Below are 72,089 nucleotides of genomic sequence, written 5' to 3' on the forward strand. Positions count from 1 at the left end.
CTGTGACTGGAGTCATGTGGAGTAAAGACCTTGGCCCTTAGATGGTTGAGTTGTTTCATTACATCAAGGGGTGTTCATGTGGTACACGCCAGATTTTCTTCTGGAATTAGTCCCCTCCTACATGGGAACCCTCATGGCTGGCTATTGGACGCCAGCCAATTTGATTTATATTTGTTCCCACTTTCCTGCATGGTTATAGGTACACAGGATTGCTATTGTATCGTACGCTGATGATACTCTGCTTATCTTCAGACTGTTCCAATAGCCAGAACTCATCACATGACAATTTGCTTCATGTATGGAGGCAGTTGCTACATGGAGGGGTAATCACTAAGCATGGGCGGAAAATCCATTCCGCTCGCGGATTTTGCGGATTTTCGGTAAATTCGCAATCCGCGAGATTCGCAAATTTCCCACAAAATCCGCGAGCGGAACGGATTGGGTCAAAAGTTCAAGCTGACTTTTTGTAGCTATTTTAGAATGGCGCCGGCAAGCTGCCAGAGCCTCTAAAATAGTTACAAAAGTCAGCTTCAACAGGAAGCACTAATAGATAAAGTAAAGCAGGTGCTAGAGTTGAATCTCAAATTCAGTTACACAATCATTAATCACCCCAAACTTGGGGTGATTAATGACTGTGTAACTTAATTTAACCTTCAACTCAAGCACCTGCTATATTTTATCTATTGGTGCTTCCAGTTGATGCTGACTTATGGCTGAGGGCAGAAGAGCACAAAGTGGGACAGAGGGCATGAGTTAGGCAGAGGGCAGAAGGGCACAGAATCCAGTGGGGCAGAGGGCAAAAGGGCACAAACAAGAGTGGGGCAGAGGGCAGAAATGCACAAAAACAAGTGGTACACAGGGCAGAAGGGCATAAAAACGAGAGGGTGGCAGTGATGAGCCAGGCAAAAAAAACCCCGCGAACACGCAAAGCGCACTGCGAATACGCAAAGTTCCCCACGAACACGCAAAAATAAAAAATCCGCAAATTCGTGCGAATTCTCGAATTTTGCAGATTGCGAATTTGCAAATCCGCAAGTTCGCGGATCGCAAATTTGCAAAATTTGCCTATGCTTAGTCATCACTGCCTGTCAGTTAATGCCAGTTCTAAAGAGGTGCTGCTCGTAGAAGGAGTGTCATTCGTATGGACATCTGCTTGGTGGCTGTATAAACTTTGTTGACTCACAAACCACAAAAGGGACTGGATTTACTTTATCAAATGGCATGATTACACATTCCATATGTGCGCATAATGAATGAAGTAGCAGGGATGTGTTTATGAACACTGCTAGTCCAGACTCAGCTCCATATTTGAGGCTCAATCTCCATATACCTACAGGTGTACCAGGTGGTCTGCATCTGCATCACATGCCTCACTATCCTCCACACATTGTTGTGTGCTACTGGGTCACTGATGGTAAGTGACATGAAGCTGTACTACATTTTCACACAATATGGCAACATGTCAAACTGTGCTGTGGTATTCATCCTGCCTGTCCTGCATAAGACATGCACAGTGAGACTTGTGTTTTAAGTTTATTTGTGAGTGATATTTCTCCATCACACATGCATGTTTCACACATCTTGCAACATTTGCCGGGGGTGCAGGGGTGTATGACTTACAGTGATTTTGGTCAATGTATCTAGCTGCAGTGCCCACACTTCATGGTGTTAATGTGTCTGGTGTGGGGTGATGTTGTTTGACATCTTGTATGTGATATTGTGACATTGAGATTAGACCACATCTGTTTTGCATGTGTGTAATGCTGATGCAAGTGGTATGTTGGATTGCTACTTACCAACTAGGACTGCATTCCCATATGTACCATCCTGGAAGCGCTGGTTTATGACTGACTGCTGGTAGATGTACGAATCATGCACACTCCCTGGGAACTTGGCAATTACATTTGTGAACAGTCCATGGTGGTCCACTATCGCATGCACATTCATTGAGTGAGTGTGCTTTCGGTTTCTATATATGTGTGCACTGTCCACAGGTGGCACTAATCGGACATGTGTGCAGTCTATTTCACCCAGAACTTGTGGGAATCCAGCTATGGCATGGGAACCCTGCTTGACGAGAAGCTGTTCACGCACACTGTTTGGGAAGTAGAGTTGCTGGAGTATCAGGCTGATTATGCCATCCAACACAATAGGGAGAAATCTTGAAAAAACTGCCTGTGATACTCCACCGAGTCTGGATTTTGTGGGTTGAAATGTCCCTGAGGCCAGGAAATGCAGCACAGCCAGCAGCTTTGTTTGCGGGGGATATTAGTTATACGCTGGGTTGGTGGTGTCAGCCGGTGGCCTATGTGGTTCAGAATGTAGTCAATTGATGTCCGTTTCAGCCTGTAGTGGGCCATGACATCCTGTGGTTGTAGGTCTCCAAGGATGATTCGTGTGCGCATTGGCCGCTGTCATCTTTGGCGCTGCCTTGGTGGTGGTCCAGGAGCCGGTGGTGGTGGCAGTGGGGGTTGTGGCCTTTGTGGGACTCCAAGCTGTATGATTACTGCCTCCATGGCATCTGCAGGTCCTCAGCTTGGTGGCGTGGTTGGGATGGGCTAGGTCACCCTTTATATGGTCTCCTTTTCATCTCCAGTTTTTCATTTTTAGAACTGGTTTTAGCAGTTCTTATTTATCTCCAGCTAAGGGGCCTTAGCAAGAATTTGTTTGTCGCTAAGCAAGTCCAGGCGATCGTTGCTAATAGTGCGATCGTGTGTTAGCGACTTTTTCCGTGAGATTTAGCGAGGGTACGCCTACCTCGCATATCATTAGCGATATTTATCACTTCCAGGCATGGCAATAATTTTTTTACTAGCTATCGCCGGAAAAATGTCGCTAACAGAAGTTAGCGACAGCTTGCTAATACGGCAATAGTTTTTTCGCCGCTTTATATGGATTTTTTCACACTAAAGCGGCGATAGTGCCCTTGATAATATGCCCCTGATTTCTTCAAACTCTCTTTGATCTGAATGCAGGTTTGAGACTGAAGGCAAGGTGTCTTCCTTACCCAACTGGGCTCTAACAGTTCTCTACCACTCCCTGCAAGAATATACTCCAGCATTCTGCAGCAACCAATAAGAATTGTATAAACTGAAAAATGTTTATAAGTAAATAGAGTAGTGGCTCATACAGTGCTTCTAGATTATTCAAAAAACACTTTGAACTATATATTTCTCCGACAATGAAATTATATTTTTCTCAAAAAATATTTGTCTCTAAAGATACTGCATTTTGGGACTGGGCCCTCCCTGAAGAGTCACAACAGATTTTTTACTTCCATTGTTGGACATGTTTTTCTTTCCTTTTTGGACTGCACACTTTACTCCTGTTAACCAGTGGTAAAGTGTGATACTGCACTTTGCACCGTGCAAAGTTCTGCTGCACTCCGATGGACCTTTAGTTCAGGACAAAGGTTGTCACAACAATCAATACAATTAAATAATGTGAAGCACATTTTCCCCACTAAGATGACATAGAGTATTGACTTTTCAAACCATTACGTTTTTATTAAAAGATTAGCAAAGATACAAATTCAAATAATCGCGTTTATGGAATTCAGTAGCTAATATGCAAATACATTCAGCAATATAATTCAAAGCAATACAAAATCATAAATACAAAGACTAACTTTTAAAGTTGTCTCAAAGTAAATCAAAGCATACCCATTTCCCTTAAAAAAAAGCCTGTTCAGCTAAGCTAGGAAAAAGTTGCAAAGCTCGGAGAGAAGTCAGGCCGAAGGTGTCAGCATGGAATGCCTCTGAAAGGTAGTAAATGTAAATCAAATAAAGACTTGTCTATCAAGCAGGCATCTGCCCATGAGTCAGGTCCTGCAACTAGGCCTGCTTGACCCCTGTTGACATTTCTGGAGTGAGTTTCTGACCTCCAAGAGGGACCCTGGACCCTTGGTGTAGCTGCATAAGCTGAGCTCCACCTAGATGAAAAGGAGAATTCCTGAGATTTTGAGCTCTTCATGACCGCAAACAAGCCTGTTCATGGCAAGATCTTGCAGCTCTCTCCAGCCACTATCATGAAGGTCCTGTGAACCTGACCATTTGCACTACAATGCCAATGTGAAGCTCCAGCAGTAACTTCCTACAACACTTGGCAGGATCTTTGCACTACAGCGATGATCGTTCACAATGCCCAGCATGCTCTTCAGGCTACAGCGATGTTCATCCACGGCGCTCTCCCTGCTCCTCGCGGCCTCCTCCACCACGACTCGTGGGGCTAACCTGGTCCGTGTATCTGGTCCATCCTCCATCATGGTTGATCTGAACTTGTGACCTTCATCTGGTCTCGCTTGACCAAATAACAATGAGTGGCACTTTGTGGTTTTAGGTGCAATACTTACCTTAAATCTTTGAAACTGCATATCTCCGATTCTACTGATTGGATTTTTGTTGTTTTGGTGTCAAATCCTTTATTGAGATGTAACCTATTTTTCTAAACTGATGTGCTATGTTTTCACTTTATTATCGTTTGTGTGCCGCCTAAATACTTTACACATTGCCTTTAAATTAAACCTGAATGCTTTATTACCAAGCTACCAGAGGATTAAGCACTGGTTAATTTAGTGAGTTTCTGTGGTTCTTCCTGACAGGGATTGCCGCTTCTGCTTGAGAAGGGTTCATATCCCCTTCAACCAGCAACCCAATTTCTCACAAGCAGGGTGTTGCTCTCCTTAGCAGGATGTCCTAGAGAACTTTATTCAGTCCTTCCAGAGCTTCAACGGTGGTTAGCCTCAGGGCTTGACCACCCCCTTAATGACTTCTAAGGGCTGCCTACCCAGCCACAGACAAATGTAGCTCATCCGTAGGCTGGCCGGCCCTTTGTTACCCGGACAGATTGGAGCTAAACCAATGAAAGAGGGAAGATTAGAAAAAGGAGGCATCCCTCACCCACAGGCACACAATAGAGATACCAATGACAACTTCAGATCCTCTAATCAGACCACTCCTAGAGCTGTGTAAGATTCTGAAGAAGGACTGCCCTGCTATCTGAAGAAGGTAAGAAGGATTCCCATAAGAGACTTTAGAGATCTTTTGGCTGACATCCTGTCCTGTTTTAGCTACAGTGACATAACAAGCTTCTAGAGGTCTTCCGTGCTGCTTCGGCTTTCCAGATGACCAGCACCACTGGACCTGACATGGTACCTTTGCTCCCACCTGAGGGATTTAGTCCTGAAACGATAATTGCCTCCCTCCAGGTCCTGGACCTTGCCTGAAGTCAGAGCGTACTTCTTCCTGCCTAACCGAAGGTTCCACCAGATCCGACACAAAGGAACACATTGCCCTGCAAAGCAGCGCAGCTCCAAACCGAAGGCTTCCCTGGAACTTATGTTGAGCGACACAAATCCTGAAACCTCTACCAGTTGTGACAGCAAGTCACGCGAAGACCCTCAAGGCCTCACTGTGTAGCTGAAAGCTTCACTGGAATTGAGGATGAGCAAGACAAAGCCTTGCCGGATTCCCTTCAAAGACAAAAGGTACAATTCTTATCATGCCAAACTTGTTCCTGTATCTGGCGCGAGCTGCATCGCGATCAATTAAAGCTTGTGATTTTGACCATGTCTAAGGCAACCAAATATCCACACTTGGCACTTTGTGCGCTTTGGTACTGGTTTCACTAGAATCTTTTAAAAAAATCATACATCTGGTTCCACTGATTGGATTTTTGGTGTAATTTTATTTATTAAAAAATACTCTTATTTTCCAAATTAGTTTGAGATGATTCTTGTGTTTTTACTTCATTACTGTTTGACTGCTGCATAAATACTTTACACATTACTACTAAGTTAAGTTTGACTGCTTTTGTGCCAAGCTACCAGAAGGTAAGCACAGGTTTATTTAGTGACTTCGGCTTCGGCTTTCCAGATGACCAGCACCACTGGACCTGACATGGTACCTTTTCTCCCACCTGAGGGATTTAGTCCTGAAACGATAATTGCCTCCCTCCAGGTCCTGGACCTTGCCTGAAGTCAGAGCGTACTTCTTCCTGCCTAACCGAAGGTTCCACCAGATCTGACACAAAGGAACACATTGCCCTGCAAAGCAGCGCAGCTCCAAACCGAAGGCTTCCCTGGAACTTATGTTGAGCGACACAAATCCTGAAACCTCTACCAGTTGTGACAGCAAGTCACGCGAAGACCCTCAAGGCCTCACTGTGTAGCTGAAAGCTTCACTGGAACTGAGGATGAGCAAGACAAAGCCTTGCCGGATTCCCTTCAAAGACAAAAGGTACAATTCTTATCATGCCAAACTTGTTCTTGTATCTGGCGCGAGCTGCATCGCGATCAATTAAAGCTTGTGATTTTGACCATGTCTAAGGCAACCAAATATCCACACTTGGCACTTTGTGCGCTTTGGTACTGGTTTCACTAGAATCTTTTAAAAAAATCATACATCTGGTTCCCCTGATTGGATTTTTGGTGTAATTTTATTTATTAAAAAATACTCTTATTTTCCAAATTGGTTTGAGATGATTCTTGTGTTTTTACTTCATTACTGTTTGACTGCTGCATAAATACTTTACACATTACTACTAAGGTAAGTTTGACTGCTTTTGTGCCAAGCTACCAGAAGGTAAGCACAGGTTTATTTAGTGACTTTTGTGGTTCTCCCTGACAAGGATTGTGTTTCTAATTTGATTGAGACTCTCGCCCCTTCCAACTAATAACACAATGTTGTTTTCAATGAGCATCTGTAATCTGTAATATTTTATTTGTTTCCTATAGGTTTTTCTTTTTTATTTCTGTGGCACCATGCTAGCCCCCTGCTCCGTTTGTGTTATGCTGTCATTCACGTTAATCTATTTAATATCAACAATCTAGCAGCACTATCTAAATAACTATATATTACCATTTAATTGGTGGAAAGAAAGATGTGATTTCTGAGTATTTTTCCTGAAGAGGGGCCTTGACCTCTACATAAGAGAAATTGTGTTTAATGTGTATAATGTGCATAAATCCGTTCTTACCCACAGACCTTATGATGAAAAACCTATTACTAGAGAACATGAGTGCATATATCCTGTTACCTATAGAAGCTGTAACAGTTTGTTCGCTGGATATGCTCTGTGCATAAATTTACTTAATCAAAGAAAACGTGTATAAATATTGTTACCCAGGGAACTTATTTTCAAAAATATTTGTGCCCAATTCCATTGTTAACGAGAGGACCTTTTTGCTAGAGATCCCTCAGAGATGATATGTGTATGATCCTGTTATTCAAAGAAACTATGTGTATTTATTCTGTTAACCAAACAATTTGTGGGGCGTAATGCTACCCGGAAATTATTTGTGCTCAAATCCTCAATTTTCCAGAGAACGTAAGTGTACGAGTACTGTAACCCCGAGAAGCTGCATACTTGAATCCGATGCTACCCAGAAAACCTACGTGCATAAATAACATGCTACTGAAAGAATCAAGTGAGTACAGCAGGCGAAATTAAAGAGTCTCAATCAACAGTTAATGTACAATGACTTCATTCATCTCAACCAATATTAAATGCCCTAGAGCAGATGATGAGTCGGGTACACGGATGTCCCGTCCAGAATTCAGATCCGTTTGTCATGGCATTATTCCATGTTTAAAGTTAACCCTCTTTGTACACATGTGTATTTCAGAGGGAACATCAAACAAAGAGTTTTTGTCAACCACTCCTTCAATTTGTGCCAAAGGGAAAAGTTTAGATAAAAAATTGGAGGAAGTGTAAAGGTCACCCTTAAAATACTGTTTCACAGTCTTTGTGCTAAGAACGACTTGCACAAGAACATTCCAGGTGTCTTGTGACATTGTAGGAGGAGTCGAGAGGCTTCTTCTAGTATAAATAAAGGGGACCGGCAGACAGCGTTCCACACTTGAACTCACCCTGCCACTGAAGTCTTGAAGGAGAAGCCTCGATTTGCCATGAAGATTGCAACTATTTTTGTGCTGGTGGCCCTCAGCACCACCTTTGGTGAGTATACACAGGAGGGTCCTAAGGAGCCAAACAATTATACAGTGAAATGTATAATAATGCGTATATAATAGCTAAGGCGAGTGTATCTTTATCAGGACATTGACAAGCTAAATATGGAGTTGCCAGCTCACCAAATATTCAAGACAGGAGTTGTTCCATGAAACACATATATGTATGCAAGGAATCGCATCTGTATTCTGTTACTCCAACAGCCCCTGTGGACATCTATCGCATTTCCATAAAACACCAGTTTCCAAAGTTTTTTTTTTATTGTTGATTGATCTACTGTCCTTAACATTTTATGTGTGTGGTGGCAGTATTATTTGCCTGTCACACCAAAGATCAAGAGAATGAAGCTTGTTAAATAAAAGTGAAAAGTGATATAATTTGTCAATGTCTGAACATTCTTTTGGAACGCACTGTTGGCTGCTCCTGGCCAGTAGTAGTGGTGCAGGGAGGAAGGGGGGTTAAAACGAAAAAGAAAAAGCACTTACCTGCTGGCTGGCCGGCAGCTGCCTCTCCTCCATCCTCTCCCTTCTCTGCTCCTGTGTGGTCCAAAAGCACACAGGCTTCCAGACTCCCCATAGCCAATCACAACGCTACTGTCCGCAGTGTTGTTGTTTGGTCTGAGCACCGTGGTTCAGCACTCAGACAGGCAGCGGGGGCCTGGGCATATTCTCCTCTCAGGCTGTGTATTATAGCCCAGTGGAGAACATGTAAAGTGTGCATGAATGTTTGGCCAGCCCAAGATGGCCTGCCAAACCATCATGAGCACTTAGAAAGTGCCCCAGCCACTCCTCTGCCTGCTCTGTGAGCAACCCAGCTCCACCCCGCCTCGCCGAACTACTTCAGCACAGAAAAGTAAAATGATAGTAACAGCATGTTATTATCTTTTTTTTGCTGTGCTGAAACCAATGGGTCGACGGTCCTCTGACTTAGCGGAGGAGCCTTCCCTGCTGGAATGCTCTGAGATATAATGTTATTTGACCATTCCTTCTCAATGTTTTCATCAGAGCACATTTTACTTGTAGTAAAATTCCTAGATTGAGAATACCAAATTTAAAAAATGTATTCTTTACTATTCATTTTTTTCAGCTTCTGCCACCGATGACTCCGAACCTCGTCCTCTTCCTCTTCCTAAGTGTGATTTAAAGCTTCTGGTAAGTTTTTCATGGAGGGGTGATGCTAGTTTAAGTTCGGGGCTCAGACTGCTGAATGATTTCTTATCCCACAGCATCAAAAATGTCTTAAGGCAACCCCTCTTTTGCCTTATGTCTCATTTGGAAGTGAACTATTTCCTAGGTGCAAAATATAACTCCTTATCCAAATTTTGGCTCTAGAAATTAGGCATTACATGCAGATCATATATTTATTGCACCACAAATAATATGATTTGCCTTTGTACTTCTTCCCTAAATACATTTTTTACTTGGTCAGATCTGTAAGGGGAAATCAGTGGAGGTATAAATATCATATATCAGAATTCCAATCCCTGCTCAAACTCAGACTCGGAAGTATGATTGCAGCTATAAACTACAACGGAACATTACATTATCATTTGATTATGTCACTTACCTGTCATTTGTGACCATATGCATTGTATGAGAAAGTATCTTGCAGTTTGGGATTTTCTACACATTTTATTTTACCTGCCAAACTGCAGCAGAATATTTGACCAGAAATCTAGATCAATTATTGCTTGTGTGTTGTGAAATGTTTTCTCAGTTATTTTATATGAAATGTGTAAGAAAGTGGGATAATAATTGGGGTGGATGTGAGCCTGGATCACTGTCACAATATCTGAAAAAATAATATTGTGTCAAAAAAATTGTTTAAAAAAATATCGTCTTTCTGTACTTATAGAAGTAAGTACAAAGATTTCGAAAAAAAATATTGTTCCACACTAAGATCATTAAGAAACATAAAAATATATAGTGTTTTAATATATTTATAATTTCAACCTTTAGCTTAGTGTCATGCTTTAACATTTCAGACAACCTGTTTAATCCCAAGTGAGAGATGCCAGAATGTACCATTGAGGTCTCCTAATGGGGAGTGATTCTGTTACGGTCTGTGGAGGCTGGAATAAAAATTGTAGCGATAGAATGTACCATAGAGACACACCCAAGGAACAAGTGGATAACAGCTGTGTACAGAGTTCACTCCAGATTGAGAATGCATACCTACTTATGAGCACATTGTTAATGGTTTGAAATTTAGACTCTACATCACGAAGCATAGAGAGTAAGCTGGGGAGAATCCATCTAATTCCACGATATATATTAGTTACAGCAGTAGAAGATGTAAAAAGAGTTGTGAGTCACTAATTCAATATCCCAATATTTTATGTAGAAACACATTAGTAAAACGAACAATTGGCCTGCATGCCTCAGAGAAATTACAAAATGGCCCCGCCTATGCGATCTCATTTTACAACCTTGAGGGTTGTGCATGAGCCGTCAACTTTTTCAGGGTGGAAATCCCCTGTTCATAACCTTTAATAGTTGTAGCATATGACGTGTACTGTAGTACCGTGTGGTGTATGCCATGGATGTCCCTGAAGTACAGAAACATTCATCAATGCTCTCTTATCTAACTGTGTACATTTGTATCTTTGGAGTAGGACCTTTGCGAGATTCATCCATAGGTAGAAACATTAAAACCATGGATGGCTACTTGGAGGAGAGACTGGAGAAGAATATGTTTAGTCCATATGAGATAAGAATAATTTTCTGTGGACTGCAGATGAGTTTGAGTGAACTAGAAATGAGAAATGTGGCATCATGTTTCTTACACAAGAAATTCCTAACATATATTGTTGACATTCTTTTTCCATGCAGAAGCAAAAGCTGGGGGAATTTCTGAAGAGTGTGAAAGATGTTGTCTGCTCATATGAACATTGTAAGGTACAGCCAATGTTACATTGATGCTCTTATAATTGAGTGGGTTGTTGTTCGGAACAACATGCAATGCTGTCAGTCTTTCCCCTTCTGGTATTCCTCTGTTTCCACCTTCCCAATCTACTCAATTATACCAGGTTTCTATCCCCAACCCACCAAGGAATTTCTATTTCATAAATCAGTATACATTTGAGGAAATGCCTCTGCATTTCTGACTGACTTATGTTAGTCTGGTGTCTGTGTTTTATTTTGAGGAGCTCAACTTCCACCTCAGTGTTAATAGGTCATCACTGGTAAGTGCATCTTCAACATGGCATCAGGATCTAAAGAGGCCTTATCTCTGTGCTATGGCCCATCTAATATCTAAGCACTCAAGCCTCACTCTAGCCCTTCCAATGTATGTATGTGCTCCCTGGACTCCAGGGATCTCCAAAGGATTTGAGTAATATATCTTTGCTGTCTTCCCCATCCGCATTACCGGCATCTTTACTATTTCAAAGGCAATTATTGCTTGAGATTCTGCTTTAATTGATGAGCATATTACACTACCCCACAACCTAATACTTCCACCATTTGTCCATCTACCCGTGGCGTTCCCCAAGGTACAATCCTTAGCCCTTTATTATTTAATATTTATGTTAAACCCTTGGCGACCATAGTTGAACAGGCTGGGCTAACCTTGTTCTCCTATGCAGATGACACCCAGATTGTCTACTCCCTATCAGGGAGAGACGAGAACAACACCTCCGCACTCAAGTCTGGCCTCATTCTTGTGGCCGACTGGATGCGGAGAAATTGTCTCAAGCTGAATGGGGAGAAGACCGAGGTGGTCATTCTGGGTCGGGACAAACTTCTTTGGGGCCCCCGTCATTGGCCCATTGAACTGGGCAATGCGCCTACGCCATCCACTGCAGTTCGTAACCTGGGCGTCATTATTGACGACAGGCTAACTATGAAGCAACAGGCTACTAAGGTTGCAGCCATTTGCTTCTCAACGCTGCGGTGGCTTCACAAAATTTTGTGGATGCTCCCCCTCTCCTCTCGCAGAACCGTAGTCCAGGCACTTGTAACATCACGCCTGGACTATGGCAATATTCTCTACCTGGGCGCAGATAAAGCCACCATACATGTGCTTCAGGTTTTACAAAATGCGGCTGCGCGCATGCTAAAGAACGTCCCTAGACGCACTTCAGCTGCTGCCGCGTTGCCTGACCTTCATTGGCTGAGCGTTCCTGAACGTGTTAAATTCAAGGCACTCTGTTACATGTTCAAGGCCAAGCAGGGCAGCGCTCCAACTTATATCCAAGGGTTGGTAATACCTTACACACCCGTGCGCTCACTAAGGTCATCGGACACTGGCAATTTCACAGTGCCAAGATGTAAGCTGGCAAGAATGGGAGGCCGCTCCTTTTCTATTCTGGGCCCGAAATATTGGAACTCCCTCCCACTAGAACTAAAGTCAGAGACCAACCTACTCCGCTTCCGTAGGACTCTGAAGACTCTTCTGTTCACCAAGCGCAGTCAATAGTTGGTTGTGGCCTCAAGTCAGGTGCTGCATTGTCCTTTCTTCTATAGTCTGTCCCTGGCGCCGGGAAACCCACTGTGGGTAGCTGTGCGCGGTAAAAGTTTAAATAAATAAATAAAATAAAATAAAATACCCTATCCATATAAGCATTATTCTCTCTGCACTGTTCTTCAATAGCAACCTCCTAGGATTACAGTAGCCAAAATGTGCCCTCCTCTAGGACTCTTAAAATCCAAAGAATGACTTTCAAAGCCAAGGAGCTATTGTCAGTTCAACTCGCCTACAAAGAGGTCAATGTAGATTTTATACATGATTCTTTCATATTTCGTTCCAGGAGGTGAAGGGAAAAGAAAATGAATGTAGTTTGGATGAATGGAAAGAAATGGTAGAGAAATTAAAAGAAGCACTGGTAAGTATTAGTGGCCTCTCATGTCTTCTATCTCACTCTTCTATCAATCTGACATTACTAAGAATGCATAAATGCCAAAAGCTTCTTCCATGTTACTGTAAACATACACTCTCTGTGGTCCTGGATACTACTAGTATTTGAATGTTTGCATGTACACATTTGGGTTTTCCAGCCCCTATATTAAGATCAGTTCAAATGGGCTCATTCGTTAATTTATTTTCTGATCACATCTAGATGCCAGACTTCCCTGAACATAGACTGGCACAACCAGTGGTTGGCAAGCATCACATTTCTAGTTTGGGGTACCATCAAGAACTCTGGTATCAAAGGTTGGTGCCAGCTGTGAATGGGATTAAATCTGGACACAATAAAGAATGGGGCCTGTCCATGGCCCGGGAGTATCCACTGATGTATAACACATTATAACACTATGAAGTGTAGCATCTTCTCTTATTCAGCTTAAATATTTATGAATATGTAAAAAAAAAAGTGATCAGAACAATAAAACTCTCTTAGCCTTTCTTATTTCTGAATATTTGCGGTTACTTGCGTATGAAATATTTATATTGTAACTTCTTTCCTTCACCATTCAGAAAGAAGCTGGCTGCGTACTTGATGATCTTCTGCTGAAAGGAAAAACAGTGGTAAGTCTGAGGGTCTAATGGTGAGCGTTGTTCATTGTGGATTAGCAATGGCCCCTTCAGACTCGAGAGTTGCAGATGTGGTGCAGTTTCTCATACCCTGAGGGATATGTACAAGGAAGTGGTGGAGAGAGGCGTTAGCCTTCATGGCTTAACGCCTCTCTCCGCTACTTCTGAAATGCAAGGCTGCACCATATTTAAAAGAATGTGGTGCAGTCTTGCGTTTCCCCCTGCGATGGCGCTAAGTTCAGCAACTTAGTGCCAATGCAGGCAACCTTGCACCATAGTGTAAGGGAGTCTACGTAGAGCGGAGGATTGGTTATGTGTAGGAAGGTGTGCCTTCCAGCACATAAACAATCCTAAAAGGCCATTATGTCACTGTCATGTGTGCTACTTCATGCAGCACACATGCAAATCACAAAATTGCATTTTTTTAAAGGATTGTTTATGTACAGGAAGGCACACCTTTCTGTACATAAACAATCCATGATATTTTGCTTTTTCCATATGTGCTACATAAGGTATCACACATGGAAAAATCAAAAACAAGGAGAAATAATGCACTTAAGATCAAGTTTTACCTGGTCCTAATTTTGACGCTGCCTCCTATGTACGCCACCCTTGCACATAGGGGGCAGCATCAAAATGAATAGGTGAAAGGGGGCCTTATTTACAAGGCAGCATTAAGTCACGTTAAGTGGCTTTACGCTGTCTTGTAACTAAGGCGCAGCCCCTTTCGTAACCACAACGTCGATATAAGTGACATTGTGGTGGCAATAGGGGATTGTACATCTGTCCCCCAGAGTCTAAAGGCGCACTCACATCTTAAAAACATTCACTGCCTTACACTAGCTGCTCCTCATTCAAGTATAGGGGACCTTTAACTGAGGCGGTTCATTAGGTACATTAAGGAGGGAAGAGTTATGCCAGAGTTGACATAATTTCTGGGGTGACTCTTCAGTTTCTGAATGTAGTCAGTTCCACAGATGAACTGCTCTACAATATCGTCACTAGCTTTCTGCCTGTAGGTCTGCTATTGTCAGTCACTGGCTGACTGTTTCCCTTACGAGTGCCTCAGAATACAAACAAGAAGTCCTAAAGCTCACAGTCTTAAAGCAACCAGTGTATTATAACCTGCCTGAGGCATACCCTCTGAATGCAACCATTGGGTGAAGTCTGACAGAAACCCCTTCTCCCTGCGTATAAACTACGCCAGCTTCAGGGTGAAACACTGACTACCAGCACAGCCCTGTCTCTCTCGACTGGTGAGGTGTGGCTGAGCAGATTTAAACTGGGCGCCTTTAAAACCAAGCTCTCTTCTTCAAAATAGAGCAGCGTGTAAAGGGGGACGCCTGGGCAGCAGGACATTATCATCCCAGTGGGGCCAAAACACTGGCGCATCCATATTGCACCGATGTCGCTTCTTGGATGTAGCGGTGGGTCAATGTTGTAGGTTGGCCTTTTTCTTATTCCTGTGTTTGGTTCCGTTATCATGAAACGACAACTTAGATCCTCGTTCATGGCGGGGAATATTGCACAGACAGAGTGGTGATTACCCTAAAAGTAAGGGGAGAAACAACTCACATTACTGCATTGTCAGCTGGAGTTGGGGTTTCTTCCGTTTTAAAAGCATTCACAGTGCAACATAAAGCCGATAGCAGCCAACCGTGCTCTCTGGACATAGCTTTTCAACACACGTGAACACCGTGTACTCTCAGGTCACACCATATGTCACCCCAGATGACTCTGCCTGCCTCTTAGAACCAGAGGTCAAGTTACACTACATCATACTACACTGCACAATTAAATGCACCAGGGGTCTGCATACCACAGCACTGCCTACACTCCCATTGTGCCATTGGAACCCGCCCCATTGTTTATCATACTGTCCTCACACCTTGACAACACTCAGTAGTGACAAAGGTGGAGGGAACTTCTCCAAATGATTAAATGTAGCCTCGCGAGACTGCTGTTCATCGGGAGTGATAGCAGACATAGTTGTTGAACTTATTCAAAACGTTTTGACAGGTTTTTCCATCTTCCACCCAAATAATGCCTCCCTAAATTAATGATAGCAGGTCATAGCTTGTACATGAGCCAAGCTGCAGTGGCCACCAGGCCCACCATATATATATATAAATTGTTCTAGGTGGTGCAACCAGCAAACATTCCTAAAACTTTGTGCCCTGTGTAACAAACAAGAAGAAGTCAAACTGTTTGGGATGAGTTTTTGATGCTCAATAAACAACAAATAATTAAGTAGTAGCCTATTTGTGCTATTAATATTGAGCAGAACAGCAAATACAATGTGTTGGACTAAGCAGTGAGGGGACAATATGCTTAATACCAAGTTCTTGGTAATCTGAAGTTGTGCTAGACAGTAAAAAGAGGAAAACATAATCTATAAGCTAAATAGTTCTATACCGTTTTGAATTAGTACTTTCTAAGAGAACATTGTCTTTTCTAATATGTCATTAATTGTGTTTCAGGAAGAATTAGCTGCAAAAGTTGGAGATCTGCTTAAGAAACTAGAGGGTCCCATCAGAGATGCCCTGGTAAGATGAGACGGTTAGAATCAATGTCTGCTTTGGATTGTATTTCCTCCGTATCAGTAAATGAGACTAGGTACTGCATTCCGTTATAAACCAATCACAACAAGGCAAGTGTCTAGCAAGTCTAGTACCGGGAAGTCTGCATGAGGCTTAATGGACGATCTGAAGAGGCAACAACCTACAATTACCGCATAATATTTTTTTTAATGGATTGTTATGAGTGCCTCACTCCCTGTCCTACTTTGCATAGTCAGTATTGTTATTAAAATATGACGTATTGCAGTGTTTTGAGTGTAAAACTGAAGGCCCAACAATAGGTTAGGATCCCTCTAACAGTTTGCTGTCAAATACCCAGTCCCTTTACTGTAGCCCTGCCACTGCTAAAGAAGGACAAAGGTGTATGTCAGGCGGGGGCTCAGCAGCCAGGGAGACCATAAGGGGTCAAAAGGAGTCCTTGTGGTTGAATTTATTATGAGACAAAATCATGTGTCCCTTTCCGTTGGGTGATGCCCCCTTTCCTTCCAAGCAAGGCAATAACATGTATATTGCAGCCTATAGCAGCATTTGTTGTTATTCCTCTAAACATTCTCTTAGTGATCTCGAATGGGTCGATTTATAGTTTGGCAGGTTGAGAATACGTCACAATGGTTCCTGTCAATGGTTTGTTGAGTTTGAAAGTGGGTTTTCAGTTTTTTTTTTTAAATACAAAATAATGCCCCTTACCGCCAATGTTATCCTGGTGGTTGGGCTATCAGACGGGTGTCACCGTGGCAGGGACAGAGTAGTCTCCACTGTGGTTACGCCAAAGGTCCGCCTGCGTTTGTATCGAGCGGGCGGGCCACTATGCTGCCGCTAAAGGATACTCTGTCTCTGTTGCGATGGAGTTTCCTTACCACCAGCATGTAAATCAGCCCCCTGGCCAATGATGTAAATTCTTGCATTTTAAAGGGCAACCACCTAGAGCATGCCATTAAAACATCTGATGTCAAGTGCCCAATATATTAAATATTTAAGACGTAAAATGACAGTTTAAAGACTAGTATCACCAGCACAGGTCCTCGCATAGAGCCTTTCCTGTGAGTAGAAGTGTTTGATTCCAGGCATTGGTGGGACCCTCTCTCCCACTTCCAGCAGTGACACATTCCTACTCACAGATAAATAGTAGCGTTGTGAGTCAGGCTAAGGAAGCAATATTCAGAGATAATAATTATGGATTCCTGGTATAATCAGCTGAGTGCACATTTGTAGACCACACATTATGCAGCACAGATGTGCACCCAGACCTCGGAACACGATGACAAACGGGACGCATATGTTGCAGGAGGGCAGAGTGGGCAGCTCAAGCGCTGCATAGCACTTCCTGCATATGTATGTCTCAGGTACGCACCTGCTGCAGGTCGTTCTTGGCAGAAGAAAGTGTTTTCTAGGCCCACCAATTGCAAAAATCAAATGTAAATGTATTTATTATTTATTTAACAAATAGTTTGGTATAAAATAGGTTACACCAACACTCACGCAGTGCAAGTGTGTTAGCTTGCATCACACCATCAAGGTAGGAAGGACTCATTTGCGAATCCTGTGTGGTTCCGGCCTTCCCCTGTGAGTGCTGCTATGACACCCAGAAGTAGCCCCTCCCTCTTTGTGAGTGTTGGATACCTTCCCACTCATACCTGTGTGGAACAGTGACACGCCCTTACATGTGCATGAGCTTTGGGTGTATACATGTACTTTCCTGTAAAAGGGAAAAACTGTGAGATGAGGGCTATGTTTATGGCATTCTTGTTAAAGTATTTGAAACTAAAGCTGAATTAAAATATTGTTTTATCTGTGCACATATATGTTTGATACTGTGACTCATCTGGGTGTATTATATGGTACGGCTGTGCGGCCTTACTATAGAATATAGTACTCAAAAAAACTGTCATGGGTCCAGTCACACTCATTTGTAAAACCTTAGGCTCAACCCTGGGTAGGTATGGCCTCGAACATCAAGCTTTCCACAAAGGAACTAGAGTAAAGCATCTAACAGTTCCAAACAATGAAATTAAAAGGCCACTTGACATGAAACAAATCTGACAGCAATTTATAAAAATGGAGTATTGTTAAAGACATTTTAATAGAGCAAAATGAGGAAATCAACTACATGGTTCTGGAAATACAGATTTTTTAAGAAACCTTAAATCTTATTTTTACCACAAAGAAGCATTGGTAACTGTAAAATTTGTAAACTTTTGTAAAGTTTGTAAGAGTTGAGTTTGACTATTCTGACGCGGCTTAGGTGACAAAATCCGACAAGGATAAGGTCTAGGTGGTCAGTAACCAGTTACTTGGACACATAAGCTTTTTCGGTCCAGTTCCAAACTTTACAGCATGACCGCCATAGACTTCAACAGAGTGGTCCTGAGGTTGCGAAATCATGAGATGGAAGATGCTCAAAGATGCTCCGGGTGCTGTGCGGTCTATGAGGGTGCCTTTGTGGTTACTCCTCAGTCCACGTGCCAGATGAGGTGACTTTAGCCACAGAAATTAGGGTTCCTCAAAGTTCTATTTGCAACCACAGAAGGGCAACTGTGGCTGGGCTACTGTTTTCTGTCCATCTCAGTCCCAGCAGTATGCTTTGGCAGAGGCTGGTGCCCCTCTTGGGTGATCAACCTGGACTCAGATGATACTCCTGCGTCCAGTTGACTCTGTTGCAACTTTTGACCATTGTGGATTGGTCTCTTGGGTTCCCCACCAGCGGACTCTGGGTATTCTCCTAAAGTGGGTATTGACTTGCAGAGTTGGCCTACTTCAGCTGTTCATGTGCCTGGTGTTGGTTCCAGGAAGTCATCTGACTGACCATTGAAGTCACTTCTTTGGGCTGGAGCAACATTTTCCTGAGCGAGGAACCAGAGGCACAGTTCTCTCTTCACTAGCCCAAGACGTGGCAGGTGCAGTCCAGCAGATGGCGCAGCATCTCTTTGCCAAGTACAAAGGTCAGCATGGCAGTACTTCAGTCTATTCTCCAGTTCTGATGCAATCTCTGGTTCAGGATGCCAGGGTGCCATATTTATTCCCAGAAAGTTCCCTAGGGGGATGATGTTGTCACTAGCCAAAGGACTACCAGGTCCCCTCCTTCTTGGTGACAACGTTAGATCTATGTATAACATCTAGCATTCCCAGATAGCACTATTCTACCCAATCTCAAGATGTCTGGACCCTTCCTCGGATGTGAGGAGCTTGGTAGCCCACCCTAGAGGTATGCCTACCTGTGAGCTACACGCACATGGCAAAACCAGTTAGGGCACTGGTCTTCCCTTTCTGTCCCCATCACCAGCCTGTCTACCTAAAGAAAGGGCAGCCCCCCAGGAGTGTGAATCACCATTTGCCCACCAAAGGCGGCTTCGTCTTTAAAGCTTTCCTTTTGGGCTAACGTCTTGAATGACTTCTGTGAAGGTGAGGTGGCACCTCGCCCTGAGGCAGACTGCTATTGTTCCGAAGCCTAGGAGTTGTTCACACTACTGCCCAGGTAGGCAGAAAGCTATCTGGTGGTCAGTGACCATGTGACTGATCAAACTGGGTCACAGAGTGGCAACTTTTTAAAAGTTGCATTTCTTTAATAGTAACACTACATTTTACTAGAGCATCAAGTTGGGTTTAATGCCAACATTAATTTGGCACCTTACAGTACTCATCTCAGTAGTCCTGAGAATTCAGCTAATAACACTGTGTTAGCCAATGGGGCACTAACTTTTCGTCAGCAAAACAACAATTTTTAAGTGATGCTGCTAGGACATATATGTAAAAATACCTATCCTAATAATATTCAGCTCCCAGCCTTAGGGCTCGGTAGGCCTTCCTTAGGGGAGACTTCCATTTATTGTTAAGGAAAGTCAGGGTTTTTTCCATTGGTTTGAAAGTCGGACTAGCAGTTTTCCCACTGCCCTTCCAGTCTGCAATGGCCGGCCGGGAGCCATTTTGTGCTTTGTCACAAACAAGGGGTTTCAACCAGTGCTGCAGCCCTTAATGGACACTCTGTCTTACATAAACTGGGTACCATACAGGGCAGAAATTGGGACAGAAAGTGGGGATCAAGATTCCAGAAAGTCTGTTTCCTTACCTTACACATAGCAGAACATGCATTGGCAAAGCCAGTAAGTCTCACCTATTCGAGCTATTGCCTTTAGTAATGATTTTTAGCCATCCTATACAACATCAGGGCTGTTTAGAAAGAAATGTGCAATGACACGCCAGAGCTAATGCACTTTTATACTAAATAAAAACAATGGGAGAGTAGGTTGATTGGTTAGGAGAACACAGACGGAAGGAGGGCGGGGGAGAAGGACAATGGTAGGGGAGAGGACTCACAAGAGACAATGGGGAACAGCACACACAATGGAGAATGGGTGGAAAGGGCTGGGGCAGTAAGCTGCCAACAAAGCAGGGGAGGGAGAGCATGGGGAAACACAGACAACAGCGGGTGGGAGGAGGTGGGGAAACATGGACAACAGAGGTTGGATGAAAGGGGCTGGATAAGAAAATTGGCAACAGACGGTGGGCAATACTGGGAAACTAGTGTGAAATAATCAAATACCTTCCAGCCCCACTTCCTCCTCCTGGGCTCTGTGAAAAGTGATCAAAGGGAAACAAAAAACACATGCACGGGCAGAACACAGATGCCTCAGCCGAACGAGTCACATGCCAAGCATCTGGAGCTCACTGCTCAGGCGTGAAGGGTCCATCCCTGCCTAACCTCAGACTTTTTATTTTAGAACAGATCTCAGTGTACTGGCATATGAAGAGTAGATGCTTGCAAAAGACCTGTGTTTTCCACTCACACATACAACTCTGCACAGCTAGAGCTAAAATTAGTAGAACTTGTTGCTTGATGGCATCTACCGGGTTCAAAATGTGTGATCTTATGCAGTACCTCGATGCTCAATCAGGTCTGGTAGACACTAAAATACGATGTTATAAGTTCTCAGTATGTAGTACAGTTGGTTTTGAATAAAGCACTATGGGCTACACAGATCTGATTTATGTGCTTCCAATGGATTAAGATGGACCCTGAATCAGAAGTGTATCTGTTTCAGGAGCATAGCTATCAATAATGCAGGAGGTGCAGTGGCACATACCAAGGGCAGTGGGTGTGAGTCGCCATCTGGACCTCAGTTATGACTGTATTTCACTACTTACATGCTGCAGGCCTTAAGCAATCTTACTAGGCCTGGTCTGCTCCTGGAGCTGCCGGTCTCAAGTGGATTTTATGGGTAAGGGTTAGAGTTCCGGAAGCAATCAGAACACTACATAATTACACAGGCACATCCAATCACCACTGTCCCAAAGAGTTTCCTTAAGTGACATGGACTCGCTGTGCATGGGTCCCAGGATCATGCTAAGTATTAGAGCTTCATCTGGCCTGAAGCATGACAAAGGCCCAGCTAGAAAATGCACATATTTGTGAACAACACATTAACCAAGCATCGACAAAGATGGGAGGGCGGATGCAAAGTCATGGAGGGGAAGGGGGTAGAAGGACGAAGATCCATTTACCATGGTACACAATGAGTGGGCTCTAAGTCCTCTGCAAACTAACAAAATGTCATTCAAGCGACAGTGCATGCACTGTCCCAGACAAGACCTAAAAAGGAAGCACTAATTTCTTCTGTATGAGTATACCTGCAAATAAAAATACGTTATGAAAAGAAGTATTTTAAATTATAACATTGTGTGACAATTTTTGGTCACTAGTACTTTTGTCAACCGTTCTGTTTGAAAATATGATATTTTACTATATTACTTCTCAATTGTCTTAGATTTCCCTTGGTGCTGAAAAACTAGCATTCGAACTGACATGTAAGGCCGTGGTAAGTGATTCATTGTTATGTATCTCAAAGTGGCTTTCTAGGGCTTCAGAGCCTCGTTCTTCAAATCCCAAGAGCAAAAATCCCATGACTTCTCCTCTTTGAAGATCCAATTCTATGTGTTTTTTTTTAGATCTCAGATACAGGCAACTTTAGCTTTTACCAGGTGTATTGCTTCCAATATAAATATAGTAGGTTTGGGGTTTGCCCTTTGCTCATGATGGGTGACTTTGTTGTCTATCTCAGTTGTCTCTTCTTGATTCAATGGCTTTCCTCTGTGTTCTTTTCCTGCTAAGTAACATTTCAGTTTCTCAGTGTCCTGATTTGGTTGGCGTGCAGTCTTCCACTGCTGACAATGCTTGCAGAACTAGTTTTTCTTTCATTTAAATGCTTCAATGGAGTGCCTATGTTTTCTTGCTTTCTCCAAGTTTTCTACTTCCTCTTTCATTTTGCCCACGTCCAACCTTTTTCTCCTTACTGCTTATACTTGAATTAATTTATCTTTGTGTAATTGACTCCAGCGCTTGAAAATTGTATTTTTGGTTCTAAATTATGTTTTTTATCTTCAAAAGATTTACACTAAAGTCACATCTATGTTTTCGTCCCCTAGGGTGACCTTCTGTTAAAACTTGCGGTAAGTTCAAAACAGCTCTTCTTGTTAATATCCCCTCAACCCAAGGGGAGCTGTTTATTTTTGTCATTTTTTCATATTCGGAAGGTAGCAGATGAATTTCTCTTCACTGCAAGAACTTTGTTATGTGTTTGTTGGGTAGTGAAGATATTTTAGTCCCGTCTCATAAGAAGCTCATGATAGTTTGAAAAATCAGCTATCTTTTTAGTGTGGCGTTCAGTAACACTACCACCACATTTCAAGTTCAATGTTATGAATGCATTTGTGAATCAGGTTGAGTCTTTAAACATGGGCTTTTGATAACTCCACATTCTGAACATATAACTTTATGACAAGTGTATCACCAGAGAGTGAGCACCTTGTAGGAGTTAGACTTTATTATTCCTAAACGTTAAAACATCGATGAGGTTTATGTCATCATCACCTGTCTCTGCACTAAAACTCACTAGAAGCAGCAAGAGGGGGCACTATTAAAGCACATTGTCCATGTCCAAGGTTGAGATTTGGGCATGTGAATGTTTTGTAGCCTGTCCAAGTCTTGCCTTGGTTTGCAATAACTACAGCACATACCCCTAAGCACACACACAGCCTTGTATGTGCAGTTGATTCAACCCCTCCTCTGCCAGATGATGCTGGCCGTTTGTTGTAAATAGAATGAAGTAGGCAGCAGGACACGTCTTCTTGTAGTTAGGATGTATTTATTAAGTTATTAAGAATAAGTTAAGATAAGTTAAGACACAGAGCAGTAATTCCCCACAGCTGACCAGACCAACTGCCAGTAGTAGAATCCCCAACAAGAAGACAGAAACACAGAGAAAGGACTAAGGAAGCTAAGAAGCAATGTAAGAATGTACAACACCGTTGCCCTTACATCTTGAGGGTGTTTGTTGCGTCAGACTGTACCCCCATCAGAGATACCAAGTACTTCGCCAATCTTCAAAGCACTGGGCACGAGTGCTCCTCTGGCCACTCTTTGTCCGGTGGGCATGGCATGTGATAAGGAAGCTGCTCGCACTGGAGTTTGCGATGGTTGGTCCCAGGAAGTTTCAATGCTCCCTCTGAAAGTCATCCTTTGAGAGCACATACAATATCCTTAACCTCAGTTGCCCTGAATGCAGTAAAACAGAGCGGTACCCTGGATCCTTGCATAACATGAAGTTGGAGTCCTCCACATGGTAAACACTCAGGGCCTCATTTACAGGTTTTTGACGCAGGGCAGTGCAGTAATTCACTTTACTGTGCTGCCCTGCATCAAAAGGAAAGGGCAGAAATAGCCATATTAATGATATACGGTGCCTTCCTTTCCTTTCCCACTGCACTGGTGCCGCTTTGGCTACCTTGTGCCAAGGCAGGCACTTTTGTAACATGGTGCATTGTAGGAATGATTGTTTATGTGCTGGAAACAATCAATGGAGTCGTTGTCCTCCTTCGATGTGTGCTGTAGAATGCAGCACGCATGGAAAGCGGGAAAAACTGGGAGGAAGGAAAACATTTCTCCTCGTTATGCCTGCTCTGGGGAGGCGTAAGGTTTTGATGCTGCCTCAGGTTTATGTGATTTCGAAAATCTAGGGCAGCGTCAAAATCCATGGTTGCAACATGAGAACGCCCCCTGCAATGCCCAGGGAAGTCCTCCTTGACGCAGAGTATTGCAACGCAGAGCTTTGCCCTGCCTTGCCTTACTCCATATCTATAGGGCCATGCAAAGCCACAGAGGGTGGCTTTGCATCGTCTCATGGATATGACTGAGAGGCCTGCGTCACCGGAGCGTCATAAAAAGCGACGCTCCAGTGGCACAGGCCTCTAGTAAATCAGCCCCTGAGTGTGTATTGTACAGGAGGCACATCTTTTGTAATATTGATCCCGCAATTTAGCATCTGATATTGGTTGAAAGTGACAAATGCCTTTGTCAAGAGGTCTATGGCACCAAGAAAGCTTATGGCAGAGGTTAGTAACTCAAAAATGTTACAGTGACTTCCAGTGATTCATAGAATCAAACTTCCATTAGGTGTCACACTGCACCTCCACAATCAGTCGCAGGAAATTGCAATTGTGTGTGTTGACTTGGGACTATGTTGTATGTTCGATTCATGTTCTTCACACTTCCCTGGCTGCACTGGGAATGGGTGCTTGAAGGAAAAGGTTCAATGATTTACACAAATAAACAGGGCTCAAGAAAGTAGAAGCAATATGTCTAGTCTCATTTTCAATGTTGTCACATGAAAATTCCGTGAAAATAGAACCACTCTGGGAAAGTACACATAACTTTAAAATTCAACCAGGGTTAAATTATAAACCTATTCCACTAATATTAAAATGTAATAATGGGATGTGAAAAGAAGATATGACATAGGTGAACGTGAAAGAGAACTGCTTGCAAGAGGTAGAGTTCAAACATTTGCTACTGAGTCAACAATTTAGTAAATTAAATTGGCAATTCCAGGCTTTTTTTGTTTACCTCTTGATTCTACGTTCATTCTTGTAATTACAGCATGGAGCTGTTCCGGTACAGCAAACGGTGTACACTGCTCACACCAAGATTACTTGCCTTGGAAGCATTTCCTGTTCACATGAAGACACATTTTATGTCATACTATAGACAGTCTGTCCCTCATGTCCGTAGTGTGCAGAGTTGGGGCTGTAGCAAGCAGGGTACTATTTTCTTGATGGAATGTGTATGTTCTCAGGGAGAGGAGCTCGATGGAAGCGATAGATGTTAAATCCTGACTGAAAGCGTTGAGGCCTCATTCATTGGTGAGTGCCCCTCAAGTCTCACGGGGGTGTTCACTGAACTCTTGAAAGTGGCAAAACCACAATCAGACGACATGATACGAAATCCGGACTTTTGGGGGGAGCGCCTCCTCTTTCTCCTCTCTTCTCAGTGTTTACTGTATGCAACGTCCAGATGCATTCGGAGTTGCTGACTACTAATATGACAGTCATAAACGACTTTAATATTATTTTGTTCTACATAGGAATTGCAATGTGTTTGTGATGCATGGTGCAAAGATTATAATAGCAAACTGTGAAATTCTCAAACTTTTTGTATCACAATTTATTTTATGATACATTTTCATTTGAAAAGATCCTTCTTTCTTCCCTTTTCAAGGACTTGCTAGAAAAACTAAATCTTCCAGTCAAAGTACCAGGACTTGCGTTATAAGGTAAACAGATATTTCAAACTCCGTTTTACAGTAAACTGAGCAGTGACATCAAGGGGCTGTTCTGACTCACAGACGCCCAGGCCACCTTGGTATTGACGATTGATTCTGCTCTTGAAAACGCTTCTGCTTGTAAATCATGTTAGAATGTTGATAGACCAGTACATTAATAACATGTGTGAACGGTATGGAAATGTCCACAGTCTTTCCATGTGACATTGCATTACCTGCTTCAGCTTTACCGTGACTGTGAGGCAGTATATGAAATTCGACAGGCCCTGTGATTCTCCATGGGTGTATATTTGTGGATATTCTTTCACTTAAACTAGGTGACATGAACCATTTAGCACATGGATCAAGTATCCTTAGACCATGTGTATTAGGCTGCCAATGGGATCTAGAAAGCTCTTCGAGGCATCTGAAATTGCCTTTAATTATAATGTGCACAGTGTCAATGTCTCCAAGAACTGGAAGCTCAGAATAAGGACCTTCAAGCCTCGGGTCTCTATGAAGTAATGTGCAGCCAGTGCAAAAGAGGCATGTGCACTGAAGCAATCCCTTGACATTGCTGCCTTTTACAGCGGCTCACAACAATATGAAAATTCTGCTGCTACAAAAGCGCAGTGCTCTGCATGGCTCATGGGAGTACTGGGGTGATCCATTGCTCTGTGTTTTCTGCACTCAACTTTAGCTTCAATCGACCCACGAGGCTGGGTGCCATTGCATATTGCATACAGAACTCCTGTGGAGCCCTCAGACACTTTAAAAAGGGGGGCAGCAAAGTTTGTGGTGCAGAGGCAAGCTCTTCGCTTCTAATGTTCGGACCCACTTGGACAGACCATCATTGGGGGAGGGTGGGGTTGTGGGGGAGTGTATTATTGAACTGCACCACTTTGGATCTGAGATAGGGTTTGTATCTTGCCCCTCTCAATTTGTCCACTTAGATAGAGCCACAAAATGTGCAACAATTCATGGGAGGTCATTTCCAAACTCATTTGAGTGGCAGGTTGAGTAAACTACATAGAGGAAACCTAAAACGTAATTAGTAAGTAGTTTTGCAAGATAAGGGATGGTATTGAGAAATCTTACAATTTATTGGTTGTAATGCTAAATCTAAAACAAAATTCATCAGTGGTATTTTATGCAACATACTTAACCTAGGATTAGGAAATACGGTGGGTTTTATCACTCTCTCCAAAAACGTGAGATTATTCCATTAATATTCATGAGGTTGGTCTATTCACGACCCACCAGCAATCCCTAAAAGAAACTCAGTGAGTTTCATACATTAGGAATACTGGTTTCATAATTACAGTTCAGAGAGAATAGCGATTAGGAAATTGGCATTCCTAATGCTTGTACATTTGGCCCACTGTCTGCACAAGGTGGCGCTGTCTGGTTAATTTAGAGATGACCACAACAACAGGTAATTATGAATTCAATATACATTAAAAAATTACTATTACCCGCTGCCCAAGCCATTCTTATAGTTCTGGAAGCCTGACGTAGACTGAATTTTCACACTTGTAGGAGTGTGACGGTTAGTAATTGTGTTGTTAATATCATTGGCAGCTTGGTTGGCACACTTATCTTTTTACAAATAAGCAATTATCTGGTGCCTGGTTCTGAATGCACAATGTGCATTTATATTTAGGCCATACATGAGTTCCACCAATCACCATGTCTGATATTCAAAGATGTGCCTGATACTTCAAAATCTGAGAGTGATCTGGGGAATCAATCCTGCATTTACTGCTTTTTAAACATGTGGACCAATGTCCCCTGGTGATATTAATCATTTGAGACGTTTCCTTATCTGATAAGTGATGTGGCTTGGTTAACATCTTCCTCCACCTCCACTATTCGTGTTTTAATATCTTCTATTTCTTTAGTTATTCCTCCTAAATTTTGGCAGATATCCCTCATGGTTCCTTGTATTTTAGTATTATCCTCTCTTAATTGGAGGTATTGCTGTTGAATCTCCACCCTCTGATCTAACAGGGTCTGCATAATTGCCTCCATTGATATAACTTTCGGTGGTGTAAGATTTGAAGTGTCAGAAGTACTTGGCGGAGAGGAGTTTCTAGCTTGTACTATCGACAAAACAGATATTGTTTCTTGCAGATTTGGATTTGTATCTGCCGACACGTCAACCAAAGAATCGGGTTCCACTACTTCTCCTGGATTAACATCTGATCTAGATGATCTAGTTGTGTCTGAGTTTTCCTCAAGTTGGATAATATAGTTTCATTGGCTTCGTTTGTCTCATCACTATTAAGAATTGAAAGTTCGAGAGTTTGTTCCTCACTTGATTTCCCAACCTCATTTTGTATGGTATGAGACAGAAAGATATCTGAAGTACCAGTAGAAGTAGGAGAAACTCTTGGAGTCCCTGAGTGTATCATGACATTTAAGTCACCATTCTCTTCTTCAGAGACTATGATCGTGTTACTAGATACCTCTTGATTCAAAGGGAGTACATTTAAGCTAGAATCGGTTAGTGGATCCATAGGTCTGTCCAAATTTAAGCTTATATCATTACTTAAATTGTCCTCTTGAAATTTTACTCAACTGCCCATTCAGCTCATCAGGACTGGCCCCCGAAAGTCTTAAAGCCATATTCTTAACTCCGCCTTTAGCTTCTATCCACCTTCTCAAAGGGCTGTCATCTATTAATCGACTTCTTTTATTTTCTACCATTTCTTTACCTGTTGCTTTTAATAGGAGGATTTTTTGTTTCGTCTTGACCTTTCTCTTAGCTTTCCTTGGCACCAGTTTTTTATTAGTTATCGCTTTGGGAACCTCATTGAGCCCTTCTTCTTCTGGTTCCGAAATTTCCTCATAGTCAACATTTGAGTCTTCATCTGATTTAGTCCCAGATTCATGAGCTAAATCAATCACACCCTCTTTCTCTTTCTCCTTCTCTTTCTCTTTTGATTTAAGCTTGTCAGTCTTTACAAATGTCTTATTGTTAACGTTAAGGTGCTCAGAGCCTCCCGGTTGATCTTGTACCGTATGTAGTGGTATATTAGTTAAATCAGTCTCTATATTATTTGCAGTTTCACTTATCTTGACCAGTTTTATTTCACTGGTTTCCTTAATTACTGAGTTTGTTGGCCCCTTATCGATGGGTAGTTTATCCGATCCTTTCTTACCACCGCGTCTCTCAGTAGCAAGCCCATTATCCTGAATAACTTCCTGGGTACTCTTCACTGCCTGAGCCTCTACAGATTTGTTACATGATTCTGAGGACCCTATGGGTGCAGCAAGTTCTTTATTTCTGGCATGTATCTCATCATTTTTATCCCTATTTTTATCACCTTTGCCATTCTCATTCTTCTTTTGTTTGCCGGCAGGCAGCGTCTCTGTTAATCTTAAATCCACATTTAACTCGCCACTGATGTTTTCCTTTGTGGCTGTGGTAGAATCAAATAGCATCCCCGGGCACGAACTCTTACCGACATCACCTTCTACGTTATTAGCACCATGGACATTCAAAGTTTTTGAGCAATCAGAGTTGTGCTTGAGTTTAGCAGAGTTACTAGTCCCATTTGAAGATGCTTGTAGTGTCTCACTCTTATCCCCCAAAGAGCCTACCACCGTTACCCCTACAGCCACCGCAGTCATAGTACCTGTGGGTGCTTTTTTTAGTGTCAGAGCGGTCTTCCTGGATCTGGTCTGGCGTGAGGACATCGACTCGTACACCGCCACCGTTTCTGCCGTTTCCGCCGCTTCTGTCAGCCTCTGCAGCCTTTGCAGCCTTCGCCGTGTTCCTGGGAAAGCCCTCAGGTGTGTGCCCTGCCGAGTCAAGGCTGGGAACGCCCAGCCTGCCGAAAAGATAGAGGGCGGCGTAGCGCGAGCGAAGCTCGCTGCTCGGCTCCAGGAGCGAAGCAAGCTCCTGCCGTGCTGCAGCACCTTCCACAGCATCGATCCCGCCAAGCTCCGGTCTCCAACTGTTCCTCTCGCTCCTCTCGGTAGGTGCCAATTTTGCACAGAATACGTTAAACGTTAAACTTTCTTTCTCCTTTCTCCTTTCTCCTTTTAGAGTGCCAGTGTGTAGATATCAAGCATTAGGGCAGCGTAAACGCAATTATCAGTAGCGGACCCCACATGCAGCGTCTCCACTCGGCGGCGTTCAACCCGCCATCTTGACTCGCCCACATCAACTATCAAACAGAATACTTCTAGAGTGTCCCTTCTGGAAGCGAAAGTGGAAGACTTGGAAAATAGGGCCCGAAGACAAAATCTTAGATTATTCGGTATACCGGAAGGTATTGAGGGGTCTGATCTTTTGTGGTTAAACTTTTCCAAAGGGCCTTCGTGGATCTCGCGGATTGGGATTGGGACTCCCAACTCCAGAGAGTACATAGACTTCCGTTAGTTCAAAGGAACACTAATAGCAAATTTCCAAGACCTTTTTTGATTTATTTTGGCAATTTTCTTTTGCGACAAGCAGTAGCACTAAAAGCAAAACCAAACAATGCGGTAACCGTTGATAATTTCACTTTTTTTGTGAAGTCAGACTTAACTAAGGCAACTATGGATAAACGGTGGGAACTTCGGAAGCTAATTGATGCCTTTAAAAATCTAGGATGTTTGGCCTACCTTCAAGAGCCTGCTCGTCTTAAGGTCATTCGGGATGGGCAAGTGGCCTTTTTCACTGATCCCCTATCTGCGGAACAATGTTTGGAAAAATTCTCATGTGATAATGAAAAAAGAAACCAAAAAGAAAAAGAAAAGAAAATTAGTGCTACACTTTTTTGTTAAAGGTTAAAAGGGCAGGTTAGATACAGCCATATGTTTATATCCTTTATCTTCTTTCTTTTTTTTTTCTCTATCCTTTGGTTTGTGTGTTATTTTGAGTTTGAGCTAAATATAGATACAATAAGGCATGAATCAACCATGGTTTGAGCAGCCACTCATGCATGCTTCTTCACAGAGCTGCCACTCCAGCGGCAGCAATGCTAGAGGGGAGCTCCCCCCCAAGAAACGGGTCGCTGCAAGGGAGGGGGTGGGGTTGCCACAAGGGCAAGGGTGGCAACGGGAGTCGTGGGTGGGGGGTGGTGATAGAAGTGAAAACTGTGTTTGCAAGATTTGACGCTTTATTTCTTTTCAAGAAAAGTAGGAATGAAATTCTAACGAAGGTAAAATACATGGGGGAACAGGAGAACAATATGTATAAGACCAATATCAAATAAATGCTTAAGTTAAGAATTTTATGTTGGAATGTAGATGGCCTAAACAATAAAAGTAAAAGAAACCTAGTACAAGAAGAGATTAAAATGTATAACCCCAACATAGTGCTACTGACAGAAACTCATATAAAATACCAAGATAGAAAGTTGCTAACCCAACTAGGCTACGAATTGGTTACTTGTACCTCGTTTAATGAGACTATAAGGGGGGTTGCTAATTTAAAACAAAGAACACTTCAATTAGAGACAATGAAAACTGCCACAGATAATAGAGGTAGATGGGCAATAGCACAGATTCAAGGTGCTAAGGCTAAACTAGTATTCTGTGTGGTATACGGCCCAAATATTGATAAACCTAAAATCTATGAAGATCTAAGTTTAGAACTACTAGAATGGGAAGGGGAAATTATTATTGCTGGAGACTTTAATTGTGTTATGAATTATAAAATAGATTCTACGGGGCCAATGAACTCTAAAAGAATGTACAAAGTAAGAGCTGCAATTTTAGAACTTGCAAGACTAAACAATATTAGAGACTTATGGCGGTCCAAACATCCAAAGGTGCCAGGTTTTACTTATTATTCTGCCCCGCATAGATCATGTTCTAGGATTGATATGGTATGGGCCTCTGAACGAATCCTAGAAAACTGCATGATTGAAATTTGTCCCAAAGTTACATCAGATCATAATCCTCTTCTTTTGGAAATCAATATTGAAAATCAAAATGTAAAATTACGAAAGTTCACTTTTCCTAGACACTTATTGGTTGACCCAACATTTATTTCATTAATTAAAAAACATATACAGGAATTTATTGTGCTAAATGTTAACTCAGCTAGCATCAATACGGTATGGGACACTTGCAAGTGTAGCATTAGAGGGTGTGTCCAACAGTATGTATATAGGCTTAATGCAGAAAACCATAATAAGAACAAGGATATGACATCTAAATTATCAGATCTGGAAACACAACTGGCTGAAGCAACATTACAATCAAAAAATAATATTGATTTGCTTAGAACACAATTGGGGGAACTACAAGCTGGACTTAGGAAAACGCTAAGAGAAAGATATGCAGTTAAATTACATAAATACAAATTAGATCAATACGAAGGCGGCGACTGCATCGGAAAAATATTAGCCTTTAAAACTGCAGATAGAAAAGCGAAAACTAGAATAAAGGAAATAATTGGATCAGATTCAGTGATATATGGGCAAGAGGATCAAATTTTAAATCAATTTGTTAAATTTTACCAACATTTATATACCCCAGAGGAGTTGCCGAGTAAAACAGAGATTGAAAAATATCTTGATCAACATCTAGGCCCATCGCGAGCACTTAACCATGAGGTAATCCAACAACTAAATTCTAATATTACTACTGAGGAGATTAAATTGGCTATCGACCATCTACCATTAGGTAAGGCGGTCGGTGAAGATTGTATACCAGGAGAATTTTATAAACTTTGTTATCAAGAGTTGGCTCCATTACTACAAAAAGTCATTAATTCAATTATTGTTTCTAAACAAGCACCTTCCTCATGGAAACTCACTAAAATCATATTTTTTCTGAAAAAGGGGAAACCAGAAAAAGAGTGTGGTTCGTATCGGCCCATATCTCTACTAAATTCCGATGTGAAAATTTTTGCTAAAATCCTAGCTAATCGGCTAGCGCCCCATATGCCGGACATTGTTAATCCCCAACAGCATGGCTTTGTGATGGTTAGAGATACCACTCTGCATGTTAATACCTCAATAACCGCTTTGGATGTAGCAGAAACTACTAACACCCCACTCGGTATGATAATGTTAGATGCTGAAAAAGCATTTGACCGAGTGGGGTGGGATTATCTGTGGACAGTATTAAGTAAAATGGGTATAAATGGCTCTTATCTAGATTGGGTTAAGTCAATTTATGATGAACCACGGGCCGCGATCAGCTATGGAGGTACAGATTCTAATAATTTTAAGATTGCAAGAGGTACAAGACAGGGATGCCCCCTTTCCCCACTATTATTTGCTTTATCTCTAGAACCCTTTTTAAATGCCTTAAACGACCAAACCAATATAATACCATCTCAACATGGGGACATAACCCTTAAATTAACTGCCTTCGCGGATGATATTGCAATATATACATCGGATGTTTGCAAAGCTATGCCTGCAATTATAGAGGAAGCACATAAGTATGGGAAAATCTCTGGGTATAAATTAAATGTTAATAAAACCCAAATTATACTCAACTATACTCCGGCTACATGTACTTATAAAACCTGCAAAGAAGCCGTATATTTAGGTATAAAGCTCACGGCTAAAGTGGAGAAAATTGTTGAAATAAATTATGGGTCATTTCTCAAAGAAACAACTGCGAGCTTTAAAAAATGGCATAAGATACCTCTGAGTTTGCTAGGGAGATTAAATCTGATTAAGATGAAAATCTTACCTAAGCTACTTTATTTGTGTAGAGCCATACTGCTACAACCAAATAAGCTTTTTTTTAAGAAATTGGATGGCATCTGTAGCAGCTTTATCTGGGGGTATAAAAAGGCACGAAGGGCGGTAAAATTTCTGACATTACCTATCTCTAAAGGGGGACTTACCTTTCCGGATTTTAATCTTTACACTTTAGCTACTTTTTTTTTGCGCATTAGGAGCTTATTAAAAAACACTCCATCTTTATTTTTTCATCAATACATGCTGGGGGCCGATGCCAACCAATTTCTACTACGCGTCCACGACCCTAATTACTTTAAAAGAGTAAAATTTAAGACTGCTAAGCATGCTATAAGAATTTGGGACAAAATTCTGCATATTAGTAATAGCTCATTTTACAACGCTGAGCTTAGATTATGGAACAATCCTGGCCTTCCTGGTATTTTTTCGGATGGTTTGGGTAATCGGTGGATGAGACATGATATAAACACACTAGGAGACCTGTATGGTATTAATGGTTTGATGGATTTTGAGAATTTAAAAATCACAAATGGGCTCACGGACGATATGCACTTTAAATATAGACAACTTAGAGATTTTTTTTGTAACAAATTGAAAATAATGGAAGTCAAACAATCTGATATTCTTGAGGGTATTTATTCAGAAAAAACTAAATCATTAATTAAATGGGGATATCAATGGCTCATTAAGGAGAAGGGAGAAAACACAACTCAAATCGCAGCCAAATGGTCTCGTAGATTAAATCAAAATATTAATTCAGTCCACATTGGTAATGCCCTAACCCATTTAAATGATATAGTTCATTCTTCCAATTTGAAAATGCAACTATATAGGACAATCAAGGAACTGTATTATACGCCACAAAGAATATCCAGATGGGCACAAGGTAATTCTTTGACAGATAAATCTAGGTGTGCTAAATGTAATACTGCCGCGGCTGGAATTGAACATATGTTATTCTCCTGTCCCGCACTTTCCAATTTTTGGAATCGTATATCTTACCATCTTCAATTTAATCAAATAAGTTCAATGGATCTTACGGCACAAATGGTTTTGTTAGATATTCAAGATAGGAACTGTCCCAACAAAGATCTTTCAACGATTTTGCTAGCATGTGCTAGATTAATTATAGCTAGGGTCTGGATATCTAAAGAACCCCCTAAGGTTGCAGATTGGCTATCATTGGTGTATGAAATTAGAACTATGGAGTTTTCCTTAGCTAAGCTTAGAGGTCCTAAAGCTTTTCGGAGGAAAGAAAAGATATGGAAGAATTTTTTTGATGGTCAAGAGATTTGATTAGGCCTAGTCTGGTTTTTCCGTTTTAGTAGTTTATTACTTTAATAGTAGAGTCAATGTGAAGCTTGATTTACGGATTACTGTATATTGTTTCCATTCTTCAATTTTATTTGTTGTTTATAGCAATTGTATTTGTATGTTAAGTATGGAATTGAATTGTCATGAATATTGTCACTTCTTGCAAACAATAAAAATGTTTAAAAAAAAAAAAAAAAAAAAAAAGAGACGTTTCCTTATCTTTCCTAAATTAAGCATCACATGGCCTATAATATCAGACATTTAGGGATACTCACAGCTAATTACAAAAACAATCAGAAGCTAAAAATATTTCCTTTTGTTTTTTTTAAAAAACACATCTTTTAAAACGTTCTACTATTGTTATTTAGGTTGAGGCCATTCAACCTTTTAGAATAACTAAACAATATTGGGTTTTTCGATGCAATACTTTTATGTGTGCTGTTTGATAATTAAGTTGCAAGTGTTTTAGTGAACTGAACTAAATCTTGCAGGTACCACAGGGAATATATTGAGCAAGGAATTTTGAAGTATAAAATAAGCTCAAATAATTTCTTTGGAAATAAAGTTTGCCCAACAGTGAAATTTCTTAGACAGTAAATGGTTGGATAGATGTGGAAGAATCAAAATGTACAAAAATGAGAAACAAAACTGGCAGCTGCTGAAAGTAAAAACAACGGCAAAAACAACAATTGATGGACAGAATGCAGAACACTGTCATACATTCATCCCAGTACAGAGATCTGGGCCTAAATCCATCGTTATTTTGCATTCCACACCACCCTAGGTCAGACATGGCCATATTCAAATCAGCCTTGACCCTGTGCCTCATGGGAACAGTCCAGCCTGAACTGCCAAGCCATGTCTTTCCTAGACCGGAATGTATGACATTGTTCTGCATTTTGTCCATCACCTGTTGTTTTTGCTTTTGTCACCCCGAGTGGGACGGGTATGCTCAGACGTGAGTCCCGTGCTCTCCATGCCACTGGAAACAAGCTATCCAGGCTGATGAGGGCTGAAAGCCCCAAACCGGTCCTTGGATGCTTGTTTCCAGTCCAGGGAGTACCCGGCTTGGCAGTTCGGGCTGGACTGTTCCCATGGGACACAGGGTCAAGACTGATTTGCATATGGCTGGGTTCAAACTGGAAAGGCATGGTGAGCAAAAAAACGATGGATTTCGGCCCAGATCTCTGTACTGGGGTGAATGTATGACATTGTTCTGCATTCTGTCCATCACCTGTTGTTTTAGCTGCTGAAAGTAAACAGAGAAGTGTATATGGAGGTAGATAATGTTGGAATAAATAGAACAGGTAAGTACTTGGTCTTAACAGATAATTTAAGAGAAGGGTGTAAGAAGCACCTCACTGATAGATTTGAAAAAATAAACAACAGAAGGGGGAATGCCAGGCATGTCAATTAAAGAGAAGGGGAATTGGGACGAGAGGGTGAGAAAGAGGAAGCAAGTCAAAAGTAGGGTAACTGCTGAGGCAAACCCATAATTTTTGTTAAAGTATTTTTAAAAATTGTAGATTAGAGCTAGATGTTGCACAGCAATTGGAATGTCAAACTAAAGGGCTAGAGATATCAAATGAATTAAAACTTGCACAATCACCCAAAAAAAGTAGTTATGGTAAGGAAGAATCCAAAGGCCACTCTAGCGAGAGATAATATGAAGGATTGTCTTGGGTGCGAAAGTGGACATCAAATCCCATGGTGAGCTTGAGTGGAGTCTACCCTTTGAAAGAGTGGCCTGAATCATATTCATACAGATACTGAAAGTATTGCAGTTTGAGACAAAATATTTGTGGAACAATCCAGTTTTTACATTCAGCGAACAATGAGACTGAATGAGAATGGGGCGAAGTCATCTGTGGCAGTTTATTTGAGTACAGTTGCAGTTAACACTCCTTCTAAATGTCTCTATTTAGTGATGCGGCAGTGGGAACGAAGTTTGTGTTTTGATTTAGGCTTGGCATGTTAAAATATACATTATGTTTCCCCCTGGGCTACCGATCATATGTGCAATAAACAAAGCACTTTCTACTTCCACTCATTAAAAAACACAATATTCGGAGCTTTAGGAGGCTTTTAGTTTTTAATTCAAATGCTGGATCTGGAGACATTTGTACATGTAGGCTCATTCCTTAGAACGCTGTTCGGGCCTGACACACAATGCCCCCTGATTAAAATGGACCTGCTGAAATTTTAATGATTAGATTATTTTTAACTCATCTTTTGTCATGGGTTTTTGACTATCTGAATAAAGATGTTGCTGATCTGATCTGAAGTAGCTATAGTTTCATACCTTTTAGTGTTATCACTTTGGACATATTTTTATTCCATGTCTAATGTTCTTTGCCATACTGGGAATTATCTCTGAAGTAGGTCCTTAATGCACATCACCTGTGTATTATTGTGGAGAAGTGTGGCTGACCGGTGTGGAGAAGTGTGGCTCACCGGTTAGAGGAGGCAGTACCTGATGCAGAGGTCAGACCCGGGACCAGGGTTCAATCCCTGACGCGGCAGGCCCGTGAGCTCAAAACGTCCATGGACTCGATAATTCTTGCCTCAGTGCCTTCTTGAATCGTGGGTTCACACTCTGCAACTCTGGGCAATAGCTTGCTTAATCTCCACTACGGCCCCACTGCAATGGGTTGCTTGGTCTCCACCTTGGGGATGCACAGTAGGGGTAATCTTGCAGGGAAATGGCCAAGATGTGTTCCCAAAGCAAGCGCCTTGAGACCTTATGGTGAAAGGCGCTATATAAGAACATATGATTTATTTTATCTGTTTTATTTGCAACATTATTTCTTTCACTAGGTTGATAAAGGATTGGAATGTAAATCCATTGAAAGATATAGCTCATCTTTAATTGTAATGGAATTATTATTTGAGAGATTTTTAATGTTAGAATATATTATATGATTCATGACCTATGAATTATGATTCAAAACATTTCTCATCATACTCAACAGTGCTTGCACAAATTCATAGTTAATTCACATTGCATTCTTCAAAAAAGTACTTGATACACAAACCTATTACCAAATGATGAATCAGTTGTGTAGTAGGGTGCATTATTCCAGTTTGAGCTGTGATCACTGCTGACATAAGAAAGCAAAATGTATATTTGACCTTTACACAGAATAACAAAGTCATTCATCATTGATTACTTTATTTCGGTCATGACAGACCATAAAAGTGCAGATAAAATAGATACATACAAGCACAAGAAGAATAAGGCAATAAATAGTATATCCAGTAAAATTAGACCTAGAAATACATTAAACCTTGGTAGTTATCAAGATGTACAGAATAAAATATATATAAGTAGATACCGTTATTATAAAAAACTTTCCCTTCTACGCCACACACCAAATAGAAACCGAGAGGTTCCTAAAAAGTGGGATCAACCAGCATTTCCTTATTGCCTGGTAAGCAGAGCAAAAAAACAAAACAAAACCTGGAATACCTCCTCTTGCTTGCAATTACATGCCAGACACATAATATTCTCAGTATTAGCCCATTTAGAGGTAAATACCCTAAGTGGGAGACTGCCAATCCTGAGCTGCATATAGAGTTTACTCGCAAGTGGGGGATAGATTACATCCAGAAAATCCTCCATTCTAGGTTCAGTTTTTACTAGGAAGAACTCTACCATCAGTCTTCCCACAGTAGTGCACATCTGTAAGGATAATAGATTCTGCTTTAGTCATCCCTGGGCAACTTTCTTCAGGGTTATCCCACAAATCAGGTAAACCAATCCTATTGCTAAGTGCCCTGATATGTAACAAAGTACAATCAATAAACTCTAAGCTATATCTTTGTTTCGATTATTTTCAGCCTATGTTGTTCAGAGCTTTCTTCCCAGAGACGCCTTTCTAATTATTGTCATTTCCATTTCTTTTTTAGAGGATCAGTGGGCCCAATGTATGTTCTTGCAGAATGATTCTACAGAAACGCAACTTTCGGAATATTCTCTTTGCCTCTCTTGCCATTTTTTGAAATGCAATATATTGCCTGAGATTGCACTAACTCAGAAATAATGATCTCAATGCTCGGCTTTTTCTGTTTTCATTTTCTGAATGATTTCAATAAAGTAACCATAGATTGCCTAATCTGGAATCAATTGTGGTTTCTTTTTCTTAACATGGAGGCTGTACAGTTTGGTTATATAAAATAGTGTACAAGAAGTGAGAATCTTATTTTTATTTTATTTATTTATTTAAAAGGTTTTATATAGCGCTACTGGACCCAAGAGTATCAGAGCACTTTACATGGTAGGTCAACGCATCAAGACAAAATTAACATTGTGTAGTTTACTCACATAGGATAAGGCATTTCGGTCAGACGAGAGAAGGAGGAAAAAGTATCTGAGAGATCAATGTAGGAGAAGAGGACGGTTGAGAAATAAGAGAGAGATGGAAGGGTAGAGATGGAGAGAGAAAATAGAAAAAGCAAGAAAGAGGGGGTGGATCGAGGCAAGGATAAAATGAAAGGACAGAGTCAATTCAGTGACGTTAAGTACCCCAATATTTGTTGAGAAAAAGCCCCTTGAGGCTTTTTTTGAAGATCTTTGGGGAGAAAGTTTCAAATCGTAGGGGCATTGACTGAGAATGCACGTGATTGGGTCTTTTTACATTTGAGTCTAGGGGGGATTAGGACCAGGGCGTTAGTGCTCCTCAAAGACCTGGATCACCCTGCTTTTTGAAGTTTGTCAGAAAGGTAAGAGGGGGTGTTTTGGTGAAGGGCTACATGCAATCTTGTAGGTGGATCTTCCTTCTATTGGGAGCCAATTGAGGTTTTTGAGAACAGGAGAGATGTGGTCAAATAGCTTCCAGTCAGAGATAAGCCTGGCCGCCAGGTTGAGAACAGATTTAATCGGGGCAAGGTGAACTTTAGGTGTGCCAACAAGGGTGGCGTTGCCATAGTCAATTCTGGAAAGTACAAGAGATTGTACAACGGTTTTGAAGTCATCAGCTGGAATGAAAGGTTTAATTTTTTTAAGGTGCTGAAGGGTGAAGAGAGCACCTTTAGCTGCATTTTTAATGTGAGGGATGAGATTAAGATTCTGGTCGATGCTGATGCCGAGGGATTTGACAGAGTTAGAGGTGGAGAGAGAGCAATTAAGTGCTTTGATATCATTGATCCAGAGTTGGATAGGCAGAGAATTGTTTTTGGGAGTGAAAAGGATGATTTCTGGGTTTTTTTAGGATCCAGTTTGAGATGATTAAGATGGAACCAGGCTTGGACTTTATTCAGGGTATCGTTGAGGTGAAGGATGTCATTGTGGGACTTGATCTTGTAATATAGTTGAGTATCGTCAGCATAGAGGTGGTAACTGATTTGAGCTTGTTTGAGAATGAGGGTGAGTGGTTCCATGAAGAGATTGAATAGGGTTGGGGATAGGATAGAACCTTGATGGACACCAAGTGAGACAGGTTTGGAGAGGCAGTGATGGGAACTATTTTGAAGATACGAGCTGAACCATTTGAGTACAATGCCCTCAAAACCAAAGCGATCTTTGAGAGTATTAAGAAGGGTATGATGGTGAACAGTATCAAAGGCAGCAGAAAGGTCAAGGAGGATTAGGAGGGAGGATTCACCTTTGTCAAGAGAGCGATGAACGTCATCCGTAATATTGAGCATAGCAGTTTCGGTGCTGCTTCCTTTTCTAAAACCAGATTGGAAAACGTCAAAGAGATTGAAGGAGATGATATGGTTGTCTAATTGGGACAGGACACATTTTTCAAGGGCTTTGGAGAGGAAGGGAAGGTTTGAGATGGGCGCAGTTTGTTTAAGTCATTAGGGTCAGCGGCTGAGTTTTTGAGGATGGGGGAAATTTGACCTAGTTGAAGGGAAGCAGGAACACAACCAGTGGCAAAAGAGGAATTGATGATATTGGTCCATATGGGGGCAATGATATGTTTGAGTTCCTGAACCAAATGGGCGAGAAGAGGATCTTTAGTATGAGAGGATGGTTTGAGTTTAAAGATGATGTTGATGACAGTAGTTTCAGATACTGGACAAAATTCACTCCAAGAAGCATTGTTTTTAGGATGGGGTCCTTAGAATTAGGGTCAGGCTGGGGGAGGGCAAGGAGGGGTTGAGAGGAGTCATGACACGGGGGAGAGGAGGACAAAAGTGCAGTAGGAATGTTCGAGAGGAGGTGTTGGCTGAGGGGAGATTGGAATGAGAGAGGGGGGAAGAGAAGGATAGTTTAATCGTGTTGACTTTACTCGAAAAGAAGCTGGCGATGTCTTCACATCTTTCTACGTTGGCTAATATTTTAGGAGGGCCAGGGGAAGTTTGTTTTTAACAATGTTAAAGAATTCTCTGGGACGGTTTCTAGCCTGATCAATTTGTGAACGGAGAAAGGAGGCTTTTTCATTGAAGTTGTGCTTCTTGTATTTGGCTACGGCGTTTCTAAGGAGTACCAAATTATCAGAGGAGGGATGATTCCTCCAAGCACGTTCTGACTGCCTGAGGGCCCGTCTTTCTTTATTAAGGTCGGAATTGAACCAGGATTTTGGAGGAAGTTTGGTTGGGGCAATTTGGTCGAGGGCTTCAAGGATAGAAATATTGTAATGTCAGTTAGGTGCTGTGAGAGAGAGGTGGGAGAAGTACGCGAGTTTTGATTGAGGATTCCAAATTACCAGAGGGAATAAGGTGAACATTACGAGTATGTTTCATAGGTAAACTGCCGATAGGGGTGGGGCGAGTAGTGGAGCTGTTCAAGGAAAAGAGGATAAGGTGGCGATCAGACCAGTCCATGGGAGGGATCTTTGAGAGGGAGACCAGATCCTTGCTAGTCATATTAGCATCAAGGGTGGCACCTTTGGAGTGAGTTGGGGATTGGCAGAGTGGAGTCAGGTCAGTAATGTCCATAGTGTCATTAAAGAGGATGAGAGCAGGGTCTCATTTTTATTCCAATGGAAGTAATAATCGCCAAGGAAGAGATTCCTGCAGTGAGAAAGCGATGCTTGAATAATAAGATCAGACAGCTCCTCAGTAAAGGAGAAAGAGTTACTAGGGGGGTGGTAGATAGTATGTAGACGAACAGTGGGGGAGCCAGGGATACTAAGATCAGTGCAAAGGTATTCAATGGTTGAAGGGTCCTGGAGATGGACTAGCGTGACATTAAGTTAATCTTTAAAGATTAGGGCAAGGCCAGCTCCTATTTGATCGATTCTATCTTTCTTAATGATGGAGTATCCTGGAGGAATGAGCAAGTCGAGGATAGGAGTGGAGTGGGGGTTGAGCCAAGTTTCAGTTAGGAATGCAATGTCGATGTTTTCACTATGAATGCTTTCCTCAACCTCCGTTGCGTGGCATGAGGCAGACTGGCAGTTAATCAACATGCAACAGAGGGGTGACGGGTCAAGGTATTGGGTGGAGGGACAAGGGAGGGTAGATGTTAGTTGTTGAGGGGGTCTAGGTGACGCCGGGTAAAGGGGGTATCTGCTCATTCCAAAGAGAACTGGGATGGTAGACTGAGGGCTAGGGAGCTAGAGGAAAAGGATGGTGGGGGAGAGACAGGGGAGTTAGTAGTCAAGTTAACTGACAAGGACACTGGGCAAGAAGCATGTTGTGGAGGAGAGATTGTAGTTGCGGTGCAAGGGGGGAGGAGATTGGTAGGTTCAGCGGGTTTGGGTGGGGTCAGATAGTTCAGAGGGAGGGGTTGGCTAGGTGGAGTGTTGGAGTTGGTAACAATACTAGGCGAGCTGTTTGTGGGAGAAGTGAGAGGAGTGTTGATGTACAATGCTATGCTGTTTTGTGAAGGGACCGATGTGTGTGAGCGATCCGAAGAGTGGGCCTTAGCAAGGAGTGAAACATCGGTTCTGAGGGAGGAGAGTTCTAAAACAAGGGACGAAAGGAGAAGTTCAGCATTAAAGAGTGATTGTGTGAGAAGTGAGGAGTGAAGGGATCAGTAGTTTTTAGGAAGTGTGAAGAGTTAGAGTTATCCCAGAGAGGGAGATTGGGGAGAGGAAGGGGGGTAACCTGGGGGGGAGTAGAAGGGAGTTATAATGTGGGGGAGGTTTCTTATTAGGGCGAAGGGGGACAGAGGAGATAGGGGTGGTTAAGGCATTGGGTTTAGGAAGATAGTTTGGGACATGAGGAAGAGGGACAGTATAGGGCGGTGTGTCTGGTATGCTGAGGGTCGCAGGAGTGATCAAGGGAGTATGAGAAAGAGTTATCAGAGGAGGAGATGTGAGAGCTGTTGGGGGGTAAGAGGGGCGGTTAAACGTGAAGGGAGAGGATAATGTGAATTAGAGGGTGGAGTGGTACGGGAGCCAGAAGCAGAGAGGTGAATAGATGAAAGTGTATTATTGGGGTGAGGTGATATAAGAGGGTAAGTGAGAGAGGCTAGAGGAGTCGAGGAAGAGTTGTAAAAAGTCGAGGGTGGGGGGTTTGTTCAAAGGGCATTCACAAGGAGTGGAGCGTTCAACAGAGCTTAAAGACTTCAGGGTTATACAGGAAACCAGAGTGAGCGTGCAGGTAACAGGAGTATCTAACAAGTTAGAAGAATCAAGACAGGGGAGTGGAGTAGTCCCTGGTTGAGGGGGCCAGTGAATAGGGGGGCGTGAGGAGGATAGTGGAGCAAGACCGGGTAGGGGGGTGGCGAGGATAGAAGAAGATGAAAAAGGGACGGGGTGGGAGTAAAAGGAGGGCAAGGGAGAATAATTGGTGGAGGTGGATGGGAGAGAGGCAGAGACACTAGGTGATTGGGAGATAAGGGTATTGTAATATGTTATAATGTTAAGAGCAGGGGTGGTTAGTAGTGATTGAGAATACGCATCATGGTTGGGGAAGAGGTGGGGGAGTCAGTGCGAAGAGATAAGGGAGAAAGGGGGTGTAGGTTGTCAATGCTGGAATTAGTGTTGTAGGATAGGGAGGTCAGTTGCGGTTGGCTATGGGCATCAGAGATGGGTGAAAAAGTGGGTGAATCAGTGAGGGGGGAAAGGGGGGCGGGGTTTAGGGAGTCAATACTAGTAGCAGTATTGAGAGCTCGAGTAGTCAGTGGAGGTTGGGTATAGACATCACATTTGGGAGAGGAGGTAGGTAGATCAGATAGAAGAGATAGTGGCAGGAGACGAAAAGGGTGATGACGGAACTAGGGGTTGAGAGGGTGGGAGGGGAAGGTTCAGGGACTGTGCGAGGGATTGGGATAGAGCACTGAAGTGGAAAGGAAGAAGAGGGAGTGGTGGAGAGTTTCAGACCGTAGGGAATATTACGGGAATTAGTGATAGGGAGGTGCCAAAGAAATAGACTTTTCCATTTTGATGGGCGTTTGGTGAAGAAGATGTAGTTGGTGATTATGGAGAAGTTAAGGCTATTATGGTAATCGGCAAATAATGTTTCTGGGTGGAGATTGAGAAGTTTGTGTTTGAAGTTTTTCTTACCATGCTTGGAGAGATGGGAGGGGTAGAGGATAACCAAGAGTTGGGGCAAAGTTTTGAAATAGGTGATACTGAGATAGTGGGGGAAGTGTGAGGGGAGGCATGGTTAGGAGAATAGAGAGAGGGAGAAGAAACAAGCAAATTAAACCACAAGAATTATCAAAACAAGAATATAAAGAGCGGGACTAAGGAAAGGGGGAGTAGATTTACGTTTAGCCAAAGCAAATTACAACAATAAGAAATGGGGGTGAACCATACAAAAGAACATCATATAGGGGGACAACATAGTCATTCAAAATACACAACAATAGTAGAACACATCAAAATGAACATTCAAAGAATAAAATTAGGAAACAGAATGATGAGAATCAAATTAGGAATGAGAAAGAAGTGAATCAACTAAAGAGAATAAACGCCAATGAAATAAGGTGTAAGCTGCATAAATAGCGCACTAAAGGATACATACAAAGTAAGCATACAAATATATTTATAGAGAGAAGAAGAACGCAAATTAAACCACAAAAATCAACAAAACAAGAATATAAAGAGCGGGACTAAGGAAAGGGGGAGTGGAGTTATGGTTAGCCAAAGCAAATTACAACAATAAGAACTGGGGGTGGACCATACAAAAGAACATTGTATAGGGGACAACATAGTCAAACACAATACACAACAATAGTAGAACATATCAAAATGTACAATTAAAGATTAAAGATTAAAATTAAGAATGAGAAAGATGTGTATCAAATTAAGAATGAGAAAGATGTGAATCCACTAAAGAGAATAAACGCCAACTAAATAAGGTGTAAGCTGCATAAATAGCGCACTAAAGGATACAAATAAAGGTAAGATAGATGGGGTAGAGTTGGGGAGTGGCATATAAAGCGCACTAAAATACGTTATACAGAGTAGGCAAAGGTCTATAGGCAGTAAAGATGGGGGTAAAGTTGAGAAGTAGCATAAAAGAGAGCATCAAAAGGTCGAGGAGCGTAGTTAGGAAGAGTACGCAGGTTAGATGGGGTGAGCAACGATAAGAAAAATATATTAAGAGATATTTATTACAAATAAATAGGTGGAGACAATTTAAAGTGCAAGAACAACAGGTGAGAAGTACCGTGAGATTATAATCGGGGCTCCATTCTAAGATGGCCACCAATAGTGAGAAAGTGGAGCAAGTCCATTTTTTATTTCTATTTCTCTGCTAGGCAAGGGGGGCGACAGCAACAAAATAAGGGTAGGAGGGCAAAATGGAGGCCAAAAAGTTATTTCGAGTCAAGCAACCACAAAACGGGTGCCACGAGTTCGAGACCACGCAGGGATTCACCATCGACCAAAAGCAGAGCCGTGAGGAAAAAAAAAATGAACTCAAAGGTGGTACTTCAAGTCACATTACCACGACGTCGGAATAGCACTGTCTTCCTCGTAGAGCAGAGTCCCGGGCATCGCACATCTCGGCAGGGGTTCAGAGCAGCAATCAGGCGCTTCGCAGCGCCGTAGAGTTTCACCACACCAAACAACAGATGCCTGCAAGGGCTCAATAAATCACATAAGACCATCAAGCATGGCTGGAGAAGTGGTCTGCCAGATCCGTCAATTGAGTGCAGGGCTCACAGTCGGGTCCTGGGCACTTAGCAAGGAAAGACCCAATCCCCGTGCAACCCGCAGGACCCAGGCTCCAGGCGAGGGGGTCGGCGAGCCGCAGCATCGAAGCGGCAGAGGACGCAGCTGGAGCACTTAACGAATCCAGGTCTTGGCGAGGACAGACCCGATCCCCGTGTAACCAGCAGGGCTCAGGCTCCAAATGAGGGGTGGTCGGTGAGCCGCAGTATCGAAGCAGCAGAGGACGCAGCTGGAGCACTTGACGACTCAGAGTCCCAAACAACCTTCAAGGACCCAGGCTCCAGGCGAAGGGGTCGGCAAGCCACAGCACCAAGGTGACAGATGCAGGCAACAGAAGGTCCGAACGGCTACAGGTACGGAGTCATCCGCAGAGCTCGCGCTGCGACGAAGCCCGCGGTAGCTAGAGTCCACACAGCAGGATCGGCAGGTTGAAGCCTCAGAGCGGCAGGGGCAGGCAGCAGAAGGCCCAGATAGCACCGCAGGAGCCAAATCTCAGGCTCGGTGTGCATCACAGGACTCGGGCAGCATTACACGGGGGACAGCAGACTTGAAACTGGGCAAGACTGCACCACAGGAACATCAGGATGAAGCAGCCCCACATCGGGAGAAAGGCAGTCCGGCATAGAGAGCAGCCCAGCAGACAACCTCACACCCGGAGGCAGCAGCCGTCTCAAGGGTCTCAGTGCCAGGCACCATGCAGATCGCCTCCTCGGGGATCGAACAACAACACGCAGAACGGCTCAGGCATCCGCAGAGGAAATCGCGGTGAGTTAAAGTTCCAGTTCAGATTTTGTTTGAATGAACAGACGGGTGCTGCATTCCTGTTCTAGGGGGTGGAAAAAGGTAGGCATGCTAGGTGGTTTATCCGGGGATTTTCTCCAGAAGGTGATCCCTAAACCTGGAGCTCTTCAGAGCTCTTCCGAAAAATAAATCTTACAATATACACATATATTTCATGACACGTGCAAACATTGTGAGAAAAAAGAAAACTGTAAGCAATAATAAGATGCAAGCTTCTTTATTTGATCTAGGCGCCTTGACGCCCACTGGGCTAAGTACGCGCGATACAAGAAACTCCTCATTCATTCATTCATTCATACCATAAAATAAAGACATAATATAAGAACATTGTAAAATCAGTTTTCAAAAAGTGCCTGATCAAGAATATTAAGTTACTACAGAAATAACATTTCAAAGTGCTTAAGCTTAAATAATGTATTAGTAGATAGGGTTATGTACAAATCTTTAAAAAAGCCAAATTTACTTAACCCGTTAGGTCTAACATACCCTTGGTGCAAATACATGGCTTAACCAAAATGGATCAACACACTAAAAAAAGGCAATAAGAATGAGGTAGAAACTTACATTAAACAGGTTTATAGGTACAAATCATAGCCATGTGACAAGGTAAACTACACACAATATATTGCTTATAACCCAGTAGAATAGAAATATAACATTGTCCTCCTATAAAGTAGGATGTCAAGGTTCATAGGTAGCTGCTTTTAACTAGCTTTTTTCCACATTTTAATGATCATGAAATATTTATGTATGGGTATGTAATTGGAATACTTGCACATTCTATACATTTAATCAATGCTTGTCTACATGTTTTCATGTCGAGGGAGTTAAATATTTGTTTTAGTAGCTGATTTTCTCCTCGTTTAATTCAGGATGCATGCATAGAATATGCTTAGCTAATCCTTGATGATATGTACAATGGCAATAAGATATTATTCATATAGTTCAAGGTATGTGCTCTATAATTAAATGAGGGTCTTTTTGTCTTGCTAAAGCTTGAAAGATAGACGCGCGTGCGCGCGATTCAAGATGGCCGCCCGCTCCTGTCATATTGCGATTTCGCCCGTTTCTGCCGATTTTGACGACGATTCCTGTCATATCATTGTCTATAAGGAGGTCTGTTTCCTTGTCAAGTGCCTACCAGTATTCTGCAAAAACAACAGGTGATGGATAGAATCCAGAACAATGTCATACATTCACCCCAGTACAGAGATCTCGGCCTAAAGCCATCGTTTTTTTGCTCACCATGCCATTCCAGTTTGATCCCAGCAATATGCAAATCAGTCTTGCCCCTGTGCCCCATGGGAACAGTCCAGCCCGAACTGCCAAGCCAGGTTCTCCCTGGACTGGAAACAAGCATCCAAGGACCGATTTCGGGCTTTCAGCCCTCATCAGCCTGGATAACTTGATTCCAGTGGCATGGAGAGCACAGGACTCACGTCTGAGCATTCCCGTCCCACTCGGGGTGACAAATGCAAAAACAACAGGTGATGGGCAGAATGCAGAACAATGTCATACATTCACCCCAGTACAGAGATCTGGGCCTAAATCCATCGTTTTTTTGCTCACCATGCCATTCCAGTTTGATCCCAGCAATATGCAAATCAGTCTTGACCCTGTGCCCCATGGGAACAGTCCAGCCCGAACTGCCAAGCCAGGTTCTCCCTGGACTGGAAACAAGCATCCAAGGACCGGTTTCGGGCTTTCAGCCCTCATCAGCCTGGATAGCTTGATTCCAGTGGCATGGAGAGCACGGGACTCACATCTGAGCATACCCGTCCCACTCGGGGTGACAAATGCAAAAACAACAGGTGATGGACAGAATGCAGAACATTTTCCAGCGATTTTGAACACTAGAAGACGCTCTTTTCACACCCTGGTTCCTGCTCCCTGCCCAGCTCTGAGGTACAGCCGAGGTTCTCTGTCAGGGGGGCAGAGTGCTCTTCTAGGAGATGGCCTGGCTTGGGCCTAGCCATGCCCACAGCCCATTTTAGCTGCTGCACCAGCTATTTTTCAGTCATTATTTTACTTAAGCTATTTATATTTAACTTTTCTTTTTTAATAAAATGGAATACAAAGCTCCTACTAATAATAAAAGGAGACAGCAAATCTCCCCACATCCTATTAAATCTAAAGTTGTGGAGTCATCTGAGCCTTCTTTATCCTTAATATTAGAAGAAAATCAGGCTCTACGCGTTAATACAGAGACCATTGCGTCAGAAATAAAGAATGTACGTAAGGAAATGGCAAGTTTGTCCATGAAAATTTCAGACAATTCAATTAAAATTCAGGATATCAAGGCAAAAATTGACCCTTTCACTCCTCTAATGGCAAAAAATTCTCCTTTGTGCTCTCAATTGTTGGATATGGAATATCGCAATAGGCAATACAATCTTCGCATTTTTAATCTGCCTGAAGATGTGAAGGGAGCTAACTGTAGATTATATTTGGAAAATCTGATCCCTGGTCTTTTTGCAACTCAAATTCCCTGAAAAATTTGACATAGATAAGGCCCACATGATTCCCTCCCATCGTAACCCTCTTCACACCAAACCACGTCAAATGATCTTCAAGGTTCTTCGTCACCATCATTTGGTTTTAATCAGAAAAGTGGCATGAGAAATTGCTTCACTGATGGTTAATGGCTATAAGATTTTCATTCCTAAGGATTTTGCCAAAGAAACTGATGCAATTCGTAAGGAATTTACTGCTCTGCGTCCTCATCTGCGACGTCTTGGTTTCAAGTATGGACTTTTTGATCCATCGATAATGCGCACTTGGTAAGATAATTTCTCCAAATCTTTTCAGTGTCCTGAAGGTTTGAAACATTTTATTGATCAACAATCTTCACATTCAATGGATACTAATGACTCTGCTACTTGAGTTCTACCAGTTATGCCTATTCTGACAGGTTGCTAAGATTTTCTCATATACATCTCCAGCGGTTCTGGCCATGCTTGTAGACCGTGTGTGCGTTTCACGTTTTACATTTTTATCCTCTATTTGTCGTTTTTTCCATGTTTTTTCATTTTTTCCTTCTTTTGGCCTGTTATGGAGCTACCTTTTTCTCATCTTTTTTCTTATCCTATTTCTCCAGTGCTTTTTCTTCTGTAACGTCTTTCTTTTTGACTACTTTTATTCTCTCCTTTACTATGGCTAATGTTCATAATCTTAAAGTTGTGTCTTTAAATGTTAAGAGTCTACGCCATCCAGTTAAACAAACAAAAATTCTAGATTATTTAGGAAGCTGTAAAGCAGACATTTGTTTTATTCAAGAGACTCATATAGATGACAACATTTTAGATTATATGAAAAAGAAATGGGTTGATATGATCGTTTCCTCCCCTGCTAATGCTAAGAAAAATGGTGTGGCTATTCTTTTTGCAAAAAAATTACATTGTCAAATTTTAAGTAAAAATTCAGATGAAGATGGTAGATATATATTAGCTAAAATTAAAGTTAATGATTCATTTTTATTTTTATTAAATATTTATGGTCCTACGGCAGATGATCCTATTTTCTGGGCCAATCTTACTACAGAAGTCTTAAAAGTTGGAAATGTTCCTTTAATTGTTGAAGGGGATTTTAATGTTATTTCTGACCCTTTATTAGATAAACTTTCTCTTACTAAATTTCATTCCTCTAAAGTGTATTTTGTGTTCAAAGCTTTCATTCAAACCACGAAATTGGTAGATATTTGGAGAGTACATTTTCCCACAGAAAAAAGTTTTACTTTTTTTTCCAACCCTCATAATTCCGATTCCGAATTGATTGCTTCTTAATTTCTAGACAGTTAATTAATTTGGTAAAAGATCCACATATTGGTACCATTGATGTCTCAGATCATGCCCTGATTTCCTTGGTTTTGAATTTAGAATCAACTTATGTCAAACCATCTAGATGGAGAATGAATACTGGTATAGTGTTAAATGAAAAGAACAAACCAAAACTTTGAACAGCCATTAAAGACTATTTTTAATTTAATCCAGAAGGTGCTACCTCTATGATTACCAGATGGGATGCGTTCAAAGCTTATATTAGGGGGTAACGATCTCTATCATGGCGCATGATAACAAAACCTTTAATGAGAATATTAAAGAATTACAAAAACAAATTGCGAAAAATGAACCGCTTTTCATTACATCCAATGATCCTCAATATAAATGTACCCTCCAAAAATGTGATATGAATTTAACTCCATCCTTAGTAACAGAGCAGGCATTCAAATTTCTAATACTAAAGATAGATTTAGTTTCAACGCCAATAGATCTGGTAGACTCTTAGCTAATTGTTTGCGCATAAAAAAAGACAAACCTCAAATCATCTCAATTCATGGTCCTCATGGTAAAATTTCATTTTCCCACAATGATATTGTTAATGAATTTTTAAATTGTATTCCAACTTATGTAATAAACCTGAATTTCATGATGAATGTTTGATTGATTCAATTTTTGTGTCTTGTGACTTACCCAGGATTTCGCAATCTGATAGAAATGGACTTGAGTCTCCCATCACTAAGGATGACATTTTATCTGCCATTAAATAACTTTAAAAAAATAAATCTCCCGGTCCTGATGGGATTCCAGCAGAATTTTATAAAGAATTTAAATCCCACGTTTTACCTTTTTCATTTCAACTTTTTGAGTTTTTCAGATCTACTGGTACTACCTCTGGTTCATTTACTGAAGCTCAATTAATTGTTCTCCCAAAGCCTGATAAAGATCCTACTCTTGTATCTAACTATCGCCCTACATCTTTAATTAATCAAGATTGTAAATTATATGCAAAAATACTCGCTACTAGATTAAGTCCTATTTTAGATTCCATTATTCGCCCTGATCAATCTGGTTTTATGAAAAATAGATTTTCTGCAAATAATACCAGAACATTCCTACATATTATTGAACAAAGTTCTTCTTTAACCCTTCCCTCAGGTATTTTAGCATTAGATGCTGAAAAAGCTTTTGATAAGATTAATTGGCAATTTTTATTTCATCAGTTATCATCTTTCAATTTTGGAGAGTCTTTTGTACGTATGAATTCAGCTCTATATTTTGCACCTACTGCACGTTTATTTATCAATGGACAAATTTCACATCAATGTTCTCTTTTTAGAGGTATGAGACAAGGATGTCCCCATTCTCCTCTTCTATTTTTAATTGGAATCGAACCTTTCCTCTCTTCAATTGGAAAATGTGATGAAATTATGGGAATTACTATTATTAAATGCCTTGCATATGCAGACGATGTGCTATTATTTATTAGTGTTTACAACAAGGGGTGGTGAGGGACAGAGTCTCTGAATTAAACAGAAAGCTCTCACCCCGTCAAGAGATCAGGGCTAGATCCAACACCGTTTTTTAGCTCACTGCACCATCCCAGTTTCAGAACCTGGCTGTATGCAAATTAGTCTGTTCCTGTCCCAGTGCATGATGGGAACAGGACAAACCAAACTACAAAAGCCAATTCTTACACTGGGAAGGAAACAAGCTCCCGGGGACCGGTTTCTGGCATTACAGCCGTCTTCGGCCCGGTTTGCTTGAATCCTGATGGTGCAATGAGCAAGGGTCTCACATCTGAGAATACCCTTCCACGCTTAGGGTAGACAAAAATATTTACAACAAGGGGGGGTGAGGGACAGAGTCTCTGAATTAAACAGAAAGCTCTCACCCCGTCAAGAGATCAGGGCTAGATCCAACACCGTTTTTTAGCTCACTGCACCATCCCAGTTTCAGAACCTGGCTGTATGCAAATTAGTCTGTTCCTGTCCCAGTGCATGATGGGAACAGGACAAACCAAACTACAAAAGCCAATTCTTACACTGGGAAGGAAACAAGCTCCCGGGGACCAGTTTCTGGCATTACAGCCGTCTTCGGGCCGGTTTGCTTGAATCCTGATGGTGCAATGAGCAAGGGTCTCACATCTGAGAATACCCTTCCACGCTTAGGGTGGACAAAAATATTTACAACAAGGGGTGGTGAGGGACAGAGTCTCTGAATTAAACAGAAAGCTCTCACCCCGTCAAGAGATCAGGGCTAGATCCAACACCGCTTTTTAGCTCACTGCACCATCCCAGTTTCAGAACCTGGCTGTATGCAAATTAGTCTGTTCCTGTCCCAGTGCATGATGGGAACAGGACAAACCAAACTACAAAAGCCAATTCTTACACTGGGAAGGAAACAAGCTCCCGGTGACCGGTTTCTGGCATTACAGCTGTCTTCGGCCCGGTTTGCTTGAATCCTGATGGTGCAATGAGCAAGGGTCTCACATCTGAGAATACCCTTCCACGCTTAGGGTGGACAAAAATATTTTCAACAAGGGGTGGTGAGGGACAGAGTCTCTGAATTAAACAGAAAGCTCTCACCCTGTCAAGAGATCAGGGCTAGATCCAACACCGTTTTTTAGCTCACTGCACCATCCCAGTTTCAGAACCTGGCTGTATGCAAATTAGTCTGTTCCTGTCCCAGTGCATGATGGGAACAGGACAAACCAAACTACAAAAGCCAATTCTTACACTGGGAAGGAAACAAGCTCCCGGGGACCGGTTTCTGGCATTACAGCCGTCTTCGGCCCGGTTTGCTTGAATCCTGATGGTGCAATGAGCAAGGGTCTCACATCTGAGAATACCCTTCCACGCTTAGGGTGGACAAAAATATTTACAACAAGGGGTGGTGAGGGACAGAGTCTCTGAATTAAACAGAAAGCTCTCACCCCGTCAAGAGATCAGGGCTAGATCTAACACCGTTTTTTAGCTCACTGCACCATCCCAGTTTCAGAACCTGGCTGTATGCAAATTAGTCTGTTCCTGTCCCAGTGCATGATGGGAACAGGACAAACCAAACTACAAAAGCCAATTCTTACACTGGGAAGGAAACAAGCTCCCGGGGACCGGTTTCTGGCATTACAGCCGTCTTCGGCCCGGTTTGCTTGAATCCTGATGGTGCAATGAGCAAGGGTCTCACATCTGAGAATACCCTTCCACGCTTAGGGTGGACAAAAATATTTACAACAAGGGGTGGTGAGGGACAGAGTCTCTGAATTAAACAGAAAGCTCTCACCCCGTCAAGAGATCAGGGCTAGATCCAACACCGTTTTTTAGCTCACTGCACCATCCCAGTTTCAGAACCTGGCTGTATGCAAATTAGTCTGTTCCTGTCCCAGTGCATGATGGGAGCAGGACAAACCAAACTACAAAAGCCAATTCTTACACTGGGAAGGAAACAAGCTCCTGGGGACCGGTTTCTGGCATTACAGCCGTCTTCGGCCCGGTTTGCTTGAATCCTGATGGTGCAATGAGCAAGGGTCTCACATCTGAGAATACCCTTCCACGCTTAGGGTGGACAAAAATATTTACAACAAGGGGTGGTAAGGGACAGAGTCTCTGAATTAAACAGAAAGCTCTCACCCCGTCAAGAGATCAGGGCTAGATCCAACACCGTTTTTTAGCTCACTGCACTATCCCAGTTTCAGAACCTGGCTGTATGCAAATTAGTCTGTTCCTGTCCCAGTGCATGATGGGAACAGGACAAACCAAACTACAAAAGCCAATTCTTACACTGGGAAGGAAACAAGCTCCCGGGGACCGGTTTCTGGCATTACAGCTGTCTTCGGCCCGGTTTGCTTGAATCCTGATGGTGCAATGAGCAAGGGTCTCACATCTGAGAATACCCTTCCACGCTTAGGGTGGACAAAAATATTTACAACAAGGGGTGGTGAGGGACAGAGTCTCTGAATTAAACAGAAAGCTCTCACCCCGTCAAGAGATCAGGGCTAGATCCAACACCGTTTTTTAGCTCACTGCACCATCCCAGTTTCAGAACCTGGCTGTATGCAAATTAGTCTGTTCCTGTCCCAGTGCATGATGGGAACAGGACACACCAAACTACAAAAGCCAATTCTTACACTGGGAAGGAAACAAGCTCCCGGGGACCGGTTTCTGGCATTACAGCCGTCTTCGGCCCGGTTTGCTTGAATCCTGATGGTGCAATGAGCAAGGGTCTCACATCTGAGAATACCCTTCCACGCTTAGGGTGGACAAAAATATTTACAACAAGGGGTGGTGAGGGACAGAGTCTCTGAATTAGACAGAAAGCTCTCACCCCGTCAAGAGATCAGGGCTAGATCCAACACAGTTTTTTAGCTCACTGCACCATCCCAGTTTCAGAACCTGGCTGTATGCAAATTAGTCTGTTCCTGTCCCAGTGCATGATGGGAACAGGACAAACCAAACTACAAAAGCCAATTCTTACACTGGGAAGGAAACAAGCTCCCGGGGACCGGTTTCTGGCATTACAGCAGTCTTCGGCCCGGTTTGCTTGAATCCTGATGGTGCAATGAGCAAGGGTCTCACATCTGAGAATACCCTTCCACGCTTAGGGTGGACAAAAATATTTACAACAAGGGGTGGTGAGGGACAGAGTCTCTGAATTAAACAGAAAGCTCTCACCCCGTCAAGAGATCAGGGCTAGATCCAACACCGTTTTTTAGCTCACTGCATCATCCCAGTTTCAGAACCTGGCTGTATGCAAATTAGTCTGTTCCTGTCCCAGTGCATGATGGGGACAGGACAAACCAAACTACAAAAGCCAATTCTTACACTGGGAAGGAAACAAGCTCCCGGGGACCGGTTTCTGGCATTACAGCCATCTTCGGCCCGGTTTGCTTGAATCCTGATGGTGCAATGAGCAAGGGTTTCACATCTGAGAATACCCTTCCACGCTTAGGGTGGACAAAAATATTTACAACAAGGGGTGGTGAGGGACAGAGTCTCTGAATTAAACAGAAAGCTCTCACCCCGTCAAGAGATCAGGGCTAGATCCAACACCGTTTTTTAGCTCACTGCACCATCCCAGTTTCAGAACCTGGCTGTATGCAAATTGGTCTGTTCCTGTCCCAGTGCATGATGGGTACAGGACAAACCAAACTACAAAAGCCAATTCTTACACTGGGAAGGAAACAAGCTCCCGGGGACCGGTTTCTGGCATTACAGCCGTCTTCGGCCCGGTTTGCTTGAATCCTGATGGTGCAATGAGTAAGGGTCTCACATCTGAGAATACCCTTCCACGCTTAGGGTGGACAAAAATATTTACAACAAGGGGTGGTGAGGTCCCCGGTAGCTTGTCTCCTTTCTGGTGAAGAATTGGCTTGGTAGTTTAGTCTGCCCTGTTCCCATGATGCACTGGGCCAGGGACAGACTGATTTGCATATAGCCAGGTTCTGAGCTGGGATGGTGCAGTGAGATAAATAACGGTGATGGATCAAGCCCTGATCTTTGGACTGGGTAAGAGTGGTCTGCTTAATTCAGACACTCTGTTCATCACCACCCCCTTTTCTGAATCGTTTTTGGCCACTATAGGTGTGGCAGGGTATACTCAGACATGAGTCCCTTTCTCACTGCACCATCAGGATTCAAGCAAGCCGGGCCGAAGAAGGCTGAAATGCCAGAAACCGGTCCCCGGTAGCTTGTCTCCTTTCTGGTGAAGAATTGGCTTGGTAGTTTAGTCTGCCCTGTTCCCATGATGCACTGGGCCAGGGACAGACTGATTTGCATATAGCCAGGTTCTGAGCTGGGATGGTGCAGTGAGATAAATAACGGTGATGGATCAAGCCCTGATCTTTGGACTGGGTAAGAGTGGTCTGCTTAATTCAGACACTCTGTTCATCACCACCCCCTTTTCTGAATCATTATTTATTAGTGACCCTATGTCCTATTTTCCATCTTTAATTAATATTATAGCAAACTACTCTACAGCAGGCACAGACTCTGGGTGTTTTTTCCTCTTGCTTATCTACCAGGGATCATTGAAGGCTTACCCCGAACTCTTGCCGATTTTGGGCTGAGCACTTGACGACCACCACCAGGCACGGGACTGCCAGGACCAGCTGGCCTTGCGCCTCATTATCAGCCGCAGCTGGGGCCTCTTTCCGCACCCTCCTCCTCTCAGGATAAAACACTTCGCGGCCCCCTCTACGTGGGGGCCGCTCGCAGGCGCAGACTCTGGGTGTTTTTTCCTCTTGCTTATATACCAGGGATCATTGGAGGCTTACCCCGAACTCTTGCCGATTTTGGGCTGAGCACTTGATGACCACCACCAGGCACAGGACTGTGAGGACCAGCTGGCCTTGCGAATCATCATCGGCCGCAGCTGGGGCCTCTTCCTGCACCCTCCTCCCATCTATTTAGACACGCCTATATCCGCAGCACGGGAGACTCGCACGGGCGGACGCCGGGCGAAGCCCGGGCCAAGGGCGGGCCCGTTGTAGCCCGTTCGAGCCGGAAAGAGACTGTACTGGGCTCACCCCTTTGAGTTGTCTGTTGAAGAACTTGTTGTGCCTACTGATTGTTTTGTAAGTTCCAGTTTTAACCTACTGTTTAATATGTCTTCACGTGTGGGTAAGAAAAAAAATGTGGTAGGGGGATCACATCTAACTGGAACTTTAGATAATTTTCTAATAAGGGCAAATTCTGTCATAGATCAGGGGATTACATTGATGGAACGAAGGGTTTCACAAGATTTGGCATGGTAAAAAGATCATCCTTGGCCATCTTGCGAACGCCCGTACCGCTGAAAACCCCCTAAGAAATAACATGATAGAAATCCAGGCACTTGTACATAGTTCGCCCACTTTAATTGATCAGTCTGATATTCAGTCGATTACTGATTTAAATTTGTCACAAACAACAGAGGACAATATAGATGCTACTAGAGGGGATGAAACACAAATAGTAAAAATGCAATTACGTGAAAGAAAGGAGGGAGCAAAACCTAAATAAAAAAGGATAAACACAACTATAGGGGGAGGAAGAAAAGCAAAAGTAGCCATGGGTACAAGTAGTACAGTCACATCCCAAAAGCATAAAGATATTGAGGTGAGGGATGTCTCTCTGCCATTGGCCACACTGGGTGAAGGTATAGCTTCTGATTCGATGGTAGAAATTGCGGGACTGAGTGAGGTGGACGTTGAGCCATTATTAAAAACATTTGGGGCCTTGCTCGAAATCTCTCTTACTCCGCTGGAAAAAAGGCTTATAAGGATTGAACAACAACTTGCATGCCTGGAAGTAAATTCTAGGGGGTGGACAGATGCAATGAAAGTAAAAAAATACCACAATGTACAATACTTAAAACTTCAAAACAGGTGGTACATAAGACTAGCAATACATCGATTCCTGCCCAATCTTCGAACCAAAATGTTACAAACCGAGCAACACCGAATCCCCTGGTTAAACCATCGAATGTAGGCAAATCCACAGAGGTAGTCGATAAAGTTAGGATTAACCTAGATAGTGTACATAGGGGGGACTTAACGCTGGGAGTACCGCTGAGAAGGCATACCATAAATTTACCCCCTGAAGCCAGCCCTTACATGGTTGTACTAACACGAGTACCTGAGTTGAGAGCCCCCAAGGAGGAACACTTTGTGACCTTGAAGAATAAAGTGGTGCATTGGTTAAATACTAATCGGCCTCTGCCGCCCCATTCGACTAGCAGAATATTAATGGTGCGCAGAACAGCCTGGGTGGGCACTACTACTACTAAATCAATTCCGGGTGACTGTGTATTGGTTAGTTTTAGTGATACATACACGGTTTAGCATATCTGCAATTGTACTAGCTGGAGCAACTATGATGCCCAGCTATCCACAGAAGCTCGACATCTGTCATATTTTTACCCACGAAATGTTCCACCAGGGTGTGAGAACGAATGGAAAAGGGTTACACATCATACCAGGGGCAGGGTACAAAACGAGGTATATAGGCGGGTGTATAATTGGAGAGGCGCCCACGTAGACAACCGTTTTAGTTGCGTAGAAATGGTGGACCGGACTCAGAGGTCTAAACAGAAACTTATAGGGAGCAAACAAACCAACATGAAAGAATCCTGTACAAACTCACCAAATAGCATACACCCATTAAAAAATAATATAGAAATGAGCCAGGTTAGGGAGGATGTATTAGTCCTAGATAGAATCATACGTCATGGGGGCAGATGTGCTATGGGGGAGCAGACAAATCCCCTGCCTATACTAATATCCTATGTGCAGGAACAAGGGAGTCCGGTAGACCTTGGGGGAGCGGACACATACATAGTAACTACTCCCATATATACAATTAAGGCAGGGGCCATCAAAGAGCCGATAGATGTAAATGACTCCATTACTTTCTTGTCATGGAATATAGCAGGGCTATCCAATAAAATAAAGGAACCAGGGTTCATCCCTTATATAGAACAATTTACTATTATTTGCTTCCAAGAGTGCAGGGATAGGGAGGAGACCTATTTAAATGGTTATCGCACCTTTTTTTCACCTGCCAAGTTGTCAAAGAGGGGTAGAAATGCGGGGGGTTTATCAATTCATATATCAAACACTGCAAATGTTATGGTTAAAAAGAGTCTCTTAGGATCAGACTACTACCAAATCTTGATGTTAACACTGAGGGATAAACAAGTCATCACTTTGATCAATCTATATAATCATATTCCTAGGGATGATATGAATAAGACATTGGAGGGTCTTGTTCAAAACCTGCAACACCTAGTGGAAAACTCCCAGGGGAATGAATGTGTGGTTTTAATGGGGGACTTAAATTGCCATTTATGCACTCAAAGTAATCTAGGTGTTTGTGGGATGGTAAATTTGAAGGGCAACCCCTGTACTCACTTTGAACACTCAAGTACTGAGACCGTCTTTAATTCCCTGATTCACCTTTTGGACTTAGGTTTTGGAAACAAACTTTGCAGCCCGCAAGTCCCCTTTTTACCAACTTTTATTGGAAGGGGTTGCACCACGGTGATTGACTTTGCCCTGATCTCAAACAGTCACTCCTGTTATGTACTTAGTTGCTATACAGGAGAGACAGTATTAAGTGATCATTATCCAATTTGTCTTTCTATAGCGACCGTCCAGAACAATAACAGCCACAACAATGTAGCTGGAAATCTGTATAATTATGGGATAGCATTGGCCAGACAGAATGGGTATAATGTAAAATGGAACAGAGTAGACCCTATGACGTTTATGGAATCTCTATTAAAGGAGCTCCATAAGGACTTTATGATTTGCCTCTCAGAAACCAATGATAGTGCACAAATAGTGGCAGCCTTCCAGACATATTTCTAACGAAATCCATAAAGCACTAACTAGAACATCCAAGAAGGGCCCGAAAAAAGAGGGGGAGGGATGGTTTGATATAGCATGTAGAAAAGCTCATGCAGTTTTAAAATCGACCCTCAAGAAGGAGGCAAAAAACATTGTTGAGATTAGACAGGCCAGAGCTAGATACTATTCCGCAATTAAAACCAGGAAAATTGAATTGAAACAGGTCGCATGGAGAACACTACATCAAGCATGCATTCTGAGGGACACCGTTGGTTTTCAGAAGGTGGTGAATGCACCGTTCTTCATTGAAAGAAAAATAGACTCGATGGAAGTAGCCATAAATGAAGTAACATGGGTAGACCATTTTACGGATTTATATAAAAAAAGATGAGAGAGTGGAAGCTGCTTATAGCGATATTCAGGAGAGGGAAGTGGCCAGCGCACAAAATTTGTTCCCTTTGAGCATCAATTTCACTTTACCTGAAATTGAGCTAGCTATAGCAGAAAGTGGGCAGGAAAAGCGGCTGGCCCAGACGGGGTGCCGTAGATATTTATAAACACTATACAAATCTATGGGCACCTCTCTTAACAAATGTTCTGAATAGCAGCAATAAAATAGGCTTTATTAGCACCCGGCAAGAGGCGGTAGTGGTCCCAATTTTCAAAAAGGGGGACCGAAATGACCCAAAGTACTATAGGCCAATTTATCTTCTAGACGCTCTCATGAAAGTGGCAGGGCGAGCTTTACTGAATAGGCTACAAATATGGGCGGACCAGACAGGAATCCTCTCTAAATTTCAGTACGGTTTCAAGGCAGGCTTAGGAACTGTTGAACAAGGGTTAAATGTGGCTATCTTTGTAGGGAAATATATGGTGGCAAAAGAAGGTAATCTCTTTTTATCTTTCGTCAACTTGGGTTCGGGTTTTAGATTGCCTGAGTCATTAGATTTTATGGGATACATTGTCGCAACTTGGCATTGAATCAACTTTGCTGAACTTCATTAAAGAACTATATCGGGAGGCGGGGGCCAAAGTACACTTTGGTAACAGGGGAGAATGCACATCTGTTTTTCCTATAAGGAAAGGAGTTCGGCAGGGTTGCATTCTTTCGCCTTTTTTATTTAATCTTTATATTAACAGTGTGGCTAATCATTTAACAATGGTTAAAATGGATTTCCCCCAAATCAAAGGCACCCCAGCTCCCATTTTACTATATGCCGATGATGCAGTAATTATGTCAAGAACTCAGGTGGGCCTCCAGAATGCACTTTCCACCTTTGCAGAATATATGGGACCTAGAGGATTAAACATTAATACTGACAACACTTTTAATATGTGTTGTACTGTAAAGAAAAATGTGTCTTGCAGCTCTTTTTTAGAAAAGTCTAAGAAAGAAATATTGGATAACTTCTCTTATCTAGGAATAGTTTTTAATTAAAAGGTAATATGGTCATCGGCAGCCGACGCGAGGAAACTAGCTTTTTCTCGCGCTATCGGAGCAGTTAAAAAATTTGCTAACAAATTGGGGGGTCGCCCGGTACACATTCTGATTGACATTTGCAAGTCGAAATGTGTTTCCACCGTAACCTATGGTGCGGGGATATGGGGAATTGTTGATACTAGAGACATCCAAATCTGTGAAAATGCCTTCCTTCGATTTTTGTTAGAAGTTCCAAATTCAACATCAAGCTATGTATGTCACAAAGAACTAGGCCTGACTTATGTGACCGACATAATTAAAGTAAGCCCGGTTTTACTCTGGCACAAAGTTTGGAAATCCGAAGAAACTGGACTTGATGGAGAGATTATACAGGACTGTTTGAACCTTCAGGGCAGGCTTAAAATCAAATGGTTTGCTTATGTGAAGTCATTTCTAGAAGCGATTGGAAATCTTGAATACTTCGTTTACCCTAGTACTCTAAGTTCAATTTCCAGAAAAAAGTTGAAAGAAATGTGCTTGGAATTATTAGAATCAAAACAGTGGTAGATAGACAGAAAAAAGGGTTCTGTAATACAGAACCAATTAATGGTGCAGGGATGTGGTCTACAAAAATATCTAATTCTGGTGCAGAGCAGCTTTTCTAGGATCTCTTAATACATTTTAGAGGGGACAGTTTTTTTAGACTGGTAACCTTTCCAGAAATAAATTTATGGTCAAAAGATTTACCACCGTGCCCATGCGATGATATTTCACAACAATCCACAATACATTGCGTGTTGTTCTGTAAGTTTTACTCTTTCGCTCGGAATAAATATTTAATGTTTCTATTGAAAAAATGGGGACTGAGACAGTGTAGACCGGCTTTCCTGAAACTCCAGATGTTGGAAGATGAAATGTCTATGTACCTTATATCAATTTGTTTGAAAAATGTGATTAGATGTAGACAATTAATGAACTGACCCCCAATTTATTTATTGTCTCTGCTATGTACCTTTGTATAGTAAATCGATTTGTAATTTATTATAATGTTTTTTTTTAATGTCTGTTGTATCTGCTTTTATGATTTTTAATATGTAAAATCGAATAAAGCTATCTTTGACTTGACTTGACTTGAAAACTACTCTACATTTTCTGGTTATACTTTGAATACAAACAAAACTGAATCTTTCCCTTTAAATGTATATTGTACTCCTGATATGCTTCCCATGAATGGGATAATTTGGCAAAAGAGTAAACTAAAATATCTTGGGATTTTATTTTCCTTATCCATAAAATCAACAATTACTTTAAATTGTGATTTTTTATTAAATTATATTAAAGACAAAACGTCTAAATGGTCGTCACTACATCTTTCATGGTGGGGTAGATTGGATTCTATAAAAATGACTATAGTACCTAAAATCTTTTATACCCTTGCAATGCTTCCGACTCAATTCCCATTAAAGTTTTACAAAGATGTTGATACATTTTTATCCAAGTCTTTATGGAACAACAAATCTCCTCGGATTGGTTACAAAATATTAAAAATTCCCAAACGTAATGCTGGATTTAGTATCCCTGACTTTTTTCTTCATCATAAAGCCTTTATTTTAAAACAAAGTTTGCTATGGTTTAATTTATCTTTCTTGAATAACCCGCCTGCTTGGTTATCTATTGAGAAATCATTAGTAAATCCTCACCCACTTCCTTCTTTGATAACAATGTCTAATACTGCATAATTTTTTCAGAAATCGGTTATTATTAAGTCTACTAAAATGTTGTTCAATGATTTAGACTTCATTTTTCTTTCCCCCATAAATGCTACTGAAGATATTTCACTTTGGTATAGTAATATCATCAAATTAAATAGAACCGTTAATTTTTGGTCTTCCTGGATTAAACCCAAGTGCAATTCCTGTTAGGAGTTGTCCCCCTGCGCACAGTGTACGTGATATCAAGAAATGGTATAATAAAGTTTATCCAAACTTGAATGATTTTTCACAAAAAGTTTAATTCATGTTGCCAAGTTTCAAAGTAATTTGTTAAAGCGTAAGGGTTGATGCCATCATTCCAAACATTATACTCATGCTCTTTGAATCAATCCCAATGCATTTTGGGCAAGGTTTCTGCCCTTCATCAGGGAAAAGTTTTTGAAATAAAAGGATAAACGGTCTGATTTAAGGAGAAATTACCCTAAGAGTCTAACAAATAGGGTGAAAGTCAAAGGTGCTGGAGGTGATGAGAAGTGAAAAACATGCTGTAACTAGTGTTTGACAAGCATGCATGATAGAACCAGAAAATCCATGAGCGAGTTGGTGTTGATTATCAAAAAATGCAAAAAAGAATGATTTTAGTACAGAACGTAACGTGTGCAGATTTCAGTGTGTCCGTGCAACTCAAAATAAACTTGTGCCTTGTGAGACATGCAATATATTGATAGCCATTAAGTAATTGTTACGCCAAAGCAAACATCATACCTGCGGGCTTGTAAGTGAGCGGAAAGCTTGCGTTGCCTAAAAGAACGCGGTGATGCTCGTATCAGTATCAGAGCTGTTAAAAAATACGCAATTAAGTAGCCGAAGTCTCCGTGAAAGGAGTACTTACTTAGAACAGTGTTCCCGGTTAACCAGGTCCTCCCAGTAGGGTTTTCCATGCAGTACTGAGAGTGTGTTAGTTTGAGGAGGTGAAGTACAGCTGTGAGTCGGCGGTCGTGCGCAGTGTAATGAAAATAAACACAGGACTGAATGTCTGTGAAAAGTGTGAACGCCATATTGGAGTGTAGTCACATCTCAAAAACATATCGAAAGTATGGTAAACATAGTAAGAAACAGGTTAAGCAAAAGATAAATGTAACGAGCAAAAATAACAATCTTGTGTTATGGTTACAGGTAGCAAAGAAATTCTATTCTGTCATTCAACCCTAAGGGTTGCATCATGCACAAATATCATATCCAGAAGTTTTCTCTCTGAAGTAGTCTATTTTTGTTGCTTGTGCCCTCAATCATGGACACCATCTCAAGCACAGTAAATCGTAATTGTGAGACATAATGTTAAATTACAACCGGGTACGTTACAACATATGTTATTGGAATGTCCTTTAGTATTTAAGTTTTGGTCTGATGTTTGGGGTATTATAACAAAGATTTTAAAAATTCAAGTCGATGTTTCTTATCAAGTGTTAATTTGCAAATCTAACATTTTATCTAATAATTTATATGTTTTAGAAAGTACATTTTTCGTTGGAAAGATTGTTCTTCATTATCTGTTAATGCATGGTAGTCATGGGTTCTTTCTACTAGAACAGGTGCTCAATTATCTATGAGGGTGATTCTTCACAATTCAATCTCTTCTCAATCGTTTTGGTTACCTGTTGATGTCTATTTATCAATTAAGTAATGTATGGCTCATTTGTCATTTTGGCTTGAATAGTTCATCAATTGTTACTATTTGTTATAGTAGCTCCGTCAATATTTCATGATCTGATTTTGTAATTTTCCCTGTCCTTCCCTCCCTTTTTATTTTCATATGAAATTGTAATTCTCTTTACCCACTGTACTTTATTTATATTTTTATATTTTTTAATGTCATATGCCTTAGGTATTTTCGCCTTATAGTACTATTTTGTGTCTTGTCTTTATGTATTATCTATAAACAATTCTCAATAAAATATTTTGAACTAGAAAGCTTAAAAGATAGTTTCTCCCAGGAGGAGTGAGAAACCATTTAATAAAGACAATATTTATGTGTATCTTTTGGTAATTTTCCAATATTTAAAGATCATTCATTTGTCCATAGTTAGGACTTTTGAAATGTACCAATCAGTACATTGGACCCTTATCTTTAGATGGGTTCGGTCAAGGAGAATTGGAGAATTTGCAACAACATTCAGTTGTCTTTCACAACTTATTGCATTCTAACTTGTATTTCACTCCATAAAACACAAACCTGTTGGACAATGAATAAACACATGCAAAAATAAACATCTTCACTTTTATCGCACCCTCAACATGTGATTGTTTTAATTTTGCCATTAATACTTTTGTTGGAGACCCCTGCATTAAAGAACAAAATGTGCTAGAAATGGTAATTGTAATCCTGGCATCAAGTGAGTGACTCCTTTTAAAGATTATCACTTCTAAAACTTAGATAGTGATGTTCCTAGGGAGTGTCATATTGCAATTAGGATTGCAAAAGTATAAAACTCTGCCTAAATGTGAAGCTTAAATTGATGTTCTGTCACTGCAACATAATATAGTTCAGAATTCAGGAATATCCATTCTTGATATTAGTGCACGCTAATTCAAATCTGCTAATTTGCATTTGTTTAAAAGAAAAGTCCGGATTTTTTATGGCAATAGCTGGAATTTGCTGCTTCTCACTTTAAATGATTTTATTTTGTTGACAAAAAATAATTGACTGGTGAAGTTGATATATCTACCATTTCATGAGGACCAACAAATTGATTTGTTGAAGATTTCGAACTAGGATTGTGCTAGATGCATTCTAAGACATGAGCATATTTGTTGAAATTACATCTTTTTGAATCCCTCAGCAGAGGGACATTATAGATGTTCTTTAGCCGTCAAGAAGCTTTTGACTGCAACTCTCTATACAAAGAGAATAATTAGGAGATATTGATCAATTGCAATGGATTTCTCACAGAGTTTCTGAGTTTTTTGGTAAAACTCAGTGGCATGCTTGGTGAAAGATGTAATGCTCATGGTATATCCTAATTTCTGAAAGATTTACTCCACCCCAGAAATAGATGGATATTATCTTCTCTAAAGATTTCCACTGTGTTTTTCTGTTGACCCAACAAAAATATTCTTTAGAGACTATTACAGTCCAGATAGACCTTTTCAAGACAAGTAATCAAAATGTTGGACAGGATATAATCATAGCTAGGTAATAAATATCTTACATCGTGAAGTTTGGCCCACAAAGATAAGCCTAAATTGCTCCATTCTTACATATATTTTGTATAAATTGAGTTGAAGTTTATTTGCGTAAGTTAATTAAAACCATTGCATAACAATTACAAATGTAAACCCTTGCTTAGATCTTCAATTCCATTAAACGGAAATAAGCATGGGCGAATTTTGCGGATCTCGCGTTCGCGAATTTTGCGGATTTGCGAACTCGCAATCCGCAAAATCCGCGAATTCCCGCGAATTTGCGGATTTTTTTGTTTTTTTGTATTCGCAAGTGTTTCTGCCAGTTCTCGGGGATTTAGTACTAGTTCGCAATTGCGAACTGACTTGTCGGCTCGCAACGGTCGCGACTATGTTGTTTCTACGTCTGGTTCATCATCACAGCCTCCCAGCACCCTCTGTTTCACCACTGGCACCCTCTCTTTGACCCATGCCACCCTCTGTTACATCAATGCCACCCTCTTGTTCATCATCACTGTAGAAGATGGGGGGGGAAAGCAAGCCCACCTGCCCTGCTTGAACTGACATGAATTAATTTGGGGTTAGTTTATTAACAACACCTGCCCTGCCCCAACTGACAATAATGAATTAGGGGCTAATTAATGTGTCACTGAAAGAATTTGAAGTTCCAGCCTGGCACCTGCTTGTCTGCTCCTTTAGCTGTAAATCAGGACCTTTGTGGCATACAGTTAAGGTCAGAGCAGGGTCACACAATAGTTGCAAGCAGGCAACCGAATTCTGGAGGGCCCCCTCAGGAAGCACTACAGAGAATCGTTACAAATCATGAGGTTGACCTTTTGCACCTGCTCATTGCTTTTGCTTTTGCTAAAATCGTTTTTCGGTTTTTTCGCGCTATTCGCGGGGCGCGGCGTCGTGCGAAACCGACCGCGGAAGCCGCCAATTCGTGCGAATGAGCATTTTATTTTTTTGCGGCTTGTTGTTTCGCGAGTTTTTTTGCAGTATTCGCGAGCCGCTTGCAGCGCAACACGCGAATTTACCCCAAGGTCGAGTACGGGCGCGGCCATTTTGTTTGCGTGACGTATTTCCGTTTCCGCCCGCTATGTATAATCTCGCGCAGTAAGCGCATTGCGAGTAGAGGTTCGCACGAGATCGCGCGGGAAATCTAGAGGTTCGCACGAGATCGCGAGGAAAATCTCGCGCGAACATACTTTCGCGCTCGTGAACGGGCGCCGGCCATCTTGTTTTTCATTCATTTCCTGTGTCTGGGCATGGTGTTGAATCCTCTTGGAATCTTTGCCATCGTTTGCTTGTTTTCAGTTTTTTTTTACGATTTTGCTTCTTATCTATCCCTCTCTTTTCCTAGCTGTATATTTTTGTCTTTTCTGCTATTTTTCTTTACTTTTAAACTACTTTTTTAAACTCTTTTCTTTTCTTCTTCCCTATCCTATTCTTTCTTAATTTTCTACTTCTTCCTACCTTACCTGCCCAGACCATGGTCAAGCCAGGCGCCGTGAAGCTGCCCAGGCACTTGAGGGCCGCAGCGGCGGCGGGGAGTAGTGCTGGACCCAGTGCCAGGACAGCAAGCGGGAGATTGAGGGGGGAGCAGGTGACGCGACGGGAGATATTCAGCCCGGAGGAAGTGGGCGCGCTGGTCTACTTCGTCCAGCGCCGCCTGCCCAGGACCATCGCGGGAGGCGGCAGGATCGCGGCCGGCGGCTACAACATGCGGGAGCGCCGGAAGCGGTGGGAGAAGGTGTGCTGGGCCATATCCCACCTCTACGGGGTCCAGCGCACCTACAGCCAGGTCACCCATCGCTGGACGGACCTCCTGGACCGCGAGCACGACCTGCTGGACCAGCTCGGCTTGGAGATCCCCGGGCTTGGTGAGTAGTAGTAGCCATTTAATCACTCACTACTATGATGTTTTCTCCTGCTCTGTGTTGTTGTATTGCAAATATTTGTTTTTTACATGGAGCAAGCCAATAATGCCGCTGATGACGATTACATTGTAGTTAAATTATATTTCAAAATCTTCTGTGCATTTCAGGTGCACTGCTCTCCTTCTCAGTGGCGTTGCTACTATGCTTATTTGTTTTCTATTTCGTGGTCTCATTGGCCTGAGTAACTATTATGTATGAGTGTACTTTACAGAACTGCGTAATGCTAGACACTAGGGGGCAGATTACATTTACAAGCCCCTTGCGCCACGTTTACGTTGCCTTGCGTGACGCAACAGCGGCGTAAACGTGCCGCATCCCTGCGAGTCATTTACAGCATGACGCATCTAGGGAGATGCGTCACGTTATAAAGCCATGGGCCTGCACCACAATAGGTGCGTTCCTAGTACGCAGGGTGGGCGGTCCGGCGGCTGTGCGCCTCGCAAAATTGCCTGCGTGAAATCTACAAGATTTAACGCAGGCACTTCTGCGACGCTGCTACGTCAATTCAATTCCTTATGTCTGCTCGAAGCAGGCGAAAGGACTGACACAGCATGTTAAGTATTGGGTGGCCCTGAGCATTACTGGAGTTGCATTGCGTTGGCGACGTGACTCCAGCGATGCGCCGCTCTTACGTGACGAGATGCGTCACGCAAGTGCCTACCCTTGCGCCAGGGCGCGCCATTGTAAATGAGGCGCATCTGCCGTGTCGCAAGGGTAGTTTTGCGTGACGCATTTGATCTGGCGCATCTCTGGAGATGCGCCAGAACGCGTAAGTAAGTATGCCCCTAAGGGGCAGAATTGCAATTACCGTCGCATCCCTGCAAAGTAGCAGGGATGCGCCATTAATTGTGCGGCCCGCTACCACCACCAAACATGGTGCGCCGTATTTGCAATGCGGCGCACCATGGGCCCAAAACATCACCGAAGCTTTACTGCTGGAGTTGCGTCGCAACGATGGCGCAGCTCCAGCAATGCTCTGGGGTACCCTATCTCCCCAATGCTGGGTCAAGCCGTACGTCTGCTTCAAGCAGGTGCAGGGTTTGTGTGACGCATCATTGTCCTAAAGGTGACTGATTGAAATTTTGTAGATTTCCCTCAGCCACTTTTAGGATGTGTTCCAGCACAGGAATGCCCTCCCTTGCGCCGGAACGCCCCCTGATGGCGCAGGGCTTTATAACGGGATGCATCTCCCAAATGCGTCACGTTGTTATAATATTATACGCCGCACCATGGCGCCCTTTTTTGTTTAGCTGCTGCGTCACAAAAGTCACGCAAGAACGGCGCAAAAGAGCCGCAAGGGGCTTAAATCTGCCCCTTCCTTTGTACCCCTGACAATAAGAAAAATAGTGGCGGTGGATTGATAGTTTGACTATTTAAATGACTGGTAATGTAGCAGGCAACTGTTAGTGTTGTCACTGATCTGACTGAAATCACAATGGAGTTTGTCTGTCACTTTGCGTCTTGCCTGTGGACTGCTGCCTGCCAGTCCTAGGTGAACCTTTCAGTACTTTGTTTAGTGAGTTACGTGACTTTCGAAGTCACAGGTCCGCAAATAAATGAAAACTAACCCTAATCAATATAATTTCGCGGAAATATTTTGTTATTGTTCTTTTGAAATGTTTGATTTGGTTGACATTGACAAGCAACAATCATCCATGTTTTCTGTTCTTTCTTTCATGTTGTACGTCAGCTCCCCCCAGGGGCGAGAGGAGGACACAGGAGCAGCAGGCGGCGGATGCTGTTCAACAGGGCCAGGATCGGGCAGGCGAGGGCTCCTCTGCTGGCCCCAGTAAGTTTTCATTTTAGACTAGTACCTATTTTTCCTAGCGTTCCTCATTTGACTTTTTTCAAAATTGTCTTTGATCTTCTTGTAGACTGTATCTAAATTCTTATCCTGCCTCTACTATGACTCCCTGTGGTATTACTAGATTATTCTTATTAGTCTGTCTGTGTAGCTAACTAAGATTGCACGGTTGGCGAAACTCCCATGATTCTAGTCAGCAATAGCTCTATCAACTTAGTGCAGTCCTCTGGGATTGTCCATAATGTCTTGTGAAGTGTTCTATCTGGACTCATGCTTGCAAAAATTGCAAAACCTTTCGCTCAGTCACTCTAGTCTGGACCAAAAAACACAGATTGTATTTAAGTTTAAAAGCTTTATTAAAAGTAAACACATTTATTAAAATGAAGTCATAATAAAACTAAACGTTTAACTGATAATGGAAAAGTGGTTAGTGCTGACGATTAATTGAAGACATTTCTTGTGGTCGAGCCGAGCTCTCACCTGGTTTCAACTTGATCTTGTTGTTAGAAGTCCATCTTCTGTCTGTGTGGAGAAAAATGGTGCGTGTTAAAAAAACAGCCTTCATCAGTTGTGCCAAAAAGTGCAGCAAAACAACCTTCCCTGGAAAAAGGGACATTTTTTTTAACTTTAAAGTAGACAGTCACAAATTACATTGTTTTCACATGTCTTCATTCCTAGACCAAAGACTAGTGAATGCTTTATTCTAACATTCTTAAATGTACTTTGTAGGTGGAACATCTGGTGGCGGGCCATTGTGGAGGTGGTGGTGCTCGACACGGAGGCGGAGGGCGATTCTTCAGGGGAGGAGGCGGCAGCTGTGAGAGTTGAGACGGTGGTGGTGGCGGCCAGAGGTAAGCTCTTATATATTCCTTACTTATTGAGATTGAAGACTAGCTGAGAAGGCAAGAATATGAGATGCATGGCTGGGTGAATGATGAAGCAATGATGGGTGGAAGGACAACAGCCTGGGTGGGTGACACAGAAACTGTATGTGTCCATATACCTGGATCATGCTACTATCTGACTCTTAGATAGCATATGTGTATCTAGAGCAGGGGTACTCATAGTACGGCCCGCGGGCCGGTGGTGGCCCGGCAAGCCTTCCTTGGCGGTGCGCAGACCTTGCAGACAATCACTGCTCCCCCGGCCCCCACAGAGCAGAGGCTTTTTTGTATTTCACCTGTTAGCGCCCCTGTTAGCGCCCCTGCATCTCCACTCTGACAATCACTGCTCCCCCGGCCCCCTCAGAGCAGAGTGGAGATGCAAGGCCACAAAGAGGTGAAATAGAACAAAGCCTCTGCTCTGTGGGGCCGGGCAAGCAGTGATTGTCAGGGTGGAGATGCAGGGGCGCTACAACAAACAAAGCCTCAATAATATGTTAATGGTCTTTTAAAGACCTGTTAAGTACTTTGGTGTTGTTGTCTGTGTGTGCGCGTTGAGGAAGCGGTCTCAACCCGGGCTGAAGGCTGACACAGATAGACACACACACAGTGAGATGACAGAGGGGGAGGGAGAGGGAGGGCAGGAGGGAGAGAGAGATGGAGAGGGAGGGCAGGAGGGAGAGCAGGAGGGAGAGAGATGTATGTAAATGCTGGGTCTGGTGGCTCAGTGGATGAGGGCATCTGCTGCAGGGACCTGTGTGCAACCTCATGGTCACAAGTTATCGTTTTGCTTTAGCCCCGCCCCCACCAGTGCAGCCCTCGGCCACAAACTACACTGTAAATTTAGCCCCTGAGAGAAAGTTTGTGAGTACCCATGATCTAGAGAGAGTAGACGGTCAGTGGATGAACTAAGTGTAACTTTGAAGAGCATGTAACACTGCACCCGCACGTCCGTTCCAGTGTAGGAAAGGCAAGGAAAAGAAGTTTTAATTTTGTCCAAATACTACCATCAATAGTAGCAGTAGTTTGTATTGCAAGCACAGCATAGATCCGGTTATTACGGTGGCCACTCCCTACCTCTCTTAATAAGTTTAGTAGTACTCAGTCATTCATGTGTGGATGTATCACTGGTCACTCAATAAAAAGCAAAGCACCTAAAGTCATCCCATATATAAGCAAAAACATCCCATGTGAAGTGATAGATAATCAGATTATTTATCTTCTTCAATTTTCCATTTCTAGTACTCATTTCCACTGTAGGGTGAAAGTTAAATTAATTAAGCAGTAGCCCTTGAGTTGTAACAGAGTATTCTCAGTGCCACCCGTAATAGAAAAGTAAGAGCTTCACCACCTGCATGTACTGGACGGGTACAGTAACGCAACGCAAGTCTAGGTCACTCCTCATGGCGTGCGTCTCTTTTTCTCGGGTGCAAGTTTACTGCGCTGGCATTATGCCGGCTTGCAGAAGATAACGTACCAATTTTCCTAAACAAGAGACAAGAAGAAGAATAAGACTGGTGTACTTTCATAGTCGACTCCAATGGAAGTCCATAGTGCTCGTAGAATTTGTTCCTTAAACTCCCACTAATGTTAGAGCAAGGATGAAGAAGTGTGAGGTTAGATAGATACTGGCCTCAATAGTTATGTAATG

At 42.3% G+C, this 72,089-nt stretch overlaps 1 protein-coding gene across 1 annotated transcript; it reads left to right on the forward strand.

Annotated features, from left to right (window-relative positions):
- Nucleotides 1–7,814: 7,814 nt before the first annotated feature.
- Nucleotides 7,815–38,703, forward strand: LOC147750766 (uncharacterized). Its single transcript, XM_086936822.1, has 10 exons — nucleotides 7,815–7,956; nucleotides 9,055–9,119; nucleotides 10,800–10,865; nucleotides 12,719–12,793; nucleotides 13,387–13,437; nucleotides 15,924–15,989; nucleotides 21,782–21,832; nucleotides 22,440–22,463; nucleotides 25,567–25,621; nucleotides 38,491–38,703. The coding sequence occupies exons 1-9, from the start codon at nucleotides 7,908–7,910 to the stop codon at nucleotides 25,618–25,620; spliced, it is 501 nt and encodes a 166-aa protein (XP_086792948.1). The 5' UTR covers nucleotides 7,815–7,907; the 3' UTR covers nucleotide 25,621; nucleotides 38,491–38,703.
- Nucleotides 38,704–72,089: the final 33,386 nt, after the last annotated feature.

Source organism: Lissotriton vulgaris, chromosome 1_1 (assembly GCF_964263255.1).
Source record: "Lissotriton vulgaris chromosome 1_1, aLisVul1.2, whole genome shotgun sequence".
Lineage (NCBI taxonomy): Eukaryota > Metazoa > Chordata > Amphibia > Caudata > Salamandridae > Lissotriton > Lissotriton vulgaris.

Excerpts from the sequence above, each read along its gene's own strand:
- LOC147750766 (XM_086936822.1), top strand. The coding sequence starts at position 7,908 with ATGAAGATTGCAACTATTTTTGTGCTGGTGGCCCTCAGCACCACCTTT. Across the intron at positions 12,794-13,386 it reads AGAAATTAAAAGAAGCACTG|AAAGAAGCTGGCTGCGTACT; the intron begins GTAAGTATTAGT and ends TTCACCATTCAG. Across the intron at positions 22,464-25,566 it reads ACCTTCTGTTAAAACTTGCG|GACTTGCTAGAAAAACTAAA; the intron begins GTAAGTTCAAAA and ends TCCCTTTTCAAG.